At 47.0% G+C, this 57,754-nt stretch overlaps 5 protein-coding genes across 5 annotated transcripts; 3 read left to right on the forward strand and 2 right to left on the reverse strand.

Annotated features, from left to right (window-relative positions):
- The first annotated feature begins 225 nt into the window (after nucleotides 1-225).
- LOC113971420 (zinc finger matrin-type protein 1-like) lies at nucleotides 226-3,590 on the forward strand. The gene is given in 6 exon segments (XM_027691300.1): nucleotides 226-250; nucleotides 1,284-1,340; nucleotides 1,343-1,397; nucleotides 3,017-3,147; nucleotides 3,150-3,373; nucleotides 3,375-3,590. Coding segments are annotated over 6 exon segments (708 nt in total).
- An 11,944-nt stretch (nucleotides 3,591-15,534) lies between these two features.
- On the reverse strand, nucleotides 15,535-24,945 carry LOC113971411. The gene is made up of 2 exons (XM_027691284.1): nucleotides 24,706-24,945; nucleotides 15,535-18,987 (listed from the first exon to the last, which is right to left on the reverse strand). The coding sequence occupies exon 2, from the start codon at nucleotides 18,975-18,977 to the stop codon at nucleotides 16,353-16,355; it is 2,625 nt and encodes an 874-aa protein (XP_027547085.1). The 5' UTR covers nucleotides 18,978-18,987; nucleotides 24,706-24,945; the 3' UTR covers nucleotides 15,535-16,352.
- On the reverse strand, nucleotides 22,663-24,405 carry LOC113971412. Its single transcript, XM_027691285.1, has one exon. The coding sequence runs from the start codon at nucleotides 24,391-24,393 to the stop codon at nucleotides 22,696-22,698; it is 1,698 nt and encodes a 565-aa protein (XP_027547086.1). The 5' UTR covers nucleotides 24,394-24,405; the 3' UTR covers nucleotides 22,663-22,695.
- Nucleotides 24,679-35,066, forward strand: CD8B (CD8b molecule). The gene is made up of 6 exons (XM_027691287.1): nucleotides 24,679-24,787; nucleotides 28,332-28,609; nucleotides 31,113-31,463; nucleotides 33,312-33,407; nucleotides 34,029-34,118; nucleotides 34,235-35,066. The coding sequence occupies exons 1-6, from the start codon at nucleotides 24,720-24,722 to the stop codon at nucleotides 34,273-34,275; spliced, it is 924 nt and encodes a 307-aa protein (XP_027547088.1). The 5' UTR covers nucleotides 24,679-24,719; the 3' UTR covers nucleotides 34,276-35,066.
- Nucleotides 35,067-47,729: 12,663 nt separating this feature from the next.
- CD8A (CD8a molecule) lies at nucleotides 47,730-52,962 on the forward strand. Its single transcript, XM_027691262.1, is given in 7 exon segments — nucleotides 47,730-47,858; nucleotides 47,861-47,918; nucleotides 48,485-48,850; nucleotides 49,347-49,436; nucleotides 49,931-50,047; nucleotides 50,423-50,453; nucleotides 52,087-52,962. Coding segments are annotated over 7 exon segments (837 nt in total). The 3' UTR covers nucleotides 52,133-52,962.
- Nucleotides 52,963-57,754: the final 4,792 nt, after the last annotated feature.

A 57,754-nucleotide genomic window follows, 5' to 3' on the forward strand; every position in this document is an offset into this window, starting at 1 on the left:
TTATTGTAGCTCTGCATTCATCACTGCTGACTCAGCTGTAGTGCATAACCTTATATTGACAAAGACTGAGCCCAAACAGAGGGACTACAGTGTTCAGAGTTGGGAAATGGACTTAAAGAGAAAGAGAAAAGACAAAGAAAAGAGAACTAACATGTGACAAATTTACAAAGAAGAAAGAATCTTAAGTCCTGTCAGCCTTTTCTTATTTTCTCTTGAAGAATGAAAATGGCTCTTGTAATAACAAGGAAAAGTAATATTTAAAGCTGTTCCTAAAATATATTTCAGAGCAATTCATCACCTACTGCAAAATGCCATTGAGGACAAGGACACAGCAGGGTTCAGGATGGCTCCAGGAGGCACAATAGATGTTACTTGGCCAACCAGACTTCTCCCTACAATTCAATCTTTTCCTGACAGTGGTCACCCAAGGAAAAAAGGTGAACAAAACCTCATTTTTAATTTCACATTATAGTGCTTTTAGTTTTTGACGTTCTAATGTTTTTAGAGGGTTTTTTTTGTAGTGTGCCACTTGGTTGGGTTTTGTCTGCCAAGAATGCTGTGCAGTTCAGTGCTAAGTCAAGGAAAATACACATAGAGTACTGTCCTTAACTCATATAAAGAAGTCTCTCTTTGAAACAAATACATGTTTTCCAGTGAGAAGCTGTGCAGGTTGAAATAGAGTGAATAATGCCCATGACAGTAGCATTTCATAAACATTGCAATTAGCTTGTTTTTTAGTCGGGGTTTGGTTTGATTTGGTGTTTTTTGTGAGTTTGGGTTTTTTTTCCAATAGACAACATTGTTCCATCTATCTTTCTCAACATAGCTGTTTTTACAGTTCAGTACACTTGAGCAAACTGGTGCAATTTTCTTCTGTAAATGCCATTTCTGCTACAAACATTGGCCATTCATGTGTTTTGGGTCCAAAGAGGGCTTTCATTTAATGCCCAGAACTGCGTCCTTGGATTTTCTTGCATGAATCGACTCAAGTTATTGTGTCCCTCTTTCACTCCTCTGAAAGGGTTAAGCTGTGTGAATCAGTAACAGTAGAATATTGAGTATTTCTGGATGACTTGTACTACAGAAGTTCTACAGAACGAGCCACCTGACCACTGTTCATCATGAAATTCCTATATTTATAAATTCATAAATTCTAGTGTAACATTGCAGCAGAGACTGTATCTATAGACACTGTTTGTGTCAGTGTCAGGACTCTTTCATGGGATGGGATCATGGTGTGCTTTGAGTTTTGCCCCTCTTTTGCAGGTCTCTCTAACTTAAAGATTCCTCTTTTTTTCCAGCAATTGAGGCTGGTTATTACTTGTGCCCAGTATGTAATGTCACACTTCCATAGAAATGTACCAGTCTCACATGAAAGGAAATAAGCACAGGATTAAGTTAGTCCAAAAGTCTTTTGTTGCTATTCTTCTGTAGTTTGTACTTTCAGACTTTTTCATGAGCCCTGTTGTCTGCTAAGTGACTTTAGCCAGTTCAGGGGTTTTTTTTGGTTTTGGTTTGGGGCTGGGGTTTTTTTTGTTGTTTGGTTTACTGGTTTTAAGAGGCACTGACCACTTAAACCTCATGCTGTGACTGAGATTCAGTCCTAGAGTTCCCATAGTTGTATCTTCAATGACAACCCCAGGAAAGGTCCTTAAACCTTTGCAGTTTTCCCACTTATTTTGCTCTCTGGGGGTAGCAGCACCCAGTCCATCTTTAGTGCTCAGCTGAGAAGGAAATGGTCTGAACCTAAAGATTCCTATTGACAAGGCAAAGACGACCTTAATCCCCAAAAGTGCCAAGTCTGCATCAATTTTGTTGCTTTCATGATTCATCAGCTTGCATCTTACATTTGACTTAAGATATTTGTGCGATAGGTGATAGCTCTTGTACTTTCCCTTTTACCCAGGAGAGGGCTGCAGACTGCTGATTGCAGAATGGATTTGGTGGTGATTTCAGGTGTACTTCCCAGAGAGTGCTGTGCAAGAAGGCTAAACATCAAATTTGCCCACACGTTAAGCATTTTGGTAAGACATTTTATAGAATTATTTAGGTGGGAAAAAACCTCTAAGATCAAGTCTGACCACTGAAAAATTTTAAGAGAATCCACAGTAATAATATAACCACAAGAGACTAATGTAGAACTGATATGGTTTTAAATGTTTGTTTAGTGAACAGAATTAGAATTCCCCAAAACAGGAGTGCAGGAAACTTCTATGGGCCTATCTACAGTTTAAAAAAATCAATGTATAAAGGTGATGAATTAAGGAAGAACAGGATACATTTAAGGGATGGGTCTTTGGAGCTGACCTTTCCACAGGGGACATCTTTGCCTTCTAAACACTTTATCTTTCAGCCTGAGGAAAGGAGAGTAGAATCAAAACTGACAGGGAGTTTTGCCATGGGAGCGCATTTATCTCGTTTGGGTTTTTAGCAATCCAGGTTGGTTGCTTCTGTTCTGTTTCTGCTGTGGAGTCTCACAGTTTGCCTGAAGTTACTGTACTGCAGCTGTTCAGTAGAATGAATCTCAAAGAAATTAGTAATTGTATTATTTGATAGTCAGTAGATAATGTAATTTCTTTTTATCTGCAGCTAACTGGGGACCAGTTAATCAGAGTGCTTTCACAAAGAGTGGATTCTGTGCCCTATAACTGCAGCTTTACAGATATAATCATGTGTAACAGGGTCTGTGCAGTTACATGGAACAACACACCTGCAATGTGCTTTTTCCTAATTCTGAAAGTACTACTTTTTTTTTTTTAACTCAAGAGATGCTAAGCAAATTGGTCAGTATTAGTGACTAACTTTCCACCCAATTTATGCAGACAAACAGCACTTGTCCATCTCACAGAGAAATCAAATGCTCCTTTCAAGATGAATTAACAGATTGTGTTGAAGTTCAGAAAAGGACAGATCTAGACCCAAGAAGGGATTAAGGAAAAGAAAAAGAGGAAGAGTTTCAAGATAAAAACATTGAAGGAGGAAGGGACCTTGGTGAGGTCCTATCTTCAAACTTGAGGTGTGAACAAGGGGAGCATTCCAGCCTTTTCTCAAAAAACCAGTCTCCTACAAATACTAGGGAAAAGAGATTGCCAAGCTGGCCATCAGCTTGTGAGCATGCACTAGAAAAGACACCTAATTGTCTCTCTAACAAAGATACTGGAAGGAAGAGCAAATATCCAAGGTGGCCACCATCAGAGATAAGAGCTCCAGCCATTCAGAATCTAAAGGCAACTACAGACTTGTGCTTGCTGAAACTTCTACCAGCTCCTACAGAAACGAACAGGAATCTCAGATAAAACATTTCAAAGAAGAACACATCAGTGAAGAGCCGGAGTACAAAAAAGAAGCCACAAAGCAGAAAAGAAAGAAAAATAAGTGAAGGTGCAGATTGTGGAAAAGAAAACGAGAATAAAAAGATAATTAAATTTAAGCTAGACTTGGTAAATGAAAAGAAGTCAAGAACTTCTAAAGGCAAAACACTTAAGGAGAACCCCCTAGAGAAAGAAAGCAAAGAGGATAATAAGAAGCCTCAGGCAAATATCAAAACAGAAGAGGAGCTACCCTGGGATGAGTCTGTCTTTGAATATTGATAAAGGTTTTGCTTATCTTTAAGAAATTGATTCTGTTTGTAGACTCACTTCACTGGTTTGTACCATATTATGACTTCTTCTGTTTTAAGCAAAGGTTTTGTTCCAATCTGGAAGCAAGAAAAGACCTGTCTGCAGAAATTTTTTAGCAGTAGATTGGCAACACTTTTCAATCATCTTTCTTACACATGCAGCAGCCACTGCAGTTAGTGTGAAAGTCTGTGATATAGACTGGAATATTCTCTTCTGGAATATACCACAAGTATGGGTCAGTAGCTTACTGATACTAATAAATTTTCACCAAAAATACTGATACTAATAAAATTTCACCAAAATGCATAGCTTCTTTCTAATATCAATGATGCCCACTATTGACATTTCTGTTATTCTTCTGGGGAAATACATAAACACTACAGTGTTCCCAGACTTGTTAGATTTAAGTGGAGGCTTTTGATTCCAGATGTTATTTGCTGTTGGGGGTTTGGTTTGGTTTTTTGTTTACCTGGTTGTAAGTGGAAAATGAGTCCATTAAATGGACCAATTAAGTGGAAATGGTTGTAAGATATCCATTGTCTAGTAGATTTTTTTTCTCATGGCAATCCTGATTTTTAATTTTATTCAGGAATCACAGAGAAGGTGCAATATACAAAATGAATTATTAACATGAGGCTACATTCTGCTTCATTCCCTCAAAGTAATGTACAGGAGGAATGCTGGAATGAAGCTAGATTTGTGATTCAGAAAATACCCTGAAAGATCCAGGCAGGGGGATGAAAGGAATGAGAGCAGCCTTGCCAAGGACTTGGTGCTGGGGGATGAGATGCTGAGCATGAGCCAGCAATGTGCACTTGCAGCCCAGAAAGACAATTGTGTCCTGGGCTGCATCCAAAGCAGTGTGGGCAGAGGGTTAAGGGAGGTGATTCTGCCCCTCTGTTCTGCTCTGCTCTGGTGAGAGACCTCACCTGCTGTGCTGCCTCCAGCTCTGGGATCTCCAACATCAGAAGGACATGGACCTGTTGAAACAAGTCCAGAGGAGGCCACAAAGATGCTCAGAGAGCTGGAGCCCCTCTGCTCTGGAGTCAGGCTGAGAGAGCTGGGGTTGTTCAGCCTGGAAAAAACTCAGGTGGACCTTTTAGCACCTTCCAGTACCCACAGGGGCTACAAGAGAGCTGGAGAGGGACTTCTGACAAAGTCACGGAGTGATAGGACAAGTGGAAATGGCTTTAAAAAAGAGGGCAGATTTGGATTAGATATTAGGAAGAAATTCTTCACTGTGAGGGTGGTGAGACACTGGCAGAGGTTGCCCAGAGAAGCTGTGGGTACCCCCACTCTGAAAGTGTTCAAGGCCAGGTTGGATGGAGCTTTGAGCAACCTGGTGTAATGCAGATAATCTTTAAAATTCCCTTCCAACCCAAACGATTCTATAATTCCATAATGGGTTCAAGCTCTTGTGCTGCTCCCAGGACTCGAGGGTGAGCATGGACATGGGAAACACATCAGTCTCTACAGGGCCTGTGGCAGGCAGAGAAAGGCAAGAGAAAGAGGGGAATTGCTTTGTCAGCCTGCACTGTGCAGAGCTGGGGTTGTGAGAGGATCTGAAGCCTGTGTGATGTACTGAAAACTGCTGGACTGAGTAAATGCATTAAAGTTCTGAAAAGTGATAATTTAAAAGCAATTTCATAAGACCCTGTTCAGTGTCTCTCCTCTTGCCTTCAGGTTGCAAGAAAGCTCCTCCGAGCCTTGATGTGGGATCTGAAAGCCATCACACTGTTGGTTTGCACCACTGTGACCGTGCTTTCCCCAGGGTTAGTCTGTTTGTAGAGGCACCTGTGCTGAGCTGCTGTGCTCAGTAAATCTTCCCAACTGAAACTTTCTGTTGTGGGCTGTTGTGGTGTGGGATGGAGCAGAGACCACGGTCCTCAAAACCTTGAATTTTCTCTGATTTGTCTTAGATTTAGTTTTGTGATTATAAGAAGTAGGTTGGAAAACCCTGAAAAATAATGTTATCTGCTTTTTTTTTAAAAGAATTTGTATTTTGTGGTTGATTGCAATTTTGGATTTAGATTTTCCCTGCTGCTGCTAAATTATACATCTGAGTAGTCAGCATCTGAGCTGTCAAGTAACTTAGTCCATCCTCTAGCAGACAAACTTAACAACTAAACAAAGCTTAGCAGGGACATGTAGGTGCCACTAACAGTTCATTGGATGGGAGCCCTGGGAACCTGAACCCTGAGGTCCACAGGGATTCAGTTTTAAGTTCAAAGTATGCACGGGGTTCTTGTTCTGGTCACCTTTCCTAATCTCTCCTGGTCTTTGTTTGAGGCTGAAAATGCCTCTGCTTTCTTCAGCGGCTGTTGTTCCTCGCTAAGATCTGATCTTTCCAAGGACACTTTCCCTGGCTTTCCTTAGCTCTTGCTTGTCTGTCGAGGGAGTCTAAAGTCACAAGTTAATAACTGCTTTTCTCATTATTTACTTGTGCAGAGAGTGAGTTCAATCATAATTTACTTGCACTGACTGTTGGTGACAGCTGTGAGCTGTTGTAAGCTGCCAACTGCTGCCTGTATTATCCTGTGGTGTTACTGAGGAGGTTTTCAAGTGCTCTTTGCTATAGGGATAAGCTGGACCACACTCCAGCTTGTCTCACATGTAAGACAAATACTGACTGTATCCTCTCTCAGGACACCAAGTTTTGCAAACTACACATTGTAAGGTCTCTCTGATATTTATGCCACTCTGTCACATAGGGCTGTGCAAATTTGGCCAGTGTCTTTCACAGTTATTAGTAGGGCACCCTTGCTCCATATGGTCCCATAGGCCATGTGGCCACAACAAAACTTAGACTAAGAAATGTTTCCAGCAGACAAAAAGGCCACAAGGTAGTACTCTGCTTCTACACCATGAACATACTAATTGAAGGGGAATAAGTGCAAATTTACTTGCTTTGAAACAGGATTTGCACTTTCGGAAGTCAGGAGGAGGAGATTAAGATCCCTGAAAATATGAAAAAAGCATGATTTGGCAGAACAAGGAAATGGTTTTGGTATGTTCAGTGATCATTCCCAAATCCGTACATGAACTCCACACCCTCCTTGCTCACCCTCTGGAAAGTGGCTGCACAAACTGTGCAGAATTAACTGTAAACAAAGTTTCTTGGTGACATGAAAGATAAGGTCCCAAAAGAAATGTTCTTGCCACATTTCCCTTAAAAAATGAGTAATCTACGATGTAAATGCTGCAAATGAGACATAGCAGATTCTCATCTGGCAGAAGTGACTTACAGCTCTAATTTAGGAAAGTGATAACCAGTTTTCTAAGGTCATAAATAATGGTTATTGTTCATGTGTTTCCTCATCTCCCTGTTCCTATTCTTTCACATTTGTACCAGCAAGTATCTCTGTGCTAGACATTTTAAAGTACTAGGCAGAGAGATTGATTACTTTATTTACCCTTCGCTTAAACACATCTTTTTTCACTTCTTAGACGCAAAGGAATCCACACTGTCTGTAATGAAAGCTAATTCTGTTCATCTCTTCCTCCCATTAAAGGTACCAAAGCATTAGAATTCTGACTGGAGAAACAAATGGAGCCACAGATCTTTGTCACATCTGAGCAGAAAGCCTTGCAGATGTGCCTGGAGAGCCCTTGGAGCCAACAGCGTCCTATGCAGGTACAAGGGTTCCTCTGTGAAGGCTCAGCAGCACTAAATTTGATCTGTCTCCTTGTTTGGTAAACTTGTGTGCTGCTTGGCTTTCTGAAAGAACTGCTGTACAACAAAAAGGCAAGGTAGAACTGTGTACATGTAGCAGAGCACAAAACCAAGGTTAAAGCTGCTGTTTAAAACTGAGCTTGAATGAAGACTCCTGCATTTCAATTCTGTCTCTGTCCCTGGTTCACCAGGCCACCTGGGATCAAGTAACTATTTCTTGCAAGGCCTCTTGTTTCAGCTACAAATGGTGCAGAAGGGGATTCTGGCAGTTTTTCCTGTCTATGCTGTGCCCCTGAAGCAGACTGCTACTGCTGCCAGCTTCCCTCCTTTCTCCTGGAGGTTACCATTCCTGGGACATCCTTATGTCCCTGTGTTATCACTCACAGGCAGACAAATCAGTTCAAACTCCCCAGGACAGTTGACATTAGAGGGAGGTGAGACCACTCTTCTGAGGGAGCAGGAAAAACAGGAAATGCCTAAAAGCATTGAAATTGCTTGTTCAATTAACACAATGGAGCCCAGATACTCATCACTGAACAGAGCTGTGACATTCACTGTCCTATGAAGAGTGACATGAATGTGTTAATCTGCAAAATAGTGTCACTTTTTTATAGTTGTTTCCCTTTTTATAACTTTTTATACTTTGGTTTCAGACGGGCTGCAGTATGTGAAAAATCTGTAGTGAGATCCTCGTGCAAGGTCTGTCTGAAAGAGGCCACAACTGAAACAGGACATCTCTGAGTCATGTGAGGTGAGCAAAAAGTTCTTTCCACAGTGAAAAGTTCTAATCTGAAATCTTGTGAAGAAAGGGAGAACTTGAAGTCACCTATTGTGCCCTGAACTCAGGCTGTGGTTTCAGAGGCACACGGGGAACATCAGCACCTGCCAAGTTGACCCCACTGTTGGCTGATGAGCCACGTCCTTGTCACATCCACCCTCCCAACTTGACCGAGTGTGTTTCTGTAAAGACTGAGAGACATCCAACCAAAATCAGTGTAAATCACCCAAATACAACACAAATGTACCATGTATCTGTGGCGTCAGATCATGGTGTAAAACAGTTGTTTGAGTGAGTTAAAGAACCGTGACAGTTTAAATAAATTAAAGGGTTTTTTCAGCACTGCCATCCCACAGCATGGAAGCTGACAGTGTTTTTAATGGCTGTGTTTATCTGCCAGGACACCAAGATGAAAACACCAGGGTGAGGACTGGGAGATCTGGATTCTCTTTCCAGCCTTTCCACAAGCTTCTCCTGTGATTTACAACTTGCCACGAATGCAGTGCCAGATGAGCCCTTTCAGCTGCAGCTTTTTTAACCTTAACATGTTATAGCTGCTGGTTCTTCTGCACATCCATTGGTGGAAATGGCCTGAGGGAGGAGGTTAGAGCCCTGCCAGATCTGCTGATGTCTCTCCAGCTGTACCTGTTTCCCATCTTGCTTCTGTTTTCAGAGGGAGGGGGTGAGCAGCTAAGCACAGTATCTTTTTAACACCGACCAGCTGTAGCAGTTCTTGATTATATCCTTAAACTGGTGATGAAACAGGTGTCACAAAAAAAAAAATACATAGGAAACTATAAATAAGTACAGGGCCTTAAATCTTTCTGTGGGACAGCTTTGAAAAAGAGCAACAGTGTTCCTCATCTCCATTTCAGAGCTCAGTTTACAGTTGAAATTAATTAAGTGCTATTTCAACCAGGTTTTTTTCCTAGCAAAGCAAAGGTTTAGGCATTGATTCCTACTGAATTTAGGAAAATCTTCTTTTCATTTCAGAGAGCTACAACAAACTGACTGCCCAGCTTTGCTCCTGGATGTGTGCTGCCAGTCACTCCTGCTCCAGCATGGAAGGGTGAGTGCAGGCATAAATCAAAATTTCCACAAATGACTGACATATCCACAAGTCCTGAACACCTATGGGAGCCCACCTTGCACAATGTGCTGGGTACTTCTTTTGTCACAGTTGGGCTTCATTGCAGAATTGATATTTAACAACATCTGGAAAAAACACAGACTTTTTCTTCTTGCATTGACTGGTTCAAGTCCTTGCTGTTTCTCTTCCTGAGATATGAAAGTTTGAAATAAAACCAGATTCTCAGTCGGGGAATTGTGAAAGAAGTGGTACATTTATTTTTTTCTCTCGGAAAAAAAAAACAACTGAAAATGCTTTTGTGTAGGAGGGAGGAGAGATTTAAAAGAAACCTTTAAAAGGAAGCAGGATTTCTTAGAATTAACAATGAAACTGTTCCCAGTAATGTTCTGAGCACTAACCTAACAGCTGAAATGAAGTTGTTTTTCCCAAAGCTCAGTGCTAAATGTTTCCAAACCACCTGCATTATAAATTCAAGTTCCACAGGCTGGACCACAGTGATCGATAATATCGTGATGTGTGAGAAATATATTGACTTTGATACCTCTTGCTCACAGCTAGGCTTTTTCCATCAAAATGTTTCTTTTAGCACTGCATTACATCAGTTTCTCTTGATGCTATTTCTGAGCCACAATGGCAAAACCTTTTGTAGTCAGCAGAAATTATGATTTCTATGTCAGTGACATGTCAGTGGTAAACATACAGGTTCTCCTCACAGTGTTAATCAAAACTCTGAAGTCCGTATCCTTACACTGATTTGAATTCATGTGCAAATGAAGTCTGTGCCTCAAGAGCATGATGAGAGGAACTTGGGGGGGGCTTTCAGCATCAGCTGGGTTCTTTCCTACCCCGTCTTCTGCCTTTTTGAAATCATAGATGTGGGTTGGAAGGGACTTAAAAGACCATCTAGTTCCAGCCCCTCTGCCATTGGCAGGGACACCTTCCACTAGACCAGGTTGCTCCAAACCCCATCCAACCTGGCCTTGGACACTTCCAGGCGTGGGGTATCCACAGCTTCTCTGGGCAACCTGGTCGAGTTCCTCACCACCCTCACAGTAAAGAATTTCTTCCTAAGATTTAATCTAAATCCACCCTCTTTCAGTGTGAAGCCATTCCCCACTGTCCTATAACTCCACACCCTTGTAAAAAGTCCCTCTCCAGCTCTCTTGTAGCCCCTTTAGATGATGGAAGGTGCTAGAAAGTCTCCCTGGAGCCTTCTCTTCTTCAGGCTGAATAACCCCAGCTCTCTCAGCCTGTCCCCATAGCAGAGGAGCTCCAGCCCTCTGAGAATCTTCATGGCCTCCTCAAGACTTGCTCTAATAGGTCCATATACTTCTTATGTTGGGGCAATACTCATCTCTCATGCTTAAAAGAAACATAAAGCAAATCACTCTGCCTTGCTCAGCTTCACCCAGTAATGCCCCCTCTCTTGCTTTGCACTCCCAGTGTTGCTGCGACACCAGAAAACTCATTGCATCTCTGGACAAATGAGTCACTCGGGTAAAGTGGTGTGTGACCACTGAAATGTGAAATTTCTCAGCAGCTTGCCAGGTTTGGCTCTTTTGCCCACTTCTTGGTGTCAATAGAAGTTTTGGTGCTGCAGTTTCACACGAGTCCAGGTGAGGAGACCAGGCCGGATGCACTCAGCTCATGTGGGTTCCTCTCAGGCAGCACCTGGGCTTGCCTTCAGTGACACCTGTGTGTGCACAGAGGTTTCTTTGCCCAGTAGCTTCTGTCAGTGATGCCCATGATGCAGAGACCTCAGGGCCCCTTGGCAAGACACCTGTTTTGTGTGTAGTGCTCAAATTTGAGTGCCCATCAGCAATTCCTTCACACGAGCTCCTTCCCTGCTCCACGCCGTCATACTCAGGGTGGAGGAGAATACCTGGGAAGCTGCTGTGAAATCAACACCATCATAGCAGAGTTGTATCCTGCAAAATAACATCAGATTTATATAAAGTCTGGATTTTGGGTGCTTCTGTGAATGGTCAGCAGCTGGCATTGCTGACATTTGTGTCTGTTCAAGCACTTACAAATCTATGATATTTTTTGTAAACTCCCAGGATTAGTCTCTTCCCTGCTAAGTTATTCTGTGTCACTCTCTGAGGGCCCGTGTACTCACAGCCTAAGCAAGCAGACAGACTCATTTCCTTAGAAGTGCCCTTAAAATGGGAAGGCCCTTTATGGAAGGGCTTTGCTTTAAGAAAAGTCCCTCTCAAATCAGATGGAGAAGGTGATGCCAGCTGCTTCGCTGACCGCCTTCTGGTTTGTTTACAGCTCTTTTTATTCTTCTCTTTTTTTTTTTCTTTTTTCCCAGCTCAACAAATGCAGCAATCAAACCACACACGTGCAGGGGTGCTGGGTGCCGACCCCAGCGCTGTGCCTGTGGTGAAGGTGTGGTGTCACCCAGCCTGAGCAGAGCCAGCCCTCTGCCTGCGGTGCAGGGCAAACAGGGGGGCTCACCGGGCACGGGGCATGAACACCAGTGCACTGCTTGCCTTTCATCTTCCCACTCTGTGCTCAAAACAGTGAGAAGCACCACTTGGTGAAGGAAAGGGGGCAGAGACAACACACTGGTGTCCGTCTCTCCCTCCCCTATGTGGTCTTACCCGCTATCCAACACTCTTTTTACAGCTGCGTCATCTTTCGTTATGATTTTACTGCTCTGTGTTAGCTCTGGCAAATCACTGGGTTAAGATCATCAATGAGGTTTCTGATCAAGCATGAAGGAAGTGAGGAAAGGCATACCACTGCTGTTGTGGTAAAGCTTTCTTGTTCATTGGTGGGTGTGATGTTAAGGCAAATAAGCATTTATATTTTTCTTTTTTTTTTTTTTAACAATGTTTTACAGATATTCTGATGCCATTTGCTCAGGCAAACATAGGCAAGCAGGCATCTTTGTAGCATTACTGCTAACGGAGAGCAAGGATAATGCAAGGGTTTTTAAGGCAGATATTTTCCCCCCATATATCTTCTAGCCTGCACTATTTCAAATAACCTCATGTCTTTCTGTTCTCTTTCCAAGTACCTGTGACTCTCATCCACTGGTGAAGCTGCTGAGAGCAGCTAGAGGAATGAGGGAATTTTGATTGCATCCTTGCTGTAGAAGTCCTAATTCTTAATGACACTCTTGTGTTAGCTTTGCCAAATTCAACAGTCATGCTAATGATAGATAACTGTCAGAATTGGAAATTGTTTCTGTTGTGGTTTATGTTTCAGGAAAATGAGTGAACCCATAATGATTCCCTGTGCAGGATACAACTTCAGTCATTTCACCACTCCTAAGAGTAAACTAACTCCCTGCTGAGTTATTCATGACCCTTCTGAGCATGGCTGATGTGTATCTGATCACTTCCTGAGGCTGCTGTGAGGAATAAATCAAGCAACTCCCTTCATGCTGAGTGCTGGCACATCACAGAATTTCGCTGGGAAAAAAAAACACAAGCCAGAATCTGTCCCACATCCCAAATGAGCTACCCAGGGTTATAGCTCTCAAACCAGCTCTCCTCATTGGGCCTCTGAGCCCTGATGCTCTTCTTTATTCCTCCTCCCAAACCTCATTTCTTCCATCGTGCCCACACGTAATAAACCATGATCAGCCAGGATATAGTCCACTGTGCTTACATTACTGTATAACTCTGTCCCTGGGGCTTTCTCACTCCTGAAGGACAATCTTGAGTGACAGGTATGCTCAACAAGCAAGAAAACTGGTTTTGAGGAAGGTGGAAAGCACCTGGTGGTGGAAGGGGATAAAAGTTAGAGGTGGGAAAGAGGGAAAAAAGAGGGGGAAAGTGCAGAAAAAGGAGAGCAATGGCCAAGCCTTGAGTTTGAAGTTAAGTTTTACACTGGAGAGTGACTTGGGTCAAAATGCTGATGATGGGTTTGAGGAGGCAGGATTGAAAGAGGAATCTGCCCATCTGGCCCTGCCCAAGGAGGTTGAAATGAACTTTGATAGTCTTCAGGGCTTCAGAGGCAGAACCCCTCAAAAAGTTCCAATCTCTACTGAATGTCTGTGTGAAAATGCAGTGCACATGTATGGGAAGTCAGTCTGAGCTTTTTCTGAGCAACATGCTCGAGTAAAAGCCTAAGCAGGGGAAAAACAGGAGCAAATTCCTTCTGCATTTGATTTGAGCCCATGTGGGATGTTTAGGTTCAGAGTAGCTGTTAGGTCTTTACCCCATGCAGCCATGATCAGATATCTCCTTGTAGCCACTCACCTTTGCTTTGGAGGAGATGGAGACTCTCCATGTCTGCTCAAATGGAGCAAGGACCTGCTGTGGCACCTCTGTGTGACTGCAGGGCACATTCCAAAGCCAGCAGAATCCTCTGCAGCAGCAGGAAAGGTCTATCGTGCCTGCAGTCCCATGAGGTATACCCGGAGATAAGCAGATGCTCTGCATGGAGAGCAGGCTCCTTGGGTTAAATTATGTGTTTAGTACCTTTTTGTCCCTTGTGGGCTTCTTTTAGACTCTTCAGGGGATCCCAGCAGGTCTGGGGTTCCACCAAGGCTTGTTTTTACATCACTTGTTCCACTTGAGTCAAAACTGTTTCTCAGCAGCACCTTAACTCCTAATTTTTTAGAACTTAATCTGAATTACTGCCACAGGGTCAGATCAGTGGGGTGAGTGATCTGTTCACAGGCTAAAGCAGAGGCAGCCAGGCTGGGCTAGAGCTGAAACTGCATCTTTAATCTGCCTAGTTGGAGCCAGGGAAAGCCAGAGCATTGTGAGTGGGTTGGGGGCTTCCACAGGCCACAGCTTGCAGGTACTACACAGACAGAGTCCCCCCTGCCCCAGAGCAGAGAGGACAGGGGCAAAACCACCAGGGAATAAATCCCATTTTGTTGCCCATTTAGCTCAGAAAAGCAGACAAGTTTGGGTAGAATCTTTTCTAGGACCTACTGAAACTGCTGGAAAAGCAGACAAAGCTTCTGGGTTGAGGTCCTGTCCCCCAACTGCACCTCGAGTGTGACACAGCCACAGTCATGCAGCTGCCGCTGTGCAAACAGCCCTCCTTGGTTTGTGGTGATAAACAAATGACAGTAAAGGGGGGGAAACTTCATAATTTTGTAAACTTTCCAAACCCACGTGCTCTCTGCAGAGAGCAGCAGCTCGGTGCAGCTGCAGAGGATGCTGCTGCCACATCCAGCAGCCGTGCAGGGGTCTGTGCTCAGCTAAAAACCGTGTGTAGATGCAGGAACCCCTTCCCCTATGGCTACAGCATCATTCCAGGGCTAACCCCTGCTGTGCCACGCTCTCCCGGTGCAAATTTGGGACTGAAGGGTGGATAATGTGAATTTTCTGTGGTTCCTTTTTCCCCTACAGGCTCCCAAAACAGGTTCAAGGGGTAGAGGCTTTGCATGAAAGGGTAATTATTCACTGGGAAAACAATTCTCATGAAACATGTAAAGTGTTAGCAAGTAAGAAATGTGCTTTAACCAAAATAACTATGTGTTTTTTGTGAGGCTTTGCAATGGGGAATATGAAGGGAGCAGCAAAACATAGAGGGGACCAGGCACCGGCCCTTTCCCAGACAGGTGAGAGGGCTGTAGGGAGAGTTCAACCTCCCATCCCAGGGGTGAAGGGGATGTGTTTGAGGTTCTTGTGGGTTTAGACAGTGATTGATTTATTCACATTTCTGTGACCTCAGTGGTAACGTGTGTTTTTAAGGAGAAATTTCTTTGATGAAGTTTTGCATTTCTTTTAAAAACCTATGCCATAGCAATATGCTGTTTCTTTGCACTTGTTAGTGATCATGAAAAGTGGGGTTTTAAACTCATTTATCAGTTTTTAACTGATGGAGAACAGCCTCCTTGGGATAAATTATGTGTTTGGTACCTTTCTGTCCCAGTTCCTGCTGGGTTAAAGGCCTTTATCTATTTATTTCATCCTGGATTGCAAAGGGCATTTTGCCTGTGCAACCCTCCCCCCTCGACTTTTGCCCCATTCACAGAGAGAGCAGAACCTCTGAGATGAGATCAAAAACATGGGCTGGAAATTAGGTGGTTAATTTAGTTTTTGAAATTTCCAATGTTTTAAAATAGTTTGAGGCCCCATATGTATATTTTAAGGCTCCTTCTGGATTCAGAGGCAGGGCAGTGATACAGGTTGGGAGAGGCAGAATGGGGAGAGGGAAGTGGGTTTGTGCACCAGGCTCAGATCCCCACTCCTCAGCCCAAGGGAGGAATCTTTGTGTTTCAGTGAATATTCTGCAGACAAAAAGCAAGTGAGGGATTTGGGCCTATAAAGGAGAAATAACCCACACCTTTTCTTTTTACCAGAGTTTCTCTTTACCAGCGTAGCCAAAGCTACAAGCCTGGGCAGTGAGAAGCTGGGAGGCGGCAACTGAACGAACAGACAGACAGACAGACAGTCGATTCTCTAACAGGCAGATTTATTGAGTACATGCACAACTAAGCAAAGCAAAGCGGTGATGTCCAGGCTCCGAAAACAAGATCTCACCAATCCATTGGCCAGATGTCTTGGGAGTCTTGGGAATCTGGAGGTAGTTGCTGCAAAGGTCCATGTGGATTCAGCTCCTGTAAGTCCAAGGTGATTACGGGGTCTCCGGTTCTGCTCATCTTTTACCATCTTTCCAAGTCTTTGAGGTTGGTCACACCCCTGCTGTCTTCAATGGGTGTTTTCCCAAGATCAGGTGTTATGCTTTCTTCTCTTTCCTTCCAAAAACACTGTCCTTGGCTTTCATTACCCCCGTCTCCTCTGCTTAAGTAGTCTTAAATCACACAAGAGCAGCTTCTTTGCATTAGCATTTGGGAATGAGAGGTTCAAAAACAAGCTACTTATCCTAACTCTTGCATTTTTACTGTGAGGGTGATCAAACAGTGACACAGGTTTGCTTAGAGAGGTTGTGGAGGCTCTGTCTGTGGAGATAATCAAAGCCCAGCTGGACCCAATCCTGGGCGATCTGCTCTAGGTGACCCTGCTTGAGCAGGTGGTTTTGGACTCAAGAGGTCCCTTCCAACCTCAACGATTCTGTGATTCTGATGCCAACTGCAGGCTGCTTGGCCTGTCCTCTCCTGGATGGCCCTCTAATAACAGAGGAGACCATCCTTCACATCAAGGTCTGGCATGGCATGTGTCCCCACCGCTCAACGCCTACTGGGTTGCAGCCAACAGCGGAGCTAGAAGTTCTTCTTGGTGGCAAACACAGAGGCCAACCCAGTCTTGCCCTTGACTATTTTGGGAGGCACTTGGCCACCTTCACTGTTTCCACCTGGTTTCGAATGCAGAGCCTCACCTGCCTCATCCAGTAACAAGTGACTACCATGGCAAAGCACACACCGATTTGCATTAGCAGTATAACTACAATGGGGTGCAGCAGCGCGTTGAAAATGCCAGTGGCCGTGGGGGACCAGCCAAAGAAAATTTCCCACCAGTGATGATCTCCCGCCCTCTTAATTCGCTCCATTACCTGTTTTATAACATTGCCATCATGGTGAACAGTTATTAGGATCTTTTTAGCTTTGGCCTTGGCATTTTCTAACAGCTGCTGTAAATTTTCATGCTCTAACATTTCTTTTACAAGTGACAAATCCATACCAATGGGGGTGGGGGTTATACTACGATACAAGGTGTAGTTTCTGATTAGCAACTGGCTAGTAAACACAGGTGGTTTATACACAAAATCACAGCCTCTAATAGTAGCTACATTGCAAGCACACATATTTGAGTTGTTAAACACGGTCTGATTATAAGCCTCATTAATTTGCACGTATTTACACATCGTTCTGAAGCACACGCACCCTTTCCCTACGTACACTAGCGCGGTTTTATTACTGCTCTGGGGATTGATCTCAAAATGACACACCCCTTCTTTGGTGTCAAAGCACACGTCACTCGCCTTAAGGGCATCATCTTCGCATATGAATCCCAGCCCCCTTTCCGAAATGCAGGCTTCAAGATCTACCGTCTGCCACTTCCCATCAGACACCCTCGCCCACATGCGGTGGTCCAGGGGGTAGACCACAGACCCGTTTGTGTTAACCCCCAGGGCCACGATGGGGTAGACCTTTTCGATGCGAGCCTCCGCCACGGTGAGGACGTGGGCGATGACTGCGTTGAGGGCCTGGTCATGGGTGAAGTTGACAAGCCTCCACCAGGCTTGGAGCTGCCGCTCCTTCTCTGTGGCCGCGTCCCACACGATCTTTCGGATCTCGGTGGGGAGGACGCCGTTGTCGCCGTCTCTCAGGATACCTGCAACGACACTCTGCACCCACATCTGGGCCTGGATGCAGCTCAGAGCAAGGGAGATGTTACTTTGTTCAATGCCCAGTGCTCGCAACAGCACTTGATGGTCTTTCTCATCTATTTGTTCCCATGTGGGTAACACCTCTGACACGAGCCACTGCCCCATCCCAAGGCTGGTCAGGGATGAATTCAGAGGCCTGAGGAGGCTCTGCACACCCGAGGTGACAGCCTCCAGCTTGTTTGCCAAGACCTCAGAATTCATGCTGTTGAGGACTCCCAGCCCAGCACCTCCTCCTCCCAGCACTGTGGCCAGCAGGTCTCTCCTGTCCCGGGTGCCCTGGAGGGAGCGGCTGTGCAGCCACGCCAGCCAGCCCGTGTGGAGGGTGGATAGGAAGGGGGCACAGTGTGGTCTGACAGAGGAAATATTAACAGTGGACAGAGACAACACCACCTTCTTCAGTGACCGGACAGGGCCAGTCAACAGCTCTTGGATGTGATTTTTCTTCACTACATAAGGACCTATTTTGGAAACAAAAGGGCGCAAGACAGCAATGATGGAAAACTCTTTTTTAAATCCTTCAGGGCCTCCTATCCACCACTTTCCTCCAAGCTCGTGGGACATTTCTACTTTCAGGTTTCCTTGACACCATACCTGGAGGGTTATGAGCAGGTGTGGACAGCGTCCATAATCCTGATTATACCATGAAGCCTCCATGCCTAATTCAGATCTAGTAAGTGTTTTGTTCTCGCGGAGGCAGCTCACTGGAACGACCCACTTGCGGCCGTTTGGGGCAGTTACCGTCACGGTGGTGCCATCAATTTTCATCGGATCAGTTACACTTTCTTGGGAGTATTTAATTTCCAATTTTACCTGGTTGCCAATTTCAACATATGGGGCTGCATGCCAGGCCAAAAAATGGCACTTTGAGATCTTAATGGCAGCAAAGGAGGGTGTCGTGGTGCTGATCTTGAATTTAAAGGACAACCCCACGCCGTGTTCTGCCCAGAGGCAGACCACAAAGACTGGCTGAACCAAAGTAAAGTTGTGCCAGCAGTCCAATTTTTCCACAGCACAGTTTTTTTTCTGACTCGTATTAGTTTTTACTTCAGTTACAGAGATTTGAGTTACTGCTTGGTGAGTGGATGCATTAATTAGCCTGCATCCCACCTTTATTTGCTGTCCCACCCTCCCCAGCAGCTGTGGAAGTCTGTTTGTGCTATCCCAGCTCCACTCATTTTCCAAGTACAGCTCTGTCCCACGCATAACCACCGTTGACAAATTTAAGCCCGTGTCAGAATTTAACCCCATGCTTCCTGTATATTTTATGTAAGCTTGAGACCAGGGCCAATTGGTCTCAGCTTTTGTGTACCTCCTAACCCTGTGCTGGGCTGTGGCCTGTCTGTCATGGTGCCTTTCCAAGTGGGAACGAATGACTGTTTGTTCAAGGTGCTGATGGGTTGGTTGGGCACATTGGGTGCTCAGCGCTATGCACATACCAGAAAGCAAAGTAAATCCCGCAATCACAAATTTGAAAGCATTTTCCCCGCAGCAAAAACAGGGCTGGTGATGCCACGAAGTTCGCCCTTCCCGCCGGTCACAATCGCCTTCCATTTTCCTTTATCTGCAAAACATAAGCAAGGAGGGCTCTCCAGCCCCGTTAGTTTCCCTTCCATGCTTTTAATTGTGAAGAATGGAGCCATTTTCCCTGCCTTTTTGCCCCCTTTCTGATTTCTACCTGGTACACAGAGGGGCTGGCCTTGTTCACAACCCTAACGGGCCCCATCCATTGGGGTTCCAGCACCTGGTTCTTCTCTCTAACCCCTCGATACATTACCAGGTCCCCTGTGTTCCACTCCGTGGGGCGCAGCAGCACTCCCAGCTGCTTATCCATCTTGGGGATTTTGGTCTCCTGCACTGAGGTGAGCTGGTGGTACGTGGCTGACACTGTCCTCAGCATGTCCTGGACCCACCTGTCCATCAGCACACGGGGCTGAAGTTCAGCCGGGGGTTCCCCTCCTTGCCACCAGTGTTCCAGAAGCTTCGGGTCTCTTGCAGGAGGCAATTTTTGGGAAGAAAGTGCTTGAGATGCCATGGACCCCCGCAATGCCAGCAGGATCAGTGGGAGTTTCTGATCCCAGTCTTTTCTTTGCTGGTTCATGAGCTTCCTCAGTGCTGTCTTCAGTGGTTGATTGGGCCCCTCTGCTGAGGTGGGTTTCTGGAAATGCCCTGTGATGTGAAGCTTTTGCTTGATTCCCAGGGCCTGACACACCCCTTTTGTGACTTCTCCGATGAAGCGCTGGCCATGGTCTGAGTCGATCTCCTTTGGGATGCCCCATAGTGAGAAAATATGGTCTACTAGGATCTTTGCAGTTGCACTGGCCGTGTTGTTTCGAGCTGGAAATGCTTCCACCCAATTGGTGAAGTTATCACTGATCACTAGGCAATACTTGTTGCCGTGGGCTGTTTGGGGCAGAGGGCCAATAAACTCCATCTGCAACTTGCTCCATGGCCCAGAAATCCTCTGGGGGCCCAGGAGGGCTTTGGCTGTTTTGGCATCAGGATTGTTGGCTGCACATGTCAGGCAGTTGCTGACATACCTCTCCACATCCTCTCTCATTTCAGGCCACCACCCAACACCCTGCAGCCTCACCATGGTCTTGTCTGTACCCCAATGCCCCTGCTCGTGAGCCAGGGCCACCAGCTCTGTCCGGACAAGTTCAGGCACCACCCAGACTGGGTAGTCTGCCCCCTCCCTCCGCGCCAGGACCAGCCCTGAGACGTCCTTCCACACTTTGCACCCTTTGTACTCCCTGCCCTGTGCTAACTCCCAGAGCCTGGGGTCTTGTGCCTGCAAGCCCACTAGATCCACATTCTCCCAGTGCCTGCTGGGCACCACGGACAGAGGGCTGTTGTCTGCAATCTTGCTGGCCTTCCACATCAGCCCTTCCTTTGCACCTTGCTTGGCTTTGGCATCTGCCTCCTTGTTCCACTTGGCTTCCTCTGTTCCCTTCTTGTGGGCCTTAACCTTAATGATCTGGGCTGGGCAGGCCCTCTGCTCCGCCAACCTCGCAAGGTACAGCAGCTTTTTGGCATAGGTGACAGGCTTGCCATCGGCAGACTGCATGTCCCTCTCCTTCCAGAGCGGCAGCCACTCCAGCACCACACGCACAACCCAGCCTGAGTCTGAGAATATGGCCAGCGGCTGATCTGCCGGTGTGTTCTCCAGGGCGGCCATCACGGCCACCAGCTCGGCAGCCTGGATGGAGTGCGGCAGGCACTTCCCCTTCACCACCTCCCCCGTGCCCCAGTTGACAGCGGCATAGCCCGTGTAGGGCACCCCTTCCTCGTGGTAGTTGGACCCATCTACGAACCACACAACGTAGCCTCTCTCCTTGGCCTCCTCCAGGCGGAGGTTGCTCTCAAACAGAGGTGCCCGCCGTGGCTTGGGCTCGGTAAGGGGGCCCACCGGCTCCTGCCCATCCCTCTCTCCACTGATTACCACCCTGTAGGCACCGGGCGAGGGGTCCCCAGGGGTCTCCTTGTTGGTCAACGACAATGCCCAGTTGGCCATGGCCATCCTGGGGTACTGCAGGGGACCCTCATCCCTCTTCCCCAACAAGAGGTACGTCACAGGGGTGCGGGAGGTCCTCAGCAGCACTGGGGCTGACCCCACCACGTATTCCCAGTGCTGCAGGGCCCAGGTCAGGGCTAAAACCTCCCTCTCATAGTCAGTGAACTGTTGCTCGACTGGTGTCAGGAGGCGCGAGGTGTGGGCAACAGGGAGCATGTCGGCACTGTGTTGCTGGCCCAGGGAGGCCTGAAGCCCCCTGCCCGTGCAGGCCAGCTGCAGAACATAGGGGCTGTCCCCCTGAGGATGTGCCAGCACGGGAGCTTGTGCCACACTCTCCTTTAAGGTCTTTACTGCCTGGTCCTGCTCTGGCCCCCATTCCCAGGGGGTGTTCTTTTTCAGGAGGTGGCAGAGGGGGGCTGCTTTTTCTGCGTAGCCTTTGATGAACTCACGGCATAACCTCAGGAGAGACAGGAAGGACCTGAGGGTGGTGGCATCGGATGGTGCCAACATCTTCTGTATTAGCTCAACCCTCTGCTTTTCCAGTGAGCGCCCTTCCTCCCCCAGGGTCACCCCCATGAAGGAGACCTCCTTCCAGCACAGCTGGGCCTTTGTGGGGTTGATTCTGAAGCCCGTCTTCTGGACAGCCTTCAGCACCTCTGCCAGCACCTCCAGGTTCTTCTCCTTGGTCCGGGTGTGGATGAGGACATCACCAGCACAGGACAGTACGCTCTCCTGGTGGCCAAGCTGCTCCCACATCTTCGCCACGTGTGCATGGCAGATGGCAGGGGCATTGTGGAAACCCGGAGGGACTCTGGTGAAAGCAAACTGCCGTCCTTGAAGGGTGAAGGCAAATTTGTGCCAGGACTCGGGGTGCAAGGGGATGGCAAACGATGGGCTGGTCAGGTTGAGCACCGAGAACCACTTGGATCCCTGGGAGATGGTTGCCATGATGGCAGGGTACCTGACCACTGTGGAGGTCTGCGGTGGGGTGACACGGTTCAGGGCACTGAAGTCAACTGTCAGCTTCCACGTTTTCCCATCGGCTTTCTGCAGGGGCCACACCGGGGCGTTGCAGGTGCTCTGCTGCTCCACCAGCACACCCTGGTCCAGCAAGGTTTTGACTGTGTCCCACAAGCTGTCCTCAGCCTCAGCCGGGTACCAGGGCTGAGGCTGAGGAGGGGCATCCGGTCCTTTGACTACCACGGCAGCATCAATCTGCCCACAGTCCAGCTTGCTCCTTGCCCAGACCTGGGGGAACTGCTCCGTGACCCGTTTCACTCGGGGCTCCCACTCAGGGTGGACCAGGAGCTCAGGGGCTTTCACTGACATCACCCTATGGCTCGCCGGGATGACAGGCACATCAATTTGTGGGCAGTGTAGCAGTGCTTGGTTTGCCAAGTCCACCACCACCCCCATCTTTGTCAGTGCAGAGATGGCTAAAATTCCCAGCTTTCCCTTTATTTCCATTTTCCCAAATTTTTCAGACCCTTTGGCAGTCCCAATTTCAAAGGGTACGGGCCCTGTGAACGGCACTGGGGATTTTTGGCCGTCCGGCCCTGTCAGTTCAATAATTTCAGAGGTTTGGAAGATCCCGGCTTTGCCGGGGGTCATATTCAGAATTGAATAAGAGGCACCAGTATCAATTAACATCACTTGTCCAAGCACCCCTCCTCCAATAGTTGTATCAACTATCGGACGCCCCCACAAATCGGTCTTAATCGGTGCCACAAAAAGGGGCGACGCAGGTGCCTGGCAGCCCTATTGCTGAGCCTTAGACCCCGGGTCAATCAGGTGGGAGCTGCTGTGCTTTTTGGCCTCATGCAGGGCCAGTTTTTGGAAGAGCTCCGCATCTGGCAAGCCATCAATGTCCTCCTGTTTCTCGTATTTTATCAAGCGCTTCCTCAGCTCAGCCCGCCAAGGGTTGGACTTCTGAAACCTCATCCCTTGCTGGTTCTCCTTCCCCAAGCCCCCTTTGCCATCAAGATCTTTTCGGTTGTCTCCTTGCATTTTTCTCATCCCTGCATTTTGGAAAGGCATGGCCGAGGTTTTCCCTTTCTTCCCCCCCACCATGTACCCCGGGAATGCCTGCTTTTGCAGCTCAAAATTCTGGTTCAGGATCTGCTCCAGCTCCGACAGCGGCTTTTTGGCTGCATCCCCACCAGCGATCACCCGCAGCGGGGGTGTCAGCCCCACCACCAGTGGCTCCTTGAATTCAGGCCTGTCAAAGTCGAGGGGGGAGTCCTTCGATCCAGGCAGCCCAGCCATCTGGTAGAGCATCTTCTTACGATTAATGTAGGCATCTGGCCGCTCCTCGGGGCTCTGCTTCTCCTGGTGGAAGAGTACTAAGGGGTTGACCTCTGGGAAGAACACCTTCAGCACGGCCAGCTGGACGTCCCTGATATCCTGGACATTGCCCATCTGCACATCCCCCGGCAGTGCCGCGAAATCATCTGGTTTCATGCACTTTCTCACAACGTCTATCAGGTCACTCACGAAGTTGCCGCTCTGGCACTTGGGTAGACGCTGGACCCTGGACAGCCAGTTGATGGCTGTATCCTTTGACAGTGGCCCCAGCATCTTCCCCACTGTCTTGAGCTGCTCAGGGGTAAACCAGAGCACAGCCCTATTGGTGTCTATGGGCTGCAGTGGGACGTGACTGACCGGCTCATCGTGGGGGGTCTTTTTGTCTTTGGAAGCCTCTGCCTCCCCTGCTTGCAGCTGGCACACCTCCTCCCGCAGAGGAGCATAAGGGGATGGCCTGGTGGGGCTGTTGGCACCCCACACATCATCCTCATAATCATAGTGGGGTGGGTGCGTGTCCACGGAGTCCTCCCCCTCCCCATTCCCGACCTGGCTCCTCTTGCCCTTGATGGCAGCCATAATGCCCCTCGACACCCCCAGCTCTGCTTCCAGCTCCTGGATCTTGGCATGGCATACCTTGTGATCAGGGCCAGTGCCCCGGTCCCGCTGGACGTCCTGCAGGACCGCCCGCACCGCGCTCTGCGCGTCGTGGGTCTCCCCGATCCACCTGCCAACCTCCTTCTTCAGCTCCTCCGTTTTCAGCTTCTCATACCCCAGCTTGTTTTCCAGCCGGGTGATCTCTACAGCGCTCCGCAGAGAATCCCCACACAAACCCTGCACCTCTGCCCGCAGGTTGTCCACCTGAACTTTAAGCTCAGCCTTGTCCTGCTCCAAGGTCTGCACGTTCTCAAGAGCCTCCTTCAGCAATCTGGACAACTCCCTGCCCACCATCAACAAACCCTGCAAAGCCGCTCGCTTCTTGCACTTGTTTGTGGGTTTGGGCTTTTTGTTCTCCTCCGACCAGCTCTCCCACTGCTGGCAGAGCTGCTGGTACGCCTCCGGGCCCTGGAAGGACCCCGGGGACCAAATTGCGGGGAGACACTTCTGGAGCACAAACTGCTCCAGCTTCCAGGTGCTAACGATATCGGTCATCATGGTTGAAGGGCACGAGATGTGAGACGGCTCTGTCTCAGACCAAAGCTATCATAACACCAGCACCGCCGGCCCACCCTCGGAGCAAGGCTGCGACCCCGCGACCCGCCCCTCCGAAAAGCCCTCCGGGGAGACGCCGAACCCGGGCGCGAGGGAAGGGGAAGGTGGGAAAGGTGGGAAAGATGGGAAAGGGTGGCTGCGGCCGAGCCGGCAACTGCCGCGACTCAGCAGCTCCCGGGAAGGGGACGGGGAAGGGATGCGGGAGCGGGAGAAGCAAAGCAGAGACAGAGTAAGAGCCCAGTAATAAGATCTCACCAATCCTTGGCTGAATGTCCTGGCAGTCCCGGGAAGCTGAAGACGGTCGCTGCAGAGTTCCAGCAGATTTGGCACCTTTAAGGTAAAGGTGGTCCCGACGTCTCAGCCCAGTGATTTTTATAGCCATGGCAGGTCGTTGTTTTGGGGTGATGACACCTGTGTTTAGTTCCTCGGTGGCTTTTCCTCCTCCACGTGCTGCCTTCCCAAGGACACTTCCCTTGTCTTTCCTTATCCTCTTCAACACTGATTAGGAAGCTGAAATCAAACAGCAGCACCTGCTCTGCCCCTTATCTATTTGGGGGGGGTCCAGGATTAGTCACCAATCGCTCAAACTTCTGCTTGCACCAAGTGTCCTGAAGAGGGAGAGCTGGAGCCTGTCCTCTCAGCGTCCATTCTCCCAAATCCCCCCGTGGCCCCTTCATTTACTGCACACCCCATTAGCATCTAGGATTTGGGGGGAAATCACACATGGGGCTCACACCTGACACCTCTTACACACACAGTCCCTCCAAGCCACCCTCCAAGCACAGATCTGTTTGCCAGGGGGGGTGAAATGGCAGGAAAATTTACACAGTTCATCATTTAGATCCATTTTGGCATCTGGTCTTTAAAAGCAGCATTTTTTCATGCCACATCCCAGCTCATCATACACTGACATGTACGTTAAGGGTAACCCCATGACATGTCAGGAGCCTCAGCTTTGATATTGCATCAGCTGAATTACAGCTGTAAATCTGCACCTGCAAAGGCCCCCCAGCCCCATCCTACAAACCACATCTTAGCTTGGAGCAGTTTAGAAAATTTGACCCACTTGTTTTGTTTTGAATTTTCTTTTCCTGCTATTACACTAAGAAAAAGGTTGGGGACGGTCCTGTGCAGGGCCAGGAGTTGGACTCAATGATCTTTGTAGGTCCCTTCCAACTCGACATATTCTGTGATTCTGTAATTCTGTGATCTGACTCAGTGAAAATGCTATCATTTTCATCACTGCTTTTATGCCTAATTAAATACTCCAGGAGCTACACCCTTCCCTGGAATAAAATCATTTCAAAAAAATTAAAAGAGGAAAAAATGTTCACATGTGGCTGCTTGAATCCCAGGGAGTTTCTGTCCTGCACTTCATTATCCCCAGCAGGCCCTTGTTTCTAGATACTGCCCAGCCGGACCATGTGGGACCAGACTTGGGGCTGAGCAACCTTCCCTGACCCCAAAAGTCAGCCCTTGCAGCCCCAAAAGCACATAGAGAATGCATTTTCCCCCTGTTTTTCTCGGAGCTGTTTTCTCTGGCCTTGAATTTACAGCCCAGCTGCAGTTACCTCTGCTGCAACATGGGAGTTTAACAGAGATGAAACCCCAGTCAGGTCCTGCTTCTTGGCTGTAAACCCTGTTCTTCTACCCCAATGTTTTGCTCCCGCCCCGCAAAACAAACACTTTGCTGCAGGAAACTCATCACAGGGAGTAAAGAGAGAGTAAAACACGTAACAAAGCTGGTGAAAGCACCAGGAGTGAGTGTCAGCCTGGTGAGGTGGGCAGGATGCAGGCTAGGGAAAAGAAGAGGGGCTCTTTCCCACTGAGATGGGTCCACAGGGAATTGGCTAGGCTGGGGACAGGGATGGTTGTCTTTAATGTCAAAAAAAGGATAAAATTCTCCTAGAAATTGTGCAAAAGCACCAAAATTCAGCGATCCCCCCCACCTTGGCCCAGCTGTTAGCCAAACACTCGTGATTAGGAGCCACTGTACCCCCAGCAAGGTCACCAACAAATCTTGCTTGTGTGTACAGATCAGATCAACTTACACCCTTCTTTCCTCCCCTACTTTCTTCCCAGGACAGCAGCCCCAAACAATGTGGGGATGTTGTAAACAGCAGGTGTCTCCTGCACGTTCCCACAGCGCTTTGATTTTTGTTGGCGATGTGCTGCCAGACAAAAGCATCCCTCCTTCAAAATGTTTTCTTGTAAGAGCGATACCCAGTCCTGAGAACAGTCAGTGAACATCTTCACTGCATATAAACAACAGCTTTAAAAAAATTAAACTTAATCCTTCTTCCAGTACACACTCTATGCTTTTACATTGCACATATTCCGTTTTCTTTCCATAGGTAAAAGTACTGCAGGGAAGCTGCTATAATGTCTTGGGGAATCATCCCAGTGTAATATCCCCGTGTTCAAGGTTGTAGTGGTGACAAAAGCCACCTCTTGGACAAACTCTTGTCCTGGCCAGGAAGCCTGAAGATGCTCCAGGTGACAGTGAGAAAAGAGGAACACAGCCATTGCAACAGCCAGGGGTATTGGGCTCATTTCACTGACTTCACCACAGAGATGAAGGCAAAATTCACTTGCAGTGCCATTTATTATATTAAGTACTCCCTGTCTTTCACCCCCCACAAAAAAAGAGGTGTATCACCCCATTCTGAGGAGGCCCCAGTTTGAGAGTGATGTGAAACAAAAGGGGACAGATGAGCAGCAGGTGAGGAAGGGAGAGGCAAGTGTTGCTGTGTCCCACATGAGGGGCTCAGCTCTGAAAACAAGAGCTTAAAAGCACTGAAATAGGTTTGAAAATGCTAAAATTACTTTCTCCTGACAGGAAAGAGTTAAGGAACAATTCAGCCCACCCTAAATTTTAGCAGCTGAGCACTTTGTGGCAAGGCTTTTGCAGTTAGCAACCAGCTTCAAGCAGGAAATTAATTTAAACAGAAAAGGGGAGAGGATGTGTTACATCAGCATGGAAAAATGTAGTACAAAATGGACCAACAACTTACAGTGTACCAGACGCAATATAATTTTTTGTATTCTTCTGCCAGCTCAACCCTAGGGGAAATTTCTCGGTGCCCCCACGTGAGACTCCCCTTGCTGGGGAGATGCTGGGGTGTTGTAAGGACCACAAGTATCTGCACAAGAGGGACATGAAACTGAACCTCACTTGGCAGCAAAGAAGGCAGTAAATAAATAAAAATAATAAATAATTTACATTTTTTTCCTGATCATGGAAATATTGAAGGCTACTGACACCAGCTCACCCCTTTAATTTCACATCATGTATTTCCCTCTTTGAATACTAAACCCCAAACGCTTCAAACCTCTTCCTCACAAAGACATTTCAAAGCCACTCTGATATTTTATCATTTGAATGATAAAATTGTGAAATTCTGCATATTTCAGAGCGCTGTCACAGCTACCAAAGCAGCACTTGCCACGGGGTGGGGAGCCCCAGCAGAATTTCCTTATTTTTGTGGTTTTTCAGCCACAAATTTGTTTGAGGTTTCTTGCTCTTGACTTCAAAGTTTTCTGTGATGCCTCACATCTCTGCTTTATGGCAGGTTGGTCTGGTGTTCAGCATTTTCCAGAGAAAAACACCTCCTGCTAAAACTTCTGCTGAAGAAAACAACCCCGCGGATCAACCCGCATCTTTTCCTTATTTTGAATGCTTTTCGATTTCAGCAGAGAAAAAAACAGCCAAAATTCATCCTTCCCTGCTTTTATCTTTAATGCCAAGCTCCTACATTAGTCACTTTTTAATCGCAAAGAAGTAGATTAAAAGAAGGAAGAATAACTAGGTGGTGAAATATGAAGAAATCATAATTAAAAATCAATTAGGTTTTGGGGTTTTTTTTTTAATATTCCTAGAGAGGATTTGAGGGTAACCTGTGCAGTGCTGGACGTGGGGCTCAGCGAAGAAGAAGCTGCCGTGCTGAGGCTCCAGGTGCTGCCGTGGCAGATGCTCTTTGGCAGCCGTTGGGGAGACATCTGCGCCGGGACAGGGAAGAACTTCCTGAGGTGAAGCCATCCCTTCCAGCAGGAGGTGACTGTGGGTGGAGAAGGGGAGCTGGCACAAACCCCTCCATCACTGACTCCACCACCATGGCCCGGCCGTGGCTCCATCTCTGCATCTGCCTTCAGATCTCAGGTAAGAAGGACACGTCTCTTAAGGGTCGAGGGCACCTAAAATCATGGTGGAGCCTCTCCTCCGCCCTACTGCGGCACGTGGGACACATTGCACAGCATCTGGATGATGGAAGTTTAAACATATAGGCATAGTATAGATCTACAGGATATTATTACCTATCGCCGCATAATTTTGGATCGTGTCATTAATAACATGCTTTGGCTTTTGGTCAGCCCTCAATTGGTCAGGCAGCGGGACTAGATGGTCACTGTAGGTCCCTTCCAGCTGAAATAGTCTGTTCTATTCTATTCTATATTCTATTCAGAGCTCAATACATATAATGGTATAGACGCCACAGAGTTTGTTTTTACTGCACCCTCAGTGCAGATGGACTGTAGGAAGCTGCTGATGGAGAAGTTAAAGTAGCACCTGTCTATGCTGCCTGTGTAGCACGAAGGCAATAAACATCCCATAAAATTTGCTTCTAAATCATCCAAAGACTGAGTATTTCCCAAGGGCCACAGCTGGAATTGGTGTGTTATAAAACCGTGCCTTACAGGCACTAATATCCTATGGATCCGTACGGTGGGGAGCCCGCTGAGAAAGCCTCAATAAATGAGAGTTTGCTCTGCACACATAAAGGGAAAAGAGACCATTTTTAAGGTGCTACAAGCTGGTCTGGCCAAGCATGTGCAATCACCATGATTCCCTGTGGTCCCCCACCAGGAAAGGGAACAGGGAGGTTTTGGAGGGTGAAGGTATGACTGAGGCTGGGCTTTTCTGCTCTGGCTTCGTCCCAGCTCACCCCACTGGAGCTTGACCACTTGTCCACTGAGCTGAGATTTTCCAGGATCCCTTCTCATCCTTTCTGACTCATCTAACAGTCTCTCCAACAGCTCAAGGAGAAGCTTTTCATGAAGAGTTAAGTTTCCCAGCCAGAAAGAGTTAAGTTGCCAGCCAGACCTCAGGGCAGCCAAGGAAACCCTGAAGCCCCCATGCCCCATGGCCACACACATTTCACCCCCTTAAAAACCACATGGGTTTGCCAGAGCAAAGTTTGTGAGAATTGCACTCTAAAACCTGAAAATTATGTATTTTAATGATAAGGAGACATTGATATTGTCACAGAGCCAGAGAATGTGGTGAAGTGCTGCAGCTGCTGTGCAATGCCTGAATGTCAGCATTGCCATATCAGGGCTCTGCAGTGATGGGGTCATCAGTGTGGGGACAGAGGAGGGGTCTGGACCTGTGTCAGTCACCAGAGCCCTCTCCTCTGCCTGTCCCATTGGAAACATGGGGGACATCAGGGCCTTGTGCCACAGTGATGGCTTCTGGCAGTTTTGCATCGTGCCAACTCATTCCTACACCACTGGGTTTGCAGGACTATATGAGGATGCAACAGCTACTGTAAGCAGCTTTGGGATTTTGAAGGAAAAGGGACATTTTAAGGTAAAAAAAAAGACAAGAAACGTGTATTGTTGAGGTTTTTGCACAGCTTTAAAACACGCCTGGGAAAGAGACGGGGGAAGCGAGACCATCCTTATCTTCAGAGAGCTGTTTTTCACTCAGAGTATCTGGAGTTTTGAAGGACTGTTTGCTGAACAGAAAGGATCACAAGTTACCTGTTATCCTTCTCACAAGGACACATCCTTGCTTACACACAGACACCGCTCACATCTGCCTGGGCCAAACACAACTTAGATAACTTCCAACAGAAGCTGCAAAGCCCAAACAGGGAGATGTGATACCAAACCAAAGCTTTGAACCACACCGCTACCCCTCACTCCCTCTCCTTCCTCAACGTCTCAAAATTCCTATAAAAATAACATTGTCTGAAACCTAATGTAAAATTGATGCATTTTGAGATGTTTTGCACATTTTTTGGTCTTTCTTCTGCACCTGAGATGTTTATCAGTGTTGCATCTGTTAGAAGAAAAACCTGGAAAATAAGTTAAGAGGCTCAAAAAGAAATAAAATTTTTTTATTCTCTTTTAAAAAGAAGGGGGGAAAGGAGGACAGGAGAGGGGCATCCACAGGAGCAGGTGGGGATGCCCTTCCCTGCACATACAGCCCCAAGGACACTCTCAAAACCATCCCTCCATCCCTCTCCCTGCCACTGACCCTCCTCCTTAGATGATTGTTTACAGGGCAAACTCTATAACTAGGCTTGACCCAAAAAAAGCTGGTGAACCCCAAAAGGCCTCTGAGGAAATATGGGAGCATCCTGGTAAAGCTGCTCCTGTTTCTCACTTGTGTGATCCCCTGGTCTGTAACTACTTGATTTTATTAAGCCCATAAAGAAAATCTGTACTTAGCATGGAAGAAAAATAATTAAACCCTGAGATTAGCTTAGTTGGTTAGAGCATGGTGCTAAAAACACTCAGGTTGTGGGTTTGATCCCTATATGGGCCTTTCACTTAAGAGCCGGACTAGATGATCCTTGTGGATCCCTTCCAACTCAGAACATTCTGCGATTCTGTGAAAAGAAAATAATAATTGTGTATTCCTGTCTCTTTTTTCTTAGGTTTCTGTACAAACCTACTCTTATCCCAAACTCCAGAGCATATTTTAACCCAAACAAACAATAAAACAGAAATCCTCTGTGAGCTGAAGAAGGAGCACACCGGGCTGTTCTGGTACCGCTGGAGCCAGGAGAGGCAAATCTTTGAGTTCCTGGTATTTTCCAACGCATTGGGCAAAACCACGTATGGTGCAAACATCAGCCAGGACAAGTTTAGTGTCCATAGGGTGAGTGTCCACAACTCCTACAGCCTGCACATCAGCCACCTCCGTGCCTTGGACAACGGCATCTACTACTGCTCCGTCTCCCAGTCCTCCCAACTCTTCGTGGGCAGTGGGACACAGCTCAGTGTGGGTAAGCATCACCCCAGGGTTCCAAAGTATGCCACAAGCAGCCTGTGATGAGGTCCCCTGGGTAAGGGGCAGTGAGGGTTGGAAGACTCTTCTCAATTTTGACATGCAAAGTTGGGGCTCTGGGGTTTCTCTGAAGAGATCTGTGAGACTGGATAGAGCAGAAAATACAGAAACTTTTGGGCCAGCTGCATGTGATAGTCCCTTTGCCATCAGCAGTTGCTCTGCTGCGGCCATGCCCTGAGCACTACCTCAGTCCTAGTGGTTTAGGATTTCCATGAGAAGACCCTCAGCCCCTGATATTGCCATGCCATTTCTCATCCCCTGCTGCACTTCAGATGAGAGGCTGGCTGTGTGCCCTGCTCAGCTCCCAGGTCCTTCTGTGCCATGGTTCTTCCTTACCCTCCCTCCCAGTGACAACACTGAGGCCAGAGGACATCACCCCTCACATCTCTGGGGTGGGTCTGACAGCAGCCTTCAAGCCCATCCTTCACGTAAAGAACTGAGATGGGATTTATTCCTCAAAGCTCCCAACCTGCTATCCCTGGGGGACTCCAACTAGAAATCAGAGCTGTCTGCAGGTGGCAACTGGGGGAGAAATGCTTTACAGACACCTGGGTCATACAGAAGCTCTTTTCAGCCCATTTTCCCCTTGACCAGAGAGCAGGAGTTGATGTAGAAAAACTAATGTATTTGAAATAGGATTTAGCCCCTTTTTTGCAGACTTTTAGGGAGACAAATAATTTATTTAACCAAGATATAAATAACTTATTTAACCAAAATGCAGCTACACTTCTGACCCTAAAGCAGCCCCAGTGTCCCAGTTTTTCTGGGTTGTTTTTGCAAATATCCCCTGCACCTTGAGATGCCTAAGAAATCCCTTTTGGATTCTTGCCGGCTGAGAGAAAAGCTGGTTTAAGATAAAGGAGAACTGTTTTTTATCAACTGGGCACATATCTCTGTGCAAAGCATGAAAAACAGGCTTGAAATTCAGCTTGATCAAGGACACTCCAATTAAAAACTGGAAAACAGCAGGTGTTCTAGGAGGATTCAGGCTTTGCTGGATGTTTTCCTTTTTTCCTTTTAGTACTCATGATAAAACAAGTTGTCTTTAAGTTCCTTTTCTTTAAGTCTATTATAATGTAAAGGAGCAGTTGTGCAGATAAATCCCAGGCCCCTGATGTCTCATCTTTCCATGTAAAAGAACGGTAGTTTCCGTGGGAATTTCCATCCTTGATAGAAGCAGAAAAAAATAGTTTTGAATCACCTAAAATTTTGAATAATTGTGGTTTGAGCAGTCAGACATAAAGCTATTTAAATACATTACTGGGATATTTTCCTGACCAACTTCACTGAGAGATGAATGTGCTCCATTGTAATTCAGATACACCATAATAAGTCCTGCCTGTCATTTTATCAGGAAAAAAAATTCCCATTTTGAACAAAGATTAGAGCAATCTGAATAAGGAAAAGATCCAGGGATCCCTTAAAACCTCCCAGTGCTACTGAAATCTCCCCCTACCCATGATTTTGTGCAATGCTGGTGAGATGGTGCGTGGCAGTAAACGTAGCTCAAAGAAGTTGGATTTTTTTTCTCTGCCTTAGCCTTCTGCCCTTCTTTTCCTAGTTTGTTGGGTTTTTAACACCTTTACAAGCTCTTTGTAACTTCTGTGGCCACCAAGAGGCTCAGGTCAAGCTCCCGTCCCCTCTGGGTGACGCAGCCCTTTGTGGGGGTCGCTGGAGGGGACTAGTTTTAAGGGCCAAAATTTCCAGCCCTTCTTGCCCTCCTGTTTGTGATCTCTGCTGCACTCAGTGCCACACTGACCATCCTCTTCTTCTCCTTATCCCCCAGTGGATGTTTTGCCTCTGCCTTCGAAGACCACTCAGGCACCGGTCTCCAAAAAGCCCGTGAAGTGCGTAACCAAATGCAAAGCTGCCAGCAAGAAAGGTATGGCACGGGGTTGGCTCAGACTGCCTTGCAAGAGGGGTTTGCTGAGCTTCTGGGGATCCCCAGGGTCCAGCAGGAGTTTGTCCTGGGGTGGGGGCAACCACAATGTCAGTCTGCAGGGGTAGGTGTCAGGGTGCACCTGGACCCACTGCTTTGGATGGAGCTGACCTCTGCCTTTATGAGGGATTTCCTGGGATATACACAGGTTTAGGGGCCAGGATGTATTTCAGTTTAGGTTATCATGAGCTCAGAGGTTAGTTCCCTGCAATGCCTTCTTTACTGTGAGAGTGATTGACCACTGGAACAGGGTGCCCAGAGGGGTTGTGGAGTCTCCCTCACTGGAAATATTCAAAAGCCCTCTGGACACAGTCCTGGGCCATCTGCTCTAGGATGACCCTGCTTGAGCAGGGAGGTTGGGCCAGTGACCCACTGTGGTGTCTTCCAGCCTTACCCATCCTGTGATTCTGTGATGCACCTTTCAAAGAATATCTCATGTGCTCACATCTCTACCCCTCCTCTGAGGGCCTGCCTTGCTTTTCTCCCTTTCCCACGCCACACTCCATCCCCCAAAGCTGCCAGGTCAGGATGGTGCCAGGTTCTGAGTCCCCTCCTACTCTCCAGGTCCCTGCAGCCCCCTGATCTGGATCCCTCTGGCCGCTGGTGCCCTGCTCCTCCTCCTGAACCTGATCTCCATCGCCCACCGTCTCCACCGTAAGCATCCTGCCAGCCCTGGGGGAAGATGAGGGGTGTCAGGCCCCGGGACAGCCCAGGGATGGGATGGGGAACTGGGAGGGGTGCTGGGACTGATGGGCTCTGGCTCTCCCCAGGTCTGCGGCGAAGGCTGTGGCTTCGCATCCACCGGCAGTAAATCCCACCGGCCCCCCCACCTCGGACGGGCAGGGAGAAGCTACAGACCCTCCCCTACACGATGCTGAGCACTGCCTGGACACAACCCAGAAGGAACATTACAGAGGACAGACGTGGGCTTGTACCACAAAAGAGACATTTCTTTCCTGCAACAGACCATGACTTTAACGTTTTCATTGGCACAACCTCTGGTGAAAGGACAAGTCTGGATTCTGCAGCATCCTGAGCACTTTTCACAGGGGACTGAGCAGGGCAAATGTCACAACTGGGTCTGCACAGGGGGAAGGGGGCTGGTGTACCAAAGGGATACAGGTGGGCTGGAAAGGTGCTGTGAGATTTTGGGTTGTTCCCGCTAATGCTGATTGATAAGATTTTGGTAACAAACACTTTGAGAGCAACCGGCAGGGATGGGGTGGGGCAGGACCCTGCATAGATTGTGAAGACCCTGTGCAGGAATGTTAATAGCAAAAGTGAATATATCACTCTGCCATTTTGCTCTGGTGTCTTGTGGCCCTGCTTGGTGAGAGACACGGTTGTGTAGCAAGAAAGGAACCATGATGGCCTCTGCCCAAGAACGAGTTAAAGCAGGGGGTAGCAGATCTGGGAGGGTGTTTTCTCCCATGGGAGACTGCAAACAGCCAAGAGTGGGAGAGGAGAGCCAGACAAAGCCAAGCACACAAGGCCAAACACCTGGCACAGCCTGAAGGTCAACACCACCTGTGAGACAAACAGAGGCAGCCCGATGCTGGCCCTGAGCCCAGGCGCTGACCCTGAGCCCAGCAGCACGGCACAGCCATCAGGAACTGCCCTGAGTGATGTCTGTGTGTGCTGAGCCCCGAGCAATATCCATCTGTGCTGACCCCCAGCCCTGCTGAGCCCTGAGTGATGTTCATGTGTGCTGAGCCCCGAACAGCACCCGTGTGTGCTGAGCCCCAAGCAATGCCCACACGTGCTGAGCCCTGAGTGATGCCAGAATCAGGGGAGGTCGCCCCAGGGATGTTAGCAAGGCTCAGCTGCTGCCTAGGGCTCCAAGGCGGATGTGGGGCTGGAAATTTGGCATCTTTCTGAGCACAGGCAGCGGGCACTTGCTCTCAGCTGCACCCCCAGCCCCACATCTGCTCAAACACAGGCACCAGCACAAGGCTGTGTCAGCTACAGTGAGGGCGAGGGGAAGGTGGTCCAGACAGCTCCTGTCCCCAGTATGGGTGGGAAGGCCAGCAGCTATTTTTAATGCTGGAGAAGCATCAGGAATCTCCTGTCCTGCACGTTGCCTGTGTCCTTACAGCTGCTCACAAGCCAAGGGCTGGTGTGACTCTAGAGTGCCCAGGGCTGGGGCTGACACAGTCTTGGGACAAGCTTGTGGGTGTAAAGCATCACAGTGGAAGAGCAGCATCCCCTCCCCTCCCACCCAGCCACATGGAGCTGCTACTTTCCATTTTAATCAGGATTTTGCTGGATAGCTTGGTCTCAAGCCTGGCTGTGGATGCTTGCCCCACATGATGCAGCAATAAAGCCAGGAGTGGACCATGCTGAGCCAGCTTTCCCAGGCTGTGACACTCATCCAAGCTCTCAGACCACCCAGCTGATGGGCACAGGGGACATTGGCCCCAGACCCCATCCCACCACAGATGCTGCAGGGAGGGGGCTCTGAGCATCTCTGATTCCAGTACATCACAGTTTGTCCTCTGTGAGAGCTCAGATGAACTGAACCCATCATTTCCTACCCTGAAAGTAGTGCACAGAGCTTTGTCCCAGCAGCAGATGGTTTTTCTGATATGCATGTTTTACAAGAGAGCTGTAAGAAAACCCCTTTGAAACTTCCCACAGGCAAAGGTTTATTCTTTCAAAAACAGGGGTTTTCCCTCTGCCTGCAGCTGCTTTTGAAATCCCAGTTCTGTTTCCCCCACTTGAGGGGTCCTGACCCTTATGTCTATACCTTCCTCAGCTCTCCCACCTCTCAGCCAGCACAGGAGATGGCCTCCCATGGCCAAGCAGCCAGGGCTGGGGCTGGGCAGCAAAAGGCAGGCTGCACACCTCAATCCTCCTCTCCCACAGGAAGGTGAGCAGCCTCAGGGGTAGCCCTGGGCGGTCCACTCCTCCTTCCACCTTCCCCCTGATCAGGACATCCCCACAATGTCTGACCCTCGCTGGAACCCACCAAGACAGCACCATGCATTCTTGATAGACTTCAGCCACTTATCCCTACTCCAGTAACACCTGCTCAAAGGACAGGGATTTACCCCTCAGCTCTCTGCCCACCCAAAGCAAAGAATTTGCTCCATGTCTGAATTCCCAACTAGGCTTCATTATTCCTTTGTAATTTGGAAAAAAAACCCGAAACAAACACCCAGACGCCACATCATATGTGTGCAGGAAAAAAAAGAGAGAACAGCAACAGCCAAGGATGATGCCAGGCCTGTTGAAACACAGGTTTGGGCAGTTTACCAATGGAAATGATGAAAGAAATGCTAGTAATTTCTATAATCATCAATAGGGTGTTTTAGTAAACCTGGGAGAGGTTTTAGCTGCAGGTTTCACAACTGCGAGAGCCAATGGAATAAAAACACCTCCCATTTCACAGGCTTTTTCCCAGAGCGTACATCAGCAAGAAACAGAAACAACAATAAAAAGATGCTTTTATGCCTGAGAAAATTAGCTCAGCCCCCTGATATCTGCAACTTCCATGCTGGGAGTACATTGATGATGTCAGTCAAGGGTCAGGGATGCCACATTCTGTTGTAGCATATGGGGCAAAGGGATGCTTCTATCGTGAAAACTAGTGGGAAAGTATTTCTGTGCATCTCTGCCAATGGCATAATCCCTGGATCCATGAAGAGAGAGGAAGAGAGGTGATGGCAGTGCCTGTCACGGCATCACTTCGGCCGTGATGTCCTGGCAAATGAGGGTCCCCAGTGTATTCCTTGTTTCCTTCCAAGGATGGATCAGCCTTCTCCTGTCTCCCACTGTCACCCTCCTTCCTGCAGCAAGGAACATCCATACCTAGAAGGGAAAATAATGGAATTTTATATGTAATGCCAAACCCTCACTACAGCAGTAAATAAACTATGTCATCTGAAATGACAAGAGGAGACACAACAAAATTTGGACAAAGAAGAAAGGCTTTTGCATAGGACAAGGAAGGTTTTCCAGATCTATGGGTTCAAGCATAAAACATTACCTGTGTTGTGCTCATGCCCACGAAATATTGGGCAAGAAATTGTAAAAGAGATCAGAAATTACATGGTGCAATAGTCTGTTATTATTGCTATTTCTTTTACATTGTGTAGTGTATGTATCACATCTGTTCTTAGAACATACTGCATATATGTTCTATATAGAATAAATAATATATAGAAAATATATAGAGAATACAGAAAATATATATTCTATATTATAAAAAAAATATTCCAGTTACTCTCTCAATAAACAGAGCATATCTTGAAAGCATTAAAATATTCAAAGATACAGAGGAGAAATACAGGTATTTCAAGCATTGCAGTAAATAGTCTTAATGTTTTTGTCAAACTTCTTTAAATGCATTTTTATAAAATTGCCAGTCTTCACAGAATATTTCAGTTGTTGATCTAATATTGGAAGTGCTCAATTTTTTTTTTATTCTTTTAAGCTGCCTGGTCATTTTTATTTGGATGGCCTGTGTTTTTATGATGCAAAAAAGTAAATAAAATCAGGTGCAATTGAAAACATTCAATTGAAAACAAGCTAGTGATAGGAGAGTGAAGTTACCTCTGATTTTAAAGCTCCTAACACATAAAAAAATTAATTTTGCAGAGTCATAAACACAGCTGAGTGAGGCACACTAAAGAAGAGGTTGAATAACATCTCTGACAAATGGTTAAACTTTAAATCCGTGCAAAAGGAAAGAAGATACATTATCCATGGGCGCTGTTTAAATTCCTTCAGATTTATCCTTGGCCAGAACGGCTCCGTGCAGAGTAGCCACTTATTTAATACGTTCTCCTGGCAGGAGAAATGGAGCCACAGCTGAACTTCTAAGCATCCAGATCAGATCTGTTAAATGGGAATTTCTAAATGTCTTTTTCTGTCACCGTATAAAATCAGATGTTTCCCAGAAGCTGCAAATAAACCCCAAAAAATCCACTGGGAAAAAAACTACTGTCAGGCAGCATAAGAACTTCTTGCCCCTGTTTTTCTGGACTTCATTGCATTTTATTCAATAAACTAAAAATAACAATGTGTTAAGTTTCTGGTTTATAGAAACCAGAAATCTTTTCTTTAATATTATTCTAATATTAATATTTAATATTTAATATTATTTCTGGTTAGTAAATTATATATTATTTGCTGAAATAAATAACAAATACTTGTGTATATCAATACATCTATAGTGTGTGCACTCAGGGTGAGATTTGCAGCTTCTGTGGGATTATAAACAAATATTTTTTATTCCAGCAACACGTATCAGACCAAGTTAAAAATAAATTTACACAAAATGTGTGTTTTGCTTCTCTACTGCTTTGCTATGGGAAAGGTAAATTTGAATTCATACAACAGTGGTTCTTTTGCATGAAACAAAACTTACCCCTGCTTTAAATGTTTGTGAGATGACAGGAGCCTTAATATTCCTCCCGTAGATGTTCATTTTTTTTCTGCTGAAGTTCGACTTCTCATTTAGCCTTTAAGATATACATGTGCATGAAGGGGGGCTGCATCACACTTTTAAAAGAGAGAATATCATTATTACTATTTGCACTTTCTGAGCTAGCTAATAAATTAAAACCAGATACAAAACACTCAAAAAAAAAAAAAGTCCCAGTGATGACATCAGCTCAGAAGTTTTTCTCTGCCAGGTAGAACATATCTATGTGCTTTTGCAACAGGGATCTCACACAGCAAACTTATTTTGTTCATTTAGCATAAAATCTCCAAACCCCTAAGATGAATCACCTAGCTTGCAGTCAGCATGAAAAGGAAACCTGCTCAGATGGCAAAGCCCTCTCCCATCTCTCCCAGAAGCTCCTTGGAGGGCTGGGAGCCCTCAGGCAGCCCAGCTGACATAGGCACTTATGAGTCTGTCTCCTTGGCTTTTTTTGGCTCAGGCAATGATAAACAGCTAAATTGTGTCTTGCCCTGGACTGAGCCTCTGCATCAGGCAGGAAAAAAAATGGTCCTGCAGAAATCTTGAGTGTCTGCAGGAGAAGTTTTGCAGCACTGACTTTTTCAAGGGCTTGAGCTTTGCCAGGAAACACTAAAGAGTTCTGGATTTCCCTGTGTAGAGCACGGGGAGCAATGAACACCTCCAAAGAAAAGTGAGGACAAGAGGAAACAGCCTGAAGTTGTCCCAGGAGAAGTTTAGTTTGGATATTAGGAAACATTTCTTCAGCAAAAGTGTTGTCAGGCGCTGGAACAAGCTGCCCGGGCGGGGGTTGAGGAATTTAAAAGATGTGTAAATGTGCCACTTGGGGACATGGTTTAGTAGTGGCCTTGGCACTGCTGGGTTAAGGTTGGGACTCGATGATCTTAATGATCCTCTCCATCCTAAACAATTCAGTGATTCTGTGATGAGCCCACAAGCTGGTGCCAACCACGGGCACCCTTCCTGCTGCAGTGAGCCCCATGTCCCGTCCCACCCCTTCCTCCACGCTGCGAGCACGGTGCAGAGAGCCTTACCCTGCCCCAGGTGCAAGCCACGTCGGTTTTTCTGCTCCTCTTCTCTGCTGGTGGTTAAAGCATCCAGCCAGGAGGTCGGGCACCGACACACGGTGTGCACCCACCCTCCCTCCCCGCAGGGCTGAGCAGGGAGGAGAGCTGTGGCTCAAGAGACATCTCTTGTCCCCAGAGCTGCGCGTGTGATCTCACCCACCACATATCCTGTTGCTCCCTCCCAGCGCGGAGAGCCGGGGCTGCAGGCTGTGCAGGCAGCATGAAGTGCAGCACAAAACCGTGGTGGTGGGCAGCTGCCTCCGGGGGCAGGCACGGCGTTCTGGATGCACGCTGCTCTTGCCCGGGGCAGCACGGCCCACGGCAGAAACCACAGCCGAGTCCCACCGTGCCAGAGAATCAGAGAATCACAGTATCACACAATCATACAATCAGAGAATAATAGAATCTTTTAGGTTGGAAAAAACCTCTAAGATCATCGAGTCCAACCTCCAACTGAATACCTCAATGCTGCATCACAAAGTTCCACGTCTACTTGTTTTTTGAACACTACCAGTGATGGTGACTTCACCACTGCCCTGGGCAGCCCATTCCAATTCTTAACCGCTCCTTCAGTGAAGAAATTTTTCCTACTATCTGACCTGAGTCCTTTTCCCCTTGTCCTGTCAACATCTGAGCTCTCTTCGGGAACACCAGGGAGGAGATGCTGAGCTGCTGGGGGCAGGGTCACAGGCAGAACTGCTGCTGTTCCTCAGCAAAGCTCAAGGTGCAATTCTTGTCCAGCACAAGCACGGGGTAAACTTGCTAACTGATGTCTCAGGGAGAGGTGCAGGGCTGCACTGACGCCCAGCTACGGGGCTTCAAAACATTAAGCCTTAACATCAATACTGAATGCAAAATTCAAGTTGGGATATTTCCTACCAGTCTCTTCAAAAACAATGAAGACAAAATATTCCTGGGGACAGGGATTGTATATTCCCTCCCCTGGTCCCCAAACCTGGGTCTCTCCTTGCTTTACCGAAGCTGGAACACAAACTGAGGTAGTTGCCCAGGATCAAACATCTTTCCTGGCCCTTATTCCTCTTCCAAGGGTGAAAAATCCAGAGGGCCCTGGAGTGTAAAATACAGAAAAGAAGAACTCACCTTCCTTCTCTGTCCACTCCCAACACCAAAGGTGTCTTGCTTGAGGTCCCAGGTAACCATGGAATTGCTTCAGTGCTCCCTGTGGGGGGAAGAAGGGGAGTGATGTACTAAAGATGGCCATAAGCATCCTTAGTGGTGCCATTTATGGGTGGACACACCATGGGGAGCTGGTGATACAGCCCCTTTTCCCTTTCCTGTGCTGTAAAGTGAGCAAGGGAGAGTCCCAAAGAGCTGTGGAAAGAGCCCTGTCCCACCACAAGCACAGAGGGACATGGACACAGGTCGTACAGGGCCAGGTGCTGAAAGGCTGGAGCCACACGAAGCTCAAACCATCTCCAACCCATCATCTTCCAGCTCACACGAACTGGACATGCAGGTTGGAAAGCCACAGGCAGTTCATGTGTGTGTATCTCCTGTATCCTGGATGTAAACACACCCAGAACACAGTTTCTTTCTGTATGCAGTGGTAACCACATGGAAGAGTTGGACTCTGCCCTTTTTCTCTCACTATCTGCAGTGCAGAGGACAGAGATGTTGGGAGAGCTGTGGAGAACTGCGGGATGCATTGTTGAGATGAATGTCCTTGTGCAGGGTCAACAGCTAAGGGAGATGTAAGTGTTCTGCATTAAAGAATGAGATAATTGGAAAATTAATAGTGTTTCAGAGGAAATGGATGTGGAGATTCATAACAAATGGCTTCCTTAACGTGACACATTGAACTGAGATCTCACAGTTAAGAATATAAAAATGACTGGTTTGGCTCAGAGCAGAGGTTTATCCAGACAACTTTTCTGTCTCCAACATTGGCTATGAACAAATTGCCAAGGATTAATGACAAGACAATCATATATGACGCTCTCCTTTAATATTCAGTCTATTTTTAACTAAATAGATTTCCTGAGCCTGTTGCTGTCTGTCGAGTAACCCAAAGTGAATTTCTCTTCCAAGCACTTGCCCAGGCTCTGCATCCACAGTGTCCTTTGTTGGGGTCATCACTGGGTGAAGAATGATTTCTTTTGCTTTCAGCCTCACCAACATCAGCTGCATCTGCTGCCCCTTACTGTCTGTATTAGAAAAGGCAGGGAATAATCAATCCCTCTCCACTCTCTCCCAGCCACTCACAGTTCTGGAGACCTTTAGTGTTTAGCCACTTAAATAAAATTTTCAGACCAAGGAGTCCTAGTCTACCATGCAAAACGCATCCCAGATCTCTGATCCTACATTTTGCCCTGCTCTGAACCTTTTCTTGTTCTACTAGTTCTTTTTTGAGTCCTCTCTGTGACATGAAGGGTGATACCAAGACACAGCATTCAAGGATTTATACAGTGCATTGGACCATGCACTGGCCATGGACTGGACCACTGGACCATACAATGACAAAGCTGTCTGTGTTCTCTGTTTTACACTCCATTTCATTCCTACTTGGTAACATCCCATTTGCTTTTCCTGATGGGCAATGAGTTGATATTCCCACAGTAGTACCTGTCTTATCCCAAATTTTCACCCCTGAATTTGACTCCTGATTTTATAGGAAAGCCAGGACTGGTTTTCCTTGAGTGGATCACTTCACAATCACCTGCTTCAAATTTCACCCGCCCCTGTATTGCCCAGTCTCTGAAAGATCCAGCTGCTGCCCTTTAATGCAGCCATCCCTCCTCCCCTCTGTCCCTTTAGAACAAGGTGTTGTGGCTCAGAGTTGCATCTTACGGGTCTAATTCAACAGGAAGTGTTGGGGTTTCTTTTCAAATAAATGCAAAATTGAGTAGAAATAACTTGTATGAGCCAGCAAACACTCTTAGTAGGACCACAAAATGGATGAAGCAAGTAATCTCAAGCAAGCCTTGAGTTTCCATAGTGCCAGCACTGCCAGCACGAGACACAGAGAAAGGAAATGGGAACCCTTCCTCCATTCCACTATCTGTAGCCTGCTATGGAAATTGAAGTTCCCTCTCAAAGGTTTTAACAGTAAAGATGCACAGCAACACCCTTTTCTGGGAAAGTCCTCCTGCACCACACAGATGCACCCAGAAACTCCCTGAGTTATCTCCACCAGGATTTCCAGCCCAAGGTCTTCAGGGAAGAAGGTTAGTGGGCAGCAAGGAAGGAGATCACAAGACTCTGGATTGATGGTGACAGGAGAAATCAGCTCCCAGGGCTGTGGGGATAACACCAAGGCTATGAGACCCTGGAAGGGGGCTGAAATCAGAGGACAACAATCAAACAGTGCCTTGAACCCAACAGAAATTCAGTTCTGGAAATTGGAAAGGAGATGATGAGCCCAGTTCACCAAGTAAAGACTACTGGAACTGTTCAGACAAAAGTATTATACACTGGACCCAAACAGATAATTTCCTTTTCTTAAGGGAAGTCTATAAATAGTTAGAAAAATTTTAGATCTTTTATAGTTCTGGACTGGATCTCTGTGGTAGTTTGGAGATTGGAGCAGCAGAAAAACAGCCTGTCCACTGTTAACTCCAGCTGGGGCACTGGCAGAGTAAATTGTCACCCAGTCCTCAAAAGGTGCCATCAGAGATTGCTGATTTACCGAATGCCTGCACAAAGGAGCTCTGCAGCATCAAAAGAGAAGGTGTGGGAAGCCTCTGCAAGGAAAACTCATAACAGCTCCAGGTCTTTTTCTATCACACTTCCAGCTGAGGTACCAAATTATGGAGATTTTCAGCCCAGTGATCAGTTAAAGGGCTACACCACGAAGAGGTGGGAGCACGGGAATGTTCGTGGTTTGCATTCTGGATTTTAAGCTGTGTGACGTGTACATGTGAGAGTACCCAGAAGAGTGGGCAGTATTGACCACTGAATTGGAAACACATGGCTACAGTGGAAACACAGAGTGTGAGTACCTGTTGTGTGACAGTTTCACTTGACATTCTGCAAGCCCCTTTGGTGCTGCAAAGCTTTGCAAAGAAAAAGGGGGGCAGCAAGTTGCTCATAAACCACAGCTTCACTTCACACCGGAAGGACTGTGTGCTGGAGTCTCAACATTTTATTTTTTCCTCTGTTTGAAGAAAAAAAAAAAAGCTCGTGATTTGCGACTAAATTTTGAAATCTTCATTAAAACTTTCCATTCCTCCTCGTGAAAGAGGAATGGAAAGTTTCAATGCAGTCCTTCAAAGGTTTACAACAGGAAGAGTCAGCAGTGCTGTGGCAAACACAGTCTGGTGTCACCTCCTGAGTTACCATCACTGATCACTCACGGGGATCAAACAGCGCCTGCAGCATCGTTGCTTGGCAATTGGACATCCTTGTGGAGCACTGTGAGGAGACACCATGGGCAGCAGAACAATGGACCTGACAGAGCACAGTCATTTTGGGGCCCTTCTGTGTTCACCAGCCATCTCAGCGCGACTGCCATGTCCTGAGGGACACCACACAATGTCTGGTATTACTGACACTAAGAAACTGAAGAGTTTCTTACCCCTTGAAAAAGTCCCTGAGATCTTTCCACAAAATGACTAAGAAGTCAAACATATCCAAAACTCAGCATCTCCTCAAGCTCTGGTGCCCCAGCTCCCTCTCATTTCCCATGCCCTCTCTGTCAAATGGATGTAAGCAAGCACAGAGGAGGAATCTTAAATTCATCTCCTGCCAAGCCTCATTCAAAATCAGGTGGATCCCTCTTGCTCTGTCTTGCCCCTGCATGATTTTCTCTCTTTTCTCCTTGTTCCTGCCTTCTTCTGCTAATTATTTGACATTAATTAAATAAAGACCTAGGCTAGCCTTAGTATATAAAGATAAACCTCGGTCACAATCACCTTAGGTTGGAGTTATCAGAGCCCTGCAACCTTAGCTATGAGTAAACTGAAACTTATTGGTAAGTTTGGGAGAAAAAAGAAATTATCCTTTACTGTCTAATCAACCTGTCTGTTCTCCTGACTTCTCTTATATGATGCTCTGCAGAAGTCACTGGTTGTCCGAGTGTTCTTTCTTCTTCCTTAGTCATATGATAACTGAGGCACTACAACAGAAATTTTTAATAAAACATGTTATTAATGCTGGTGTTCATTGATTTGGCTTAGGTCCTCAGTTAAACAATGACAATCTATTGTAAAATACTGTCTAGAGAACAAACAGCCAAGCCAGGACATGCTAAAGGCAAGGAGATTTCTTAATTAATCTGATTAACCAGCTTCTCCTCCAAGTTTCAGAATTGGTCATCAGTGTTAAGCTTATGTGAACTGACCTAAATTATTTCTACAAGTGTTGATTTTAAAGCAGAGCTTTTTCCTGGAGGCTCTGTTTGTGTCCTGGAGCTTTCCTTAATCAAATAATTGCCACTGCAACTGCTTTAATTTTTCTTATTTGTTCCTGTGTGAAATAGAAACAGCATTGTGTTAAGCAATGCCAAAACACAGAAGTCAGGAAAAAGTAGATGTGTGACAGCCCTCTTGCAGCTGTATCTCCCCACTGACAGCGAGCTTTTGCCTTGCCTTTAAAGGGTATATTCATTACCAGAGTGTTGCAGGTGGCAGAAAGGAGCAGCTTCCCCCGAAGCCATCTGCTGTGACTCCCCAACATCACCCTTGCCCAGCACAATGGGAAAGCGTCAGAAGAGGTAGGGAGGGACTGGTGATATCTTTTGTGTACTGGTGAGCCACAAAGTGCTTCAGCTAATAAGTGTATGAAGAGAAAAAGGAAACCTCTGAGCTGTGACGCAAAGCACGAATGTGACAAAGGAAATGGTGGCCTTGCATGGAAACCAGTTCAATCCATGAGCAACAAGGACCAAGGTCTCCTCTACACACAGGAGGGGAATCCCTGGGTGCCACTTTGGTACCATGGACTGATTAATAGTAAAATTCATCATTTATCAGAGACAAGAAAGAAGGGAGATATCCCTACTGAGAAAGGAAGTAGCCCTTCCTGGAGGATCCTTTCATTGTACAAGTTCTCCCAGCACATCCATCACCACACCTCCAAGGACATGCACTACATACTGTAGTGAAGAATCCATGCTCTACAGCAGAGTGAGAACCTAGTCTTGACAAATTTTTGACCCATACTCATTTACCAACACATTCACTTCCATTTGAACCAAACTAAAAAACGGGGAATGAGGAATTTTCCTATTTTGGTCTCCAGAAGGTTGTGCTTTTGAAAATGCTTTTGAAATACAATTTTCTGCCACTGAGTTGTAATAGTGATGGAGAGGGGAGGACTCAAACAACAATCCCAATGGATGGCAGGAACCAGCTCACTTCAGCACCCAAGAAAACATGAGACTCAACTCTAGTCAACTACAAGGCAGGCCCCTAGTTCAGTTCCTTGTCGACATTCCTCCATCAGCCTGTGAGGATGGGCACTTCCCAAGAGCAGCTTATCCCATTATAAAGAGAGGATGAACCGTAGTTAGAATCAGGTAAATAAACTGCCCACTGAACCAGAATGAGCCTGTGCAAGTAGCATCACTTAATGTCACATCTGGAGGTGGGTGGAGCACTAAAAGTTGTCATTTGGCTCAAGTCTGATGTTCACATCTGCTTGACAGGATTTTGAGATCCAGATCCTTGTAATGTTATTTAATGTATGAAACCCGTTCACCCTTTATTTTGTCAAAATCTACTATTTCAAGTAGACATCACAACTACCACAGCCTCATGAAAGTATGAATTTCACACATCTCAGCAGGCTAACAGCAGCTTTCTTCACTCACCAGCAGGCTTTGAAGCTCAGTGAAATAAACCCAGTTCCTAAACCATTGTCCATAGCTCAGCTCTGAGTAGCTGTCCCAACAGCAACATCATCAAAGTCAGCAGCACCTGTTGTCTGACAGACACAGGATTAAAAGCCTTTCTTTGCAAAGGGGTAATAGAAAAACCAAACCTCATACAAAAAAATCCCAAGCAACAGGATAGCCTGGAAGAAAGAAAGAAATCCAACACCGGCCCAGCCGCTCGCAATCTTATGAAACTATTGTTATTGTATGTGCAGAGCTCCAGGAAGCATCACCCATCCCCAAGTGCAAATGGTCACCCAGAGGCAGCAGGAAGGGCCCTCTCTGTTGATGCATACAAGGGTTTTCTTGGCAGGGCGGAAGACCCTGTGGTTAGAGAAGAGAACCACAAGTTGTTAAAACAAATAAAAAGCAAAGCATACCCCAGGGCGCTCTTGGTATGTTCAGCTGACAGACCACCTGCCTTGCACAAAGTGGCTTTTGCTGAGCAATTGCAGAGATGAATTGACCAAAGAAGAATTGCAAAGAGAACAATTAAACACCTGAAGAAACCATCTGTGTGCCAGCAACACGTGTGCTTGGAGATAAATGATATGTATATAAATGCCATGAAACACCTGTGTCTCACTTGCTGGGTACGAGAATACTCTGGGCTCTGCCATCCGCATGAGAGCCACTGAGTGTGCTTAAGAGAAGGATGGAGAATCCCTTACAAGAAACACAACCTGAGGCCTTCAGCCAAAGGGTGGGACTTGTCTGTGACTTTTGTGGAGCTGGAGCTGCTGCAGACCCCCAGAGGGCTGGGGGACAGCAGGCTGGGGTGCCTGATCCTACCTCAGGCATGAGCAGCAGCACTCTGGATCTCTAGGGAATTCATGGAGGCAAAATCCTTGAGTAAGAACAGAGAAGGATAGAAGAACCCGAATTTGAACTTAGAATTTAATTTCTTCAGAAATCTTTTTTTGCGCTGCATTTTGCCGCAGATGCCGAGCACCGTCTCTTTACCCAAGAGGGTCCTGATGACATCACATCCTCCCCAAAGTGAGATGCAGCCTCCAAAGTCAAGTGAGAAAGATCATCTCAGCAGCACAGCGCCGTCTCCAAGGACAAACACTCCCAGCAGAAGATGGATGGGTCTCCTGCCCTGCTCCTCCTGCTCGCTCTGGGACTCTGTGAGTATGGACACAGGGTGGTGCAGCCCCTTTATCAGGAAGGGCATGGGCCTTTCTTCCACTAAATCCAAGAAATTGAGCTAAACAGTTAAAAGGGGGGGGGATAAACCAAAAAGGTTGACTTTGAGACGTGGTCAGTAATTGCGGAGGGAAAGGCGGCATCACCTAAGCCGGCGCAGGGCAGCCAGAGGGGTGGCTGCAGCAGCACGAGCACCGGGAAGGGAGCCTGGTCGGATGAGTGGTTATGGAGGGGAAGGAGAAGGGGAGAAAAAGGGGGCTTAGCAGTCAGTGCTTTTAGAGATTCATTTCAGATAATCTGGGAAGGGGTAACGTCCTGAGTAGGCAGCTGGAAGGGCAACACCCATCTTTCAAGCCTACATGGCTGATTGCTGAGCACCCTCCATGCACGATTCCAGCAAGGACTCCAACTAAATCTTCCAGTCATCCAGACAGTGTGGTTCTCCCTTTGCATTTGTACTTCCATCCCATGGATAGAGCAGGAGATTTTTCCCAGAGGGACCATTGGCTCTTCCCAAGCAGTTCCAGTAAGGATTTCTCTCCTCCAGGCTGCCCCAGAATCCATGGCCAGATGTATGAGATGAAGGTCAGGTTTCGTGACAGCATCACCCAGATCCGGGTGGGACAGCGGCTGGAACTGCAGTGTCAGACTGACAAGAAGGACAGTGGCATGTTCTGGGTCCGCCAGGACAAGAGTGGGACCCTTCACTTCATTGTCTTCATCTCTTCCCTATCCAAGATCACCTTTGAAGGGAATCAGAGAACATCCACACGCTTCGAGGCCAGCAGAGGCAACGCGTTCTATCATTTGGTAGTGAAGTCTTTCACACAGCAGGATGAAGGGAATTATTTCTGCCTCATGAACATCAACCAAAGGCTGTACTTCAGCCCTGGCCTGCCTGCCTTCTTCCCAGGTCAGCAACATCTCCACCCAACCTTGCTTAGCTCTGCCAAAAAGCCCTCCTGCCTGTGCCTTTTTTAAGCAGTCTTCTCTCCCACAAACCCCCAAACATCTTGTGACCAACCCACTGCTCCTGCTGAAGGTTCCCTGCTTGCCATCTCTCCTCATGGTATTGCTCCTGCCCAAAGGCAAAGATGATTGGGCAGACCCAGCATCATTTCCCCATCCCCACTTCTCCATCCTACACATGGCTCTGAAGAGATAACATCAAAGCAAAGTCCAGCACTACCCCTCCTTCCTCACCTCACATAGGTCCCAAAACTCAGGGTGCTTATGAGGATGGTGGGAGACAGCAAGAAATAAGGATGCTACAGGTCCTTACTGGCTCCTGGGAGACCCTCCTTGGAGGAGTCCCAATCTAAAATCGGATCTGTGAAATTCCCATGGAGCTGAATACAGGAGCATCCTGTATTTGCCTACATGCTGAATTCATCTGTTTTCACTCATAGTCACCACCACAGTGGCACCCACCACAACAAGACCCACCACCCAGCATGACATCACCAAAAAGGACCCCTTCCTGGAGACATCAGATCCAGGTAACCTGAATGGAGGGAGAGAGAGGGGAAAAGCTGGGCTCTAGTCCACTGGTACTGAGGGGGATGGTGCAGGCATTTTGGGACAGGAAGAGACTGAAAATCCATAGAGCTTTATCCGAGTTGGAAGGATTAGACTCTAACGTTTCATCCCAGCTAGGAAAGGCTTAGGATAAGGTTAAGAGTATGAGCATGCCTGGGCATGCCGGGCCGAGGGGGAGGAAGGGAAGAGCCTTGGGGGCTGGGGCTGGTTTTACTCTCATCAGGAGACACAAGAAAACATGTGGCTGTGTCCTCCCTCGAGTGCCCAGGAAAATGCTGGAAGCAGCAGCACTGATGAAGAGCATTCCTGCAGGCCCAGGGGAAGCCCTCTGCCTCACCACCAGCCTCGTGGAACGCCAGGCAGGGCCCTTGTCATCTCCCTTGGCTCCAGCAGAACTGGCCTTAACACCAGCTGTGAGCACCTCATGAACCTTTCCTCTTCTCCATTCCTGCAGAGACCAGCATGGAGAATGAGCTGAATTTCTTCTGTGATCTTGTCATCTGGGCCCCCTTGGCAGGTGCCTGCCTCCTGCTCCTCATCGCCCTGGCCATCACCATCACACTCTGTCAACGTAAGACTCACCACCACCCCCTGTAGATGCTGCTGAGGGATTTTCAGCAACATGCCAAAGTCCCTGGGGACAGACAACAGAAATAATTCACCCTCAGGGTTCCCAGGCTGACCCTGCTACTCACCTCACATTTTAATTCATCAAAATATTCAAAATATTTAAGTGGGAACTTAATTACTGTGGGAATGTGAGCTGCAGCACCACTCCCTGGCATGGATTTCCTACAACATAAGCCTGGTTTATCCATTGTTAGTCTCAAAGATATCAGCTACTGTGGAACATCAGCCCTACCTCACTGCAGTGTTTCTTTACTGAGCTGTGACTTGGTAGCTTTGAACTAAAACATTTTCTTTCTTATTTTCTTTCTTATTTTAGGAACCAGAAGACGAAGATGCAGGTGTAAAAGGTTAGTAAGTGACAGGCATTGGTGTTTTTCCCTTAAACTTGGCAACATCTCAGTTTCAGGTGATAGAGCAGGCAGGGGCCCAAAAGCAACCTAAAAATTCTTCATCTGATGGGAGAGGTCTGTGTAATGACTTAAAGGCAAAATGAAGGCAGAATTTCTCTTCTCCCATGGTTTTGTTTGGGTTTTTTTTTGCTTTTTTTATTTTTATGTAATTCAAATCACGGAGCCCTGACACTGCAATAGACACAAACCAGAAAGACAGGAGGGGCTTGTGGAAGCCCAAAAACTTTGCACATCACATAATGCTCATAACTAACCACATTTCTGTGCTCCCAATGCACCACTTCAAACTTGAGCCTGGGGGAGACTCTATTTCATTCCTTACCCTCCCCAAACCATTCATTTGATTTCATCACTGGACATTCAGGTGTGCCCATGGATTAGATGCAAGTTATTGCATCCCAAATCCCCCTCTGAACCATTTTGGACCAACATCACCATGGCTTCAGGCCTCCATTTCCCCTGCAGGCATTAAGGAACAGCAGCAGGGAGGCTGCTGCAAACTTGGATGACTTTCCTGAGAAACAGCACTCCAGACAGGAATAGATTTAAAAGTAACCCAGTTTCTATGCACTCAGGAACACTTTTTTTGTGCTTTCCCTCCTGCCACCCCAACCCGCCCATCATCCTGAGTCACAAGGAAAACTCCATCACAAGGAGAATTGCATTTTGCCAGTTTGGAAAAAGAAATGCTTTTGCCCACATTCATTACCTTCTGCAAAAAGACCTCCCTGCAGCAGGTTTCTTCACATCCCCTGCTCTGCAGGAAACCACTCCTGCAGTTTTGCAAGCCTTAGGCACCCTGGGGCTTGTGGCCAGAGACCCACCAAGAAATCATTGCTACTGCTCCAGGCAGCCAGTGCTGGGCTAGTGCTTGGAAAAGCTGGGTAGCCATGGAAAAGCTGGGACAGCATGTTCACAGCTCTGGAGTCTCATTCTTTGCAAAGCAGAGCATCTTTTAAATCAGATAAATTCATGTTCTTTGTTATACAGCCATGGGGCTTATAGTAAGAAAGGTAATTTTTTTTAAGGCAGAAGGCTTTTTTTTTACCTGTCTGAAAAAGAGAACAGACTGTCATTGTAATGGCGAATATTTATTATAGCCAGTGCTTTTCTGATTCTTGTCTGCCTTTCCAAGGGAGAAATGATAACAAAGAGCTCTTCAGGCAGCCTTGCTTAGGACAATGTTTGCATTCACTTATCTCAATCCCTGTTGCCAGGATGTTCAGTTCCTACAGAGAAAAAACACCTGCAGAGCTCTTCAGTTTTGTATAGATGGAGTGGTTGGGTTACAATAGAAGTCAGAGACAAATTTAAAAAGCCCCGTTTTCTTAATTAGTGTAAGAATTGATCATCAGTGTGTTTTAAGAAAGTCTTTCTGCTGGCTGTCACTACCTGAAATGTAGGCAGATCCTTCATTAGCACAAAGATGACTTCAGAACATTTTGCAGCCTGCTCTTGCAGGTCCCTGGCTGCAGACCAAGACTAAACAAGATCATCAGCTCATCACACATTAATTGCCTCTCTCTTCCTTTCCCATCAAAGGAAATCAAACCCTTTTCTCTCTCTCCAGGCCTGTGCAGGGGAAGCCCCACACCAAACCCGGCATGATAAACTGACACCTTGCAGCATCCACACCTTTGGGCTTCTGGATCGTCCCCCGGGTGCTGTCAGCACACAAACCCATCTCCTACGTTCTCTACACTGTGACTGCACCTCATGCACTCTGCCCTGGCAAACTGGAAAAGACAAGATGGAGCACAGACACCCAGACAACCAGCAGCACTGTTTCTGGGAACTGCACCCTAAAGCACAGCTCCTTCCAAAACTGGAGCTTTTCAAATCGATTCCCAAGGCCAAACGCCCTCTCTGTTCCCAGTGACAGGGTTCAGGCAAAGGAACCAGGTCAATCCTGATGCTGACAGGCATCAGTGATAAAATGATGAGAAATTAGGATACGAGCTGGACCTTTGCTCCAGTGTGTGTTACTTCTTTCTAAAACACAGCCAGGGCCTGACTTTGCTACACAGTGAGTTAAAAACAAATGCTCTCCACACATCCTCTGTTTGTGGTGCCATGTCTCTCCTAGGGTTTTTCCTGTTTCATCTACTGTAATACAAGGCTGCATTGAGAAAGTACATATGGATTAAAGGACCTTATTTTTTAGGTTTTTACAGTCCTGGGGGCTAAGGTTTTCCCTCATGCTATCCCTCTGTTGCTGCTACTCCCACTTCCACCAATTTCAGCAGGAATTTGGCCTGAGCAAGGAAGGTGGGACGTACTTTCTTTCTGAAAGAAAAAAAGAGGTGTGTGTCACTTGTTTTGGTTAAGTGTGACATTTAAGATGTTGATTTTTTTGGGACATGTTGATTGACTATGGTTAAGTTCTGTTTTTTCCGATATGTATTTGATGTAAATATTTCCTTGTTACAGTTGCAAATCAAAAACTGAGACAGAAAATAAAATTATTCTAGTCAGATTCAATGAAGTGTATTTCTTTCTTTAGTTCCTAGCCTCAGAAATGCTAAAATCCTTCATGAAAATAACAAATGAGAGTTTGAGAAAGTTTTGGATGAGGGAAAAGCCAGTGATTTATACAACAGCCTAAGACTTAGGATACCAGAGTTCAGCTTCCAGCTTAGCATAGCCTAAAATCATCTCAAGGGATCTTCCCAGGGATTTGCTGATGGGCCCAGGAATACTCCTCCATCCCAGGAAGGTGCTATGAAGGTGGATGAGATAAAGATTCTCAGAGTACTCTGGTATTCTTGTCACGGGGCTGATAAAAGCCTGGGAAAAGCAGAAGGAAAGAAACTCTTTGATAGTCTCCTCCTCTGCAAACAAGCTGGGAAGGAGGGAAATTGAGAGAGTAGTTCTTCCAAACTTACTTGAGTGTAATGCTTAATTAAAAAGAAATTAAATTAGGGACTGGATAAGTGTATCTAAACAATAGCAGGCCAATACTAAATGAGAACTACACACACTATAAAGAAAAAATTCACAAAAAAGCCTCAACATGGAAATGTCTGTGAATTCACAGATATGAAGCACTAAGACACATTCAACTTATTAAGGGGCCCCACTCAAACCCCAGGTGCTCAGGTGGGGAGTAGCAAGGCTCCAACATACAGACAAACAGCTCATACCTTGTCTCTCTCTCCTATGAGATCAATTTTATTATTGGGTTGTCCCAGAGTCTCTTACTGAATTAATTTGAGCTCAAAGTTTTCACTAAAAAACCATAACTCAAAGTGTTTCTGCAAAACAAGATGTTCCAAGAGGTAGGAACATCCCTACCTCGCTGGTACCATAACCTACAGTTCTTTCCTCACTGTTCTCAGTCACTTTATCCTGGGTTTTCACACAACACAAGAGCTTAAGTCTGCATCACACCACCTTCCTGTAACCCAGGCTGTCAGGCAATGCTCTTTCTGGTCTGGTACTGACCCCCACACAAAATCCTCTTCCAACAGATGAGGAACTGGGAGTAGAATATCTTGGGTTTGAGGTGTTTTTTTTTTGTTTCAGGGCGAGGGATTGGGGGGAGTTGTTTCTTGTTATTTTTTCCAGTAGCCTTCATTTGCACTGGAAATCAACATCTGGAAAAGAATTAAGCTCTGGGATGGCTCCTGCCTCCCTCTACATATCTTCACACTGATTCTCCAACCCACACTCTGCAGGGCACAGGTCACTCAGCACCCAAGGGTACATCCTGCTCAGCACAACCCTCAGGACCCACCATTCATCCAGGTATCCCCAACCCAGACTAACACCAACCATCACACCACTGCCTCTGCCCCCACTATCTACTGATTCAAGCCCTGGTGGCACAGACAGACACCTTAATAAAAGAAACCAAAACTGAAATCTCATCTCTGAACATAACTGGAGCCTGCAATAACAAATCCATGAATCCAGACAGCTCCCAGCACTCTCAGCACTGCAAGAAAAGGACTGTCCCTGCAATTCCAATAGCACTGCCTGTATGGCACATTCCCTCTTCAGAGGGCGGGTTTCACTCTGAGGGCCTGGCTGTTTGCTGGGTATCAGCAAGTTATTAAAAATACAGGACTGTTCACTGAACTCTGTCAGCACCTTTCATCTTCTTACTTGCTAAACAACAGCCAGGCATCACCTTCAATTCTTTATCATCGTTTCTGCCTTTGCATCCCTAACACACAGATCTTGGTGGTCTCTGATTTTGGTACTTTAATCTGTCAATGACCAAAGGGATGTAACACCCAAACTGCACATTCAGCTTGGCTGCAAACTCCATATAAGGTGTCAGTAGAAATATTATTCCTCCGTCCCACTGTAACAGGTACCCTGAGTTAGCAGCAATCCTTAAAGGAATTCAATTTCAAAGAATTTCCAGCCCTCCACCTGTGGATTTTCTGAGAGATACTACATGTTCATGGACTGCTGTACATCCCAAGATACTCAGGGGTAAAATTTACCCATCTGTCTCTTCTTACACGGGCTTTTCTATTTCTGAACCCCTGCAATTTAAGTAGGTATTAGAAATACACCCAATACACTGCACTGAACTGCTGTGATTCTGCCTTTGCTACACAACCAGCACAAACATCCCTGCAGAAGGTCAGAAGGCTGAGGGGACCAGAACAGGCAGCTTGGGGCATGCACCAAAATAAACATTTATTTTTTTAAGTCACTGCCCTGAGATCCATGTTGCCCCAGAATGCCTCAGAATGCCCCAAAAATGAGCAACACCTCATGGGCAGACATGTCCAAGAGACATTTGCTCGAAACCACCACACCAACTCCACCAAGGAACCCTCCAGCAAAGGCTCTGACCCAGCACAGCTCTCCAAAGCAACACTGACTTGCCCTCACCAGCTCTTTCTTCCACACCATTCCATGACTGGTTCATCTTCCAGTTCAGGTCAGCTGCAGCCAGCTCTGCACCTCGGATTTACACCTAAGGCTCAAGAGGGCCTGTTAAGTTTTTCATTTACAAGCAGAGAACCAGACAGAGGTGATACAGGTAGCATCACTTGATGTTTCATCCGGAGGTGGCTGGAGCACTAACAAGTGACATTGAGCTCAAGTCTGATGTTCACATTTGCTTGACAGGATTTTGAGATCCAGATCCTTGTAATGGTATTTAATTGATGAAACATATTTTCTCTTTGTTTTGTCAAAACCTGTTCTATTTAAGGTACACATCACAACTACCACAGCCTCATGAAAGTGTGAACTTCACACTCCCCAGCAGCCTGACAGCACCTTTCCTCACTCACCAACATGCTTTGATGCCCAATCCAGCACACCCAGTTCCAAAACCGTTTTCCATAACTCAGCTCTGAGTACCAGCCCCAATTGCAAATGACATCAAAGCCAGCAGCACCTGCTTTCTGACAGACCAAGGAAAATAAAGAAGCTTCTTTTTCAAAGGACTGATAAAAAACAAACCACACACAAAAACAATTATCAGGAAAGCAAGGAAGAAAGGAGTACATCAAATACCAGCCCAGCCCCTCACAGTCTGATGAAACTGTTGTTACTTTATGTGCAGAGCTCCAGGAAGCATCACCCATCCTCATGTGCAAATGGTCACCCAGAGACAGCACCGGGGCCCTCTCTGGTGAAGCAGACAAGGGGTTTTTGGGCAGGGCGGAAGCCCCTGTGGTTACAGGGGAGAAACACAAGTTGTTAAAACAAAATTAAAAGGAAATCATACCCCTGGGCATTGAGCACTCTCAGTGTGCTCAGCTGACGGACCACCTGCCTTGCACAAAGCAGCTCTTCAGAGCAAATGCAAAGAAGAATTGACCAAAGAAGAATTGCAAAGAGAACAATCGAGCACCTGAAGAACCCGGCTGTGTGTCAGGAATGTGTGTACTTGGAGATAAATGAGACACGTGGATCTAGGCCATGAAACACCTGTGACTCGCTGGGTAAGAAAATGCTCTGGGCTCTGCCATCCACATAAGACCCCTTGAGTGTGCTCAAGAGAAGGAGGCAGAATCCCTGCCAAGAAATCCAACCTGGGACCTTCAGCCAAAGGACAAGGCTTGTCTGTGACTTCTGTGGAGCTGGAGCTGCTGTGGACCCACAGAGGGCTGGGGGAGAACAGGCTGGGGTGCCCGATCCTACCTCAGGCCTGAGCAGCAGCACTCTGGATCTCTAGGGAAGACATCAAGGCAAAATCCCTAAAGCACCATTTACAAATGTTCAGGAAAAATGAGCCAAACTGAGCACTAGAACTGAATTTCTTCAGGACTTTTTTCCCCTGCATTTTGCAACAGATGCCGAGCATCATTTCTTTACCCAAGAGGGTCCTGATGACATCACATCCTCCCCAAAGTGTGACCCAGCCTCCCAAGTTGAGATAGAAACATCGTCTGAGCTGCACTGCACCATCTCCAAAGACAGACACCCCCAGCAGAAGATGGACGGGTCTCCTGCCCTGCTCCTCCTGCTCGCTCTGGGACTCTGTGAGTATGGACACAGGGTGGTGCAGCTCCATTCACCAGAGGGGCAAGGAAAAACCTTCCACTGAATAGAAAAAATTGGGTTAAATAGTTAAAGCGTGGGAAATAGCAAATAAAAAGGTTGACTTTGAGATGTGGTCAGTAATTGCGGAGGGAAAGGCAACATTGCCTCAGCTGGCGTAGGGCAGCCAGAGGGGTGGCTGCAGCACCACAAGCACTGGGAAGGGAGCCTGGTCAGACAAGTGGTTCTGGAGGGGAGGGAGAAGGGGGGAATAAAGAGGGTTTAGCAGTCAGCGCTTTAGGGAGTCCCTTCAGATAAGCTGGGAAGGGGTAACGTCCCTGAGAAGGCAGCTGGAAGGGCAGCACCCATCTGTAAAGCCCACATGGCTGATTGCTGAGCACCCTCCATGCACGATCCCAGCAAAGACTCCAACTAAACCTTCCAGTCATCCAGACACCATGGTCCTCTTTGCATTTGACCTCACAGTCTGAGAACAGGAAAGCAGGTTTGCTCAGAGGGGCCATTGGCTCTTCCCAAGCAGTTCCAGCAAGGATTTCTCTCCTCCAGGCTGCCTGAAGATCCATGGCCAGATGTATGAGATGAAGGTCAGGTTTCGTGACAGCATCACCCAGATCCGGGTGGGACAGCGGCTGGAACTGCAGTGTCAGACTGACAAGAAGGACAGTGGCATGTTCTGGGTCCGCCAAGACAAGAATGGGACCCTTCACTTCATTGTCTTCATCTCTTCCCTGTCCCGAGTCACCTTCAAGGGGAATCAGAGAACA

Source organism: Neopelma chrysocephalum, unplaced genomic scaffold, assembly GCF_003984885.1.
Source record: "Neopelma chrysocephalum unplaced genomic scaffold, ASM398488v2 Primary Assembly neopelma1_83, whole genome shotgun sequence".
NCBI classification, from domain to species: Eukaryota; Metazoa; Chordata; class Aves; order Passeriformes; family Pipridae; genus Neopelma; species Neopelma chrysocephalum.

Excerpts from the sequence above, each read along its gene's own strand:
- LOC113971411 (XM_027691284.1), bottom strand. The coding sequence starts at position 18,977 with ATGGAAGGCGATTGTGACCGGCGGGAAGGGCGAACTTCGTGGCATCAC.
- LOC113971412 (XM_027691285.1), bottom strand. The coding sequence starts at position 24,393 with ATGATGACCGATATCGTTAGCACCTGGAAGCTGGAGCAGTTTGTGCTC.
- CD8B (XM_027691287.1), top strand. The coding sequence starts at position 24,720 with ATGTCCTGGCAGTCCCGGGAAGCTGAAGACGGTCGCTGCAGAGTTCCA. Across the intron at positions 31,464-33,311 it reads TGGGACACAGCTCAGTGTGG|TGGATGTTTTGCCTCTGCCT; the intron begins GTAAGCATCACC and ends CTTATCCCCCAG. Across the intron at positions 33,408-34,028 it reads CAAAGCTGCCAGCAAGAAAG|GTCCCTGCAGCCCCCTGATC; the intron begins GTATGGCACGGG and ends CCTACTCTCCAG.